The sequence below is a fragment of the Quercus robur genome, chromosome 2 (genome assembly GCF_932294415.1).
Source record: "Quercus robur chromosome 2, dhQueRobu3.1, whole genome shotgun sequence".
In the NCBI taxonomy this organism is placed as follows: Eukaryota; Viridiplantae; Streptophyta; class Magnoliopsida; order Fagales; family Fagaceae; genus Quercus; species Quercus robur.
Genome location: NC_065535.1, coordinates 37619733 through 37691821, shown reverse-complemented (window position 1 = coordinate 37691821; position 72089 = coordinate 37619733). Strand labels below are relative to the sequence as shown.

The following is a 72089-nucleotide window of genomic DNA, read 5'->3' as shown; positions in this document are numbered from 1 at the left end:
TGGATGTCCTGATGATGAAACATTCCGGTTCATGGCAAGTATATATAGTCAGTCTCACTATAACATGTCTCTGAGCAAGGAATTTCGAGGAGGAATTACGAATGGAGCATCTTGGTATGCAGCATAAAAGTGATGCTGATGAAAGTTTTTAACTAAAGAAGTACATTTGCATCACAATTGTTCAAGGCATTCTTCATTTCTGCTTCTGTAGTCATCTGATAACTTTTCAGAAATGCTGGTCTTTTTTTCTTATAATAGATTTTTCACAGTTGTTTCACAAGATATTTGTTGCAGGTACCCTATATATGGTGGCATGCAAGACTGGAATTATATACATTATGGTTGTTTTGAATTGACCTTGGAGATAAGTGATAACAAATGGCCTTCTGCTACTGAGGTTAGATCTCAGTTTAGTTGTCAATATCTTCATTCTTACTAGTGTAAAACTTGCATGGTACTATTGATGATTCTTTTAACTCCTAAAAGTCTTTTTTTCCTTTGGGAGAGGAGGAATTGGAGTAGTCTATGATTAGAACTTGGTAGTCCTGTTACTGTATGTATGATAAGGTGATCTTTAAAGTAGTAACTTATCAATGGAGGTCCCTATCAACTATTATATGGTTTAATTTTTGTTAGTAATCTAACTGTCCATAATATGTTTTCTGCCTACAACAATGAAATTCCTGCATTCCACAACATTTTAGTAATAGTATTTCATGGAATGGTTAAGTATTAAGGGAACTTAATAGTCAGAATACTAACAAAAATGGATAACAAATTCAATACAGAAACGGAATCAAACCTACACAGTCAAAATAAAAAAAATTTGAAATGTAAAGGGCCAAAATGAAAACAACTCCAAACTTTCAGGGTCAAAAATGAACTTTCCTCTAACTTCTACCTTTCACTTTCCTTTTGATGTCTTGCTATTATTTAGTTGCTAATTGTGTTCTCTTCATTGCCTTATGTTAATATGCAGCTTCCTACTCTTTGGGAATACAACAAAATGAGCATGCTTAATCTTGTTGCGAGCCTTGTGAAGGTATGTTATGGTTTGTTTGACTGCTAACTCTTTTCTCATATAACGATCTTGCAGTTTCTATAGTAGACTATCTGGCACAATAATGATCATGGTGCACATTCCATTATATATGCGAATCTAATTCATAAGCAGATATGTTTTACTTGTCAAAATCTTTTGTCTTAGTCCTAGATCTTATACTCTTATGTGACACATTTAGGATAACCATTAGAAACTTACTTTAGTTATGCCATATATATACATATATATTTATATATATATATATATATATATATTTTGTGTTGATTTCACATGGTGCATGAAATCGTTTTCCAATATGAGTTATACTCTTTACTCTTTAGACAGGAGTACATGGAAGAATCTTTTCATCAGATGGGGGAAGGCCACTGCCTGGTTTTATTACAGTGAAGGGAATGAATCAATCGGTATGTTTACAACCATGCATACTCATAATTGATTCTGTTTATGCAATCTTGTTGCTGTTTTTTTAGTTTATAAGTTCATGCATTGAAATTCATTTGTGCATATAGTTTCTTATAGGCATTGGGTTTCTTACTGGAAGTTTAAGGACAAAGAAGAACAAAAGATGAACTCTCTAGGCATCACACTCAGATTTCCTAAGTATCACACCTAGGCTTTCCTCAGCATCACACCTCAGAGAAGGTTGCATCACACAAACTTCAAACAAAGTTTCATAGCAACTTAAAATTTAGAATACATATTATCAACTGGGTTATATTCAATGTGAGATATATAGTTCGTCTCATTCTAGGTGACCAGCCTCCTGGGTTTTGGGTTATATTTCTGCTGTCTTTTTTTATTATTCATTCTCTTGCTTAAATACAGCTCTAATGATCTGAAATGATAATAACAAATGCATCTGAAATAAACTAACTGATAATGCTTAGCATTCCTAGAAACTAGGAAATGTTATTGAGATAACTCTATACTAACCGAAGTCTAAGGAATTCAAATAACAATAATGATTAGAAAATCCCATCCAACAACCAGCAGTAGTTACATGACTCTAGTACTTAGTTTCTCCATACAATCCTTAGCTTGATCCTCTCCATTATTCAGTCAAACTTCGCAGGTCAGAACATAACCCTGATAGGACTTGGGCTCCTTGGGCTTTGATAATTAAACCCAAGCTTAATAACTAAACTCACAAATAAAACCCAGTAATATAATCAAATCCCAAAATAAGATCCAATGGCCAATGGACCCATGTCCAGAAACTAGAAAATTACCTAATTCCCACTGACATAAAAATAATATTGGCTTCTTGTTGCTTGATCATTACGTAATTCTAAACTTTTAGGCATTACTTGAGAAAGTGGTGGTTGAGTTGTTCTTCTCTTTCATAACATGTGCTTTGGTGTCTTCTAAACTTTATTGACAGGTCAAATCAGGCAAAACTTTTGCTGATTACCATCGCTTGCTTGCCCCAAGAGGGCGGTATGAAGGTATTTTTCCTATGATTAGCATGCTTTGAAGTTCCTTGGGATGCATATTGGTAATTTAGGAAATAGCTCAACATATGTACTCTTTACCCACTCATGCATTCATAGCACAAAACTTTATTACTAAGCCGCACTATATATGCCTCACTAATACATTTTGTAGGATTCATCATGAAATGAGCTATTTTTTAAAGATAGAGCTTACAATCCAGATGGAAACTTTAAAATATTGAAGTCCATTAGAAAAATGGAAAATTGCTAACTTTTGATGAATTTTGTGTGTTCAAGCATGTTATGGTCTTGTTATCTCCTTCAAAAACTATCTGACAAGAGAAGTTGTAAAAAAATGGCATCATGTATGAGGGACTGAGATACACATCTTAACTCCAAAGGCCATTTTTTTAAAATGTAATACACCTGAAACATTCATCGGAAAAACAATTAGTGGCCACCTTGCTCTACAGCACTTGTCTTATGTTGCTTTTGTTTTAAGATATGTATCTGGTTTCTGATCTTGATATGACTTTGACTGCAGTTATGGCGGCCATGCCAGGATACAAATTGAGAAGTACGTGTATCTGGTTGGATGAAGCTGCAATGACATTAGATTTTGTTCTTGACGCAGAAGTCACACTGAAGGGGAATCTTTTACGAAGTGGCTGTGAATGTGACTGTGGCAATACAATCAGGCTCGAATTTGTTGATTTTCTTTTGGGGGGCCATTTGGAAGTTTGTTTTATTTTGATTATTGTAGGGTTTCTTTGCTTTTTATTTCATAGGAGAATGAAAAGTAACCTTTCAAAACATAGACAAGTAGTAGGGCCAAAAAGGCTAGCTGGGGTATGATGCTCTTTAACTTTATTACTTTTGTGAAAGCTTTATGTATATTTTACCTCATAAAAAAAATTAAAATTTCTTTTTCGAAAATGGCATCTATTGCTTGGTTGCTGCTAGTTTATACTGTAATATGCTTTGTATTTCTTGTATATAACCAAGTATTATTTGTGTTGCTAATTAGAAGAGTTAAAAAGCTTCTGGCCAAGCTCTTCTACAAGACTATCATTATGTTGGTAAGAGCAGACAAGTGAATCATTTATTTGTTTGTTTCTAAATGATCGGAAAATGAACATTTTCTTGTCCATGTTAACTCATTTTTTCATTTCGTTTCACCCTATTAAAGTGGCATAACTTAATTGGTTTAATATTCTACATAGGTGAGAAAAAACCAGCAATAAATTTGGTGGCCTGATCTCTGCCGAAACGGCTGAAAATGTGTTAAAAAAGATTTTATCATGTCCCAGCACTCTCAAACATTCTAGTGTATGCTGCAGAAGTTTCACATATGGGCACAGCTATGAGATGACCCATTACATCATTTTGATGAAGAAAGCAGTATATTTTCTTATTTGGGTAATTGTTGTTACACACACTTTTGCACACAACCGTACAAACACGAAATTTGCTTGTGTTTACGGTTACGTGCAAGAGTGTGTATTACTCATTTATACTCAAGAAATTAGGAAGAAGAAAGTTGATAGAACCTACTGTTTATAGAATTAAACGAAGGGTTGTTAGTTGCATTTGAGATAACCACTCTCTTGAATGAGAAATGAAAAAGACAACATATGATCTCTCTTGAATGAGGAATGAAAAAGAGAATTTAGGATAAATTTCCGCTTAAACTTTCATTAATATGTTATGCCTTTTAAAAGAAAATATACGATTGTTAGATATTATTTTTAGGGGGTCAAAAAAGAGACGAATCTTGGATAGGAGAAGAATCTTATGATTTATAAAGTTTTCTTATTATAAATTTGTGGTTTTTGAATAAAAGATAAACTAATAGTTTATGAATAAACTATTAGTTCATTTGGAATATTGTTTCATAATATAATGAACATACTAATCATTCTTATTGAGATGAAATCTTGGAAATCATCTATTGTTTCTAAATACAATAAACATATTCATTATTATTGTTGTTAAGTGAACTTTAATTATTATTGATTAGAATTCTTTTATCTATTAGTTTGTCTTTACTCTCAACTCAACTTTGACAATTATTGTTCTTTGTAATTGAATTAAGTGTGCATTTGAGTCTTGATTATAAACTAGCTTGTTACTTTGTTTTTTCCTACTATTTGTAGGTCCCATTGAGTCTTTACTTATTTTTTTTTAGCTTTTATCTTATTTACTGTACTTTTAGCATTAGCAAAAACTCTGATAGGTTGGACACTAAGAAATTTTTTGTTGTATTAACATTTGCTTTTGTCTTCACTCAATCACTCTCGGCCTATCTCACGCCCTAGTCTCCACTCAACAAATAACAAATTAAAAGCACATTCAAATTCATCCACTAATTTTTATTTTAAATTTTTTAGATCAAATTGGCTTCTTGTTGGGCATTTTTCATTGTTTAAAAATGCCAGTATATTGGTAATAGGATAATATTCAAGGTTATTTCAATTGTGCTTTAAAAAAATAGGGTCAGAGTGTTCAAAATTTTATTTTTGACAACAAGCTATCTACACTTATCGCCTCCTACATTATAGGGATGACTTACTAGACAATTCCTAAACTGCCCCTAATACATGTATCATTCCTAATCTTTAATTCAAACTTCTACTTATTTATTCTTATCCAAAGTCACTGCTGCAAGCTTGTAACAATGGTTGTGTAAGAGCATTTGCATCAATCAATGCAAAATAGAAAAATGTATCAAATTTTACATATTCAATACCAAAATCACACAATTATTGAGTCTCTCTGTCTCTCTGGAAGGATGGTCCCCCATTCTCCCTCTAGGCAGTAGAAGAGTTTTTGTCCCTTACGGTAGTAAGGAGTGTTTTGTTTTATTCCTTTGTTTTATCTTGTTGTGCTGCTTTTTCTTGACTTCTCTTTGTCTCCTTTCTTGGGTCACTACTGGTGTTTCGAGACTAGTGGGTGTTTTTTTTCTGGGGTATTGGGAAACAGTTCTTTTCTTCATTGTTTTTTTCCAACTCATTCCTCGTTATGGAAGATCTAGCAGCCATTTGGGATAACCTGTCTTTGTCCGAAAAAGAACAATCTGGGTACACTATGCGGGCTGATCATCGTACAGGGGAGTATATGTTGGCTGCCAAATTTCTTACTCCACGTTTCTTGATAATGGAGGCGGTGGCTAGAACGTTCAAGTAGTTGTGGAGATCGACAAACGGCTTCAAGATTAGGCGTATTGGAGATCACAAGTGCCTTTTTGTCTTCGACAACCTCCCTGATGTGGACCGTATTATCAAAAATCAGCCTTGGAGTTTCGACAAATACCTAGTTGTTATTCGAAGGTATGATGGTGAATCCCAGCCTCGTGAATTAATCTTTAATAAGGTTACGTTTTGGGTGCAGGTCCATGACATCCCCTACAAGTACATGACGAAGCATATGGCTGAATGTTTATGTGATATTATTGGTGAAGTGCAAAAATCCTTTGGGGCAGTTGATGATGATGGGGGTCAGTTCATAAGGGTTCGAGTGACTCTTGATTTAAACTTACCGCTGTGTCGGGGTCGTGTTATTGCTCTTGAAGGAGGGGGTAAGTCTTGGGTTTCTTTCAAGTATGAGCGCCTTCCGAATTTGTGTTACTGGTGTGGTCGTCTAAGCCATGACGACAAAAATTGTGATTTATGGATTAACAGTAAGGGTACTCTCAAGGTTGAAAATCAAAAATTTGGGCCATGCTTAAGAGCCGCTCCATACACCTTTGCTGGGAAAGATGTTATCTACGTTCTGGGGTATTATGAGAACCGATTCTCGAAGTAGAATAATTTGTCACAGTCTCCGGTGGTTGTAGCGGCGGTGGAGGAGGGTGTAAATTCAGAGGCGCCGGCGGAGCATTCTGTTAAGGGAAAGGCGCAATATGAGGAGCTCATTAATGCAGTGTTCGTTTCTATTTCAACTTCAAATTCCCCTGCTGGCATGGAAGGAGTTACGCACGTTGAACTTCATAAATCTACTCCTAATATTTTGGAGGCAATATCCCAGCCAGATTTGGTAATCCCAACGGATCAGAATCCGAGTAATGCCAGGGATGTATTTTCGGAAACACTTAAGGAGATTGATACGGAGATTTTCAAATTTGATTCCCCTGGCCACGTCAATGTAGTGAAGGCTTCTCCATGCAGCCATACAGTTCGTGCTGCTCCATCCCCCATGCCCCAAGCACGTGACTCACTTAAGCAGCCTGCCTTCATTCAGTTATAGAATTCTACGCTAACTGAGGTCCCTATCCTGACCGATGTCTCTATACCACACTCATGTACCTGGAAAAGAATTCCTCGTCCAAATCATGAGGCTGCTTCCTCTCAAGTTACACACTCTTCCTCAAAACGACCTTCTTCTCTACTCCATGATTCTAATAAGTTACCTAGTAAAAGACGATTGGTTTCTCAGGTGAAGTCAGGAAGTACTTTTCTATTGGCAGAGACTGATATTCAGTCCTGCCAGGAGCCATGAGTGTCCTAGTTTGGAATTGTCGTGGGCTTGGGAACCCACAGACAATTCGAGAGCTTGGGAATTTTGTCTGGGCATAAGATCTTGCGGTTGTGTTCTTGGCCGAGACATGGCTGGTTGAAGATAGGCTAAAGTCTCTTTTGTAGAATTTTGTTTGTGATCAGAAGTTTGTTGTTTCAAAAATAAATCAGGGGGGCGGACTTGCTCTTCTGTGGAGGTCTGATATTGATGTTAATGTGGTTTCTTCTTCACTCAACCATATTGATGCAGTGATTAATTCAGGTAAGGAAAATTCTTGGAGATTTACGGGTTTCTACGGTAACCCCGAGACCCTCAAGCACCATGATTCTTGGACTATTCTAAAAAATCTGAACCGAAGCTTTTCTTTGCCTTGGCTTTGTGCTGGTGATTTCAACGAGATTTTAAGGTATCATGAAAAGAAAGGTGGTAGAGCAAGACCGGAGGCGCAGATGCGGGATTTCCGTGAAACATTAGATGAATGTGGTTTTGCCAACTTGGGTTTTAGTGGTCAAAAATTCACTTGGTGTAAAAGATTGATAGGTGGTGTTACGGTATGGGAGCGTCTTGACAGAGCCGTAGCTAATCAGGAATGGATTTCTATGTTTCCAGGCTACTCAGTAACTCATCTTGATACAGTTTTCTCGGATCATAAACCCTTAAGTATTCATATGGAAGGGTGGCCAATCCGAAATCAAAGACCTTGGAGGTTTGAACAAGTTTGGTTGAATGATGAGTCGTGTCGTTCTACGGTGGAAGCAGCTTGGGAGAGCCCTTTTTTCTCTTCTAATCCGATGTCAGTGGTTGAGGCTAACGTGAATAATTGTCAAAGGCATTTGAAAGAATGGAGTAGGGCATCTTTTGGTAACATATCTCGGGCTCTTGCTGAAAAAAAAAAAACAGATCAAAGTAGCGGAAGGGGAAGCGGTAAGAAGTGGAAATGGGGACCGGTTGCGTGTTCTGAAGGTTGAATTAAGAGAACTTCTTATTAAGGAAGAAAAGCTTTGGCAGCAACATTCTAAGCTGCATTGGCTTAAAGAAGGGGACCAAAACACACGCTACTTTCATGGCAAAGCTTCTCAGAGGTGTAGGAAAAATTGCATCAAATGCCTTAGAAACCAAAATGGGGAGTGGGTTGATGGTGATGACCAAATTGCTCAATTATTTATTGACTACTACAGTGAGCTTTTCACAACCTTAAATCCAACTCAATTGGAGGAGGTGTTGGATAATATTCCTCAGGTTGTATTAGATTCTATGAATGCGGATTTGGTGAAACCTTTTGTTAAGCAAGAGGTGGATGTGGCTCTAAAACAGATGGCACCTTTGAAAGCGCCGGGTCCAGATGGCATTCCCCCCATCTTCTACCAACATTATTGGGATTCCATTGGTGATGACGTGTCTTGTGCTGTTCTTTCTTGTCTCAATTCAGGTTCTATCCCAGCTAGTCTTAATCATACTCATATCACCCTTATTCCCAAAATAAAAAATCCTGAAAGTGTTTCTGATTTTAGGCCTATATCTTTATGTAACATTTTTTATAAGCTAATTTCCAAGGTGTTAGCTAACCGTTTGAAAAATCTGTTGCCACATGTTGTATCAGAATCCCAGAGTGCTTTTCAATTTGACAAGGCTATCTCGGATAATATTTTGGTAGTGTTTGAAACGTTACATCATATGAAGATCAAAAAAAGGGGGAAGGAGGGGTTTATGGCTATGAAATTGGATATGAGTAAGGCTTACGATAGGGTTGAGTGGATATTTTTGGAGCAATTGATGTGGAAGATGGGTTTCTATGGGAGATGGGTTGATTTGGTTATGGCTACAATAAAATTTGTTTCTTATTCCTTTTTGATCAATGGAATCCCTCGTGGTTCCATAAAGCCTACAAGGGGGATTCGTCAAGGCGATCCCCTATCTCCTTATCTTTTTTTGTTGTGCTCGGAGGGGTTAAATGGGCTGCTCAATAAAGCCGTGGCTAGGGGTGATTTAAGGGGCTTCTCCCTTTGCAAGAATGGTCCACAAATCTCGCACCTATTCTTCGCCGATGATAGCTTGATTTTTTGTTGTGCGAAGAAGGGTGATGTGCAAGCAATTCAATCGGCTTTAACCCTATATGAGAGAGCATCCGGGCAAAAAATAAATGGTACAAAAACAAATCTTTTTTTTGGTAAATCCGTCCTTGAGAGTACCAAAATAGATTTGAAGAACTACCTAGGTGTTCCGGAGATTAAGGAATATGAAAAGTATCTTGGGTTGCCGGCTATGGTGGGTAGAAAGAAAAAGGAAAGTTTTATCTATATAAAAGAGAGGATTTGGGGGAAACTTCAAGGGTGGAAGGATAAACTTTTGTCATAAGCCAGAAGGGAGGTGTTATTGAAAGCTATTGTGCAAGCAATTTCAACTTTTGCCATGAGTTGTTTCCAATTACCGGTGAACCTTTGCCATGAGATTGAGGTTATGATAAAATTTTTTTTTAGGGGTCAACATGGTGAGAGACGAAAGATTCATTGGAAAAATTGGGAGTCTTTGTGTATGCCAAAAAATGAAGGTGGGATGGGTTTTAAGGAGCTTAGGAAGTTCAACGATGCCATGTTAGCTAAACAAGTGTGGCGGCTGGTTCATGATAAAGAGTCTATCTTTTATCAGGTTTTTAAGGCTAAGTTCTTCCCTTCGGGTGATATTTTTTCAGCTCAAGTCAAATCGGGGTCCTATGCTTGGCGGAGTATTCTCAAGGCTCGATACTTAATTGCTGAGGGTGCTAGATATAGAGTGGGTAATGGCCAAACAGTCCGGATTTATCAAGATTGCTGGCTGCCTGGTGATGGGTCAGGCAAGGTGATCTCTCCCCCCTCTTTGTTATCCGCTGATGCGAGAGTTGCAGACATCATTGATGCTGATTCGGGTTGGTGGAATTTGTATTTGTTGGAAAGAGCTTTTCTGCCGTTTGAGGCACAAAAAATAAAATCCATCCCTCTTTGTCTAATCCCACAGGAAGACACTTTGATTTGGCCAAAAACTAAGGATGGTCAGTACTCTGTGAAGCTTGGGTATCAAGTGTCATCCACAGGTACATGTCGCGCTTTCAAATTCTGCTTCGTTAGGAGGGAATCCTTGACAGCACGCCATAGAAAATGACGCACTTTGTTGTTCCAAATCTTCTTCCAAAACTTCTAAGAATTACCTGGAGAAGAAGAGTTTACATGCCGTGAGTATCGTCAGCAACCAATTGACGGTATGCACTTCGCACACTATACTCTCCATCCACCGTGTAGGGCCAGATCAACCTGTCCTCACTCCAACCTCACTCACCTGGATCCTACTAAACATCTCGGCTTCCTAAGGCAAAAGGCAACTCTCAAGCTTACTGGGGTCCCAAGTTCTCGTATTTGTGTGGAACAAGTCACACACCCTTTCTACCCTCAAATTAGCTCTAGGAGAGCAAATTTTGCTGTGAGTGAGATCAGGCAGCCAGCGTTGCAACCACACATCAATTTTCTGACAATCATCAACCCTCCAAATAACCCCTTTCTCAATAACTCCCCTAGCTTGCAATATACTCCTCCATGCATAAGAACACTTAGGATGAATTTGTGCTTCAAGAATACTACCAGTCGGAAAATACTTAGCACTAAAAACTCTATATAAAAGAGTGTCCTTGTGAGCTATGAATCGCCAAACTTGCTTAGCTAGCAAAGCATGATTAAACTTTTGAAAATCACGGAATCCCATGCCTCCAATGGATTTAGATGAACACAATGTACTCCAATTAATCCAATGGATTTTCTTGGAGTCTCCATTACCTCACTAGAACTTTCAAATCATAGCTTCAATATCCTTATATAGACCAACCGAAGCTTAAAAACACTCATCGAGTAGGCTGGGATAGATTGGACCACCGCTTTAATCATAACTTCTTTGCCTGCATGCGATAAAAGCTTCTCCTTCCATCCTTGCATTCTTGACCAAATCCTTTCTTTTATTTGAGTAAAGCAAGCTAACTTATTCCTCCCAACAAAAGATGGTAACCCCAAGTATTTCTCATTATGTTGTATTGCCAGGACATTTAGAGCAACTTTGATTGCCTCCTTTGTTTGCTCACTCGTGTTTTTGCTAAAGAAGAGTGTTGTTTTCTCCTTGTTGAACATTTGGCCTGAAGTGGTCTCATAATAAGCTAACAACTCTTGAATTTTGTTGTACTCCTCTAGGGTAGATTTGCAAAACAATAGACAATCATCTGCAAAAAATAGATGAGTTAGTTTAGGCCCATTTCTACAGAGTGAAAAACCCCTTATCTTTCCTCTTGTTGCTGCATTACTGAGCAAGGCATTTAACCCTTCCGCACAAAACAGAAACAAATAAGGGGATAAAGGATCCCTTTGTCGTAAACCCCTTGAAGGTGTAATCAGGCCATTCGGTTCACCATTCACCAAGATAGAATACGTTATTGTGGTAATGCACTCCATTATCAAAGCCACCCATGACTCTTCAAAGCCCATCTTTAGAAGGATTTTTTTCAAGAAAAGCCCACTCCACTTTATCATAAGCTTTGCTCATATCTAGCTTCAACGCCATAAAACCATTCTTGCCTGTGTAGTCAGTCTTCATATGATGCAAAGACTCAAAAGCTATCAGGATATTATTAGTAATTAATCTATCAGCAATAAAAGCACTCTAAGTTTCTGAAATAATAGAATTGAGCCAGGGTTTGAGGCGATTAGCAATCACCTTGCTAATAATTTTATAGATCACATTATCGAGGCTAATAGGTTTGAACTCCATCACCCTTTTTGGATTTTGAACTTTTGGAATCAAAGTATTAAATGTATGATTTATAGATTTAAGTATAGATCCTGGATTTAAACTGGACAACACAACTTGAGTAATATCCATACCTACATCATACCAATAAGATTGATAAAATAAAGGGGGCATACCATCAGGGCCTGGTGCTTTAAGTGGGGCCATCTCTGTGATTGCTGCTCCCACCTCCTCACTGGTATATGGTTGAGCTAGAGCATCCCTCATTTCATCACTAACCATGGCTTGAACACCATCCAGCACATGCTCAAATTCTTATGGGTCTGAAGAGGAAAATAACTGTGTGTAAAAATTATTCAGTAAGGCCGAAACCACCTTCTCATCCTCTTGCCATACTCCATTCTCATCCCATAGTCTCCTAATAAAATTCCTTCTCTTTCTTTGAGTAGCTGATCCATGGAAAAATGTTGTGTTCTGATCACCATGTTTCAACCACCAAATTTGAGACCTTTGTTTCCACATCTGTTCTTCCTTATCATACAATGCATTTAACTCAGATTTTAGCTTAGCCACCTCTCCATAATCCCTTGACCTGGTCGAAACCTCCTCTACTCTCCACGACCTGTCTTTCATTTGCTTTATGTTTCTTTGCACATTGCCAAAATGATCTCGATTCCAGGCTTTTAAACTTTTCTTGCATCTCTGTAGTTTCCTAGTTGCTTTAAACATATGTGTACCCTCAGTAGTACAATCCCATGCCCTAGAAATAACCTCTCTACAAGCCGGATTCGAAGTCCACATAGCTTCGAACCAAAACGGCTTCTGTCTCCATCGTTGTTGTTCACCATTAGCAACAAGAGACAAAAGAATTGGTCAGTGATCTGAGGTAAAACAGTTCAAATGCTTCACCCTATCAGTGGGGAATCTAGCTAACCACTAGTAGTTTGCCACTTCCCTATCCAATCTTTCCCATATCAACTCCCCCCACTGTCTCCCATACCATGTGTAATCTAGCCCTGTAAATCCTAAGTCCACAAAACCGCATTGGTCTAAGACATCACGAAAGCTTTGCATTAGATTATGTGCCCTAGGTACGCCATCCTTTTTGTCCTTCACCTTGAGTAACTCATTAAAGTCTCCAAAGCAACACCAAGGTAGTTTTGGTTTTGAGCTCAACATACGTAACATATTCCATCCATCATCCCGTTTACTTGCATCTGATCACCATAAAACCCAATCAGTCTCCACGCATTCTCCGAGCATCCATTAATAATAGAATCAATATGGTAGGTCAAAAAACTATCCACCCAAACATTCGCATTAGCTCTCCAAAGGAGAGCCAATCCACCACCTCACCTAGTAGTCAGTATAGTGAAACATCCATCAAAACCAATTCTGTCTCTAATCCATCTCATATGCTCTGTATCTAACCATGTTTCTGAAAAAAAACACAATCATGGGATCTTGTGCTTCACCCTATCAGTGGGGAATCTAGCTAACCACTCGTAGTTTGCTACTTCCCTATCTAATCTTTCCCATATCAACTCCCCCCACCGTCTCCCATACCATGTGCAATCTGGCCCTGTAAATCCTAAGTCCACAAAACCGCATTGGTCTAAGACATCACGAAAGCTTTGCATTAGATTATGTGCCCTAGGTACGCCATCCTTTTTGTCCTTCACCTTGAGTAACCCATTAAAGTCTCCAAAGCAACACCAAGGTAGTTTTGGTTTTGAGCTCAACATACGTAACATATTCCATCCATCATCTTGTTTACTTGTATCTGGTTCACCATAAAACCCAGTCAGTCTCCACGCATTCTCCGAGCATCCATTAATAATAGAATCAATATGGTAGGTCGAAAAACTATCCACCCAAACATTCGCATTAGCTCTCCAAAGGAGAGCCAATCCATCACCTCACCCAGTAGTCAGTACAGTGAAACATCCATCAAAACCAATTCTGTCTCTAATCCATCTCATATGCTCTGTATCTGACTATGTTTCTGAAAAAAACACAATCATGGGATCTTATGCTTGCACAATATCAACAAGCTCTCGAACTGCACGACGGTTCCCAAGCCTTCTACAGTTCCACGCTAAGAGTTTCATAACTGTCGGCGGGGCTGATTATCAGCCACCACTATTGAACCCATCATTGTTGGCACCCTTTTCTTCAATCACCTATCTGCATCATTGGAACGCTCCTAGCATGTTTTGCAAGCACTTGTTTCCTCCTCTCCGACAACCCGAGTGAATTTCTTATTCAAGGGGGGCTGTCTCTTCGGATTAGTTTGGGTAAACAGATTCTTCAAATAGATTGCTGACTCCAATACCCTAGAATTTGTTGTACATGGCCTCTCAGTAGCACTTTCCTCCCCCTCTTTGTCCTTGCCATCAAACTTTGTCAGTTCTTTGTCGATATCCACCAACTGTGCCTGAAACTCTTGGTTTAAGAACACCTATGTTGGCTCACTAATCCCGCCCTTGGGAAAGCACAGGTCCCTCGGTTCAAGTCCATCACCTTCCCGTTCTTGTGAACTCGAGCTTACCATCACTTGGTCGGGTTGGTCCACGGTAATTAGCTCACCGCCCCCCTCAACTTAATCAAACCGCTCATCCCTAGCCCCACTATCTGCCATAGACATCCTCGAATCAACCTCAAAACCTGACAGCACCTGCTTGTCACCCTCATCCACATCATCCCTATCCAGGCTTCGACAAGTCGCAGCATCTTCCTTAATCTCCTCCTTGTACCCAATCACCCTAACCACATATTTTTTGCCAAGTTTGGGGTGTTTGCTCGTAGCCATGAACCAAACTGTTGGTCAGCTGTCTTCGCTGCCCCTTTCCTTCTCAAACCAACGAGACAATCCTTGTCATGGTGGGTGAGATGACCACATTAATAACAAACATTAGGCAGTCGCTCATGCTTGAAATTGACCCAATTCTCCTCACCACTTCGCAGCACAATATTCCTACCTTTGCAAAAAGGTTTTGTGATGTCGATACCCACCCTTACTCTCATAAAATAGCTTTCTTCACACTCATCACCACCAGCATCCGTCCCCACAACCACCCCCGCAATCAAAACTACATCCCTGGCCACTCTCACATTCAGACTGCGAATAGGGAGGTCATGAAGTTGTATCCAAAAGTCTGTCCTATCGAAAACTAGGTTCTTCACGTCTAAGCTCCTCTCCATTTTTTTTGGGGAATGAAATGGGATTATGTATTTATGATAGAAATATTGACTATTGCAAGCAAATTTAAGCACGTACATTTTTCACTTGTAACCATTGAACACGTAGATGCAATAACACTAGCCTTGATAATGTTAATCACTTTATTAATGCCTAATCACTAGATGAGTTGCTTGTTGTCAATTAACATGATTAGACAATAAAAATTCACATGTGATTTGTCTTTATTTCAAAATTGACATGTCTATGTGATTAGGTATTTAAAATTGACGTGGATTGACTAACGTCATAATAGCTAGGTTTGTTTCATAGTCAAATTTGAGACGTGTTGGTTGCATGTCAATTATAATTTGATAATTGCTTTGTTATTTTCATTCTTGTTTTGTTCTCATAAATTAATTCACACGTCTAATCATATTATCTAGAGAATTATCAGCAACTTGATTATGCCAGTTTTTCCCCAGTAGTTCTGGATATTCAGAAAATTTGAAGATAGATTTTTTTTTTTGCTGAAAATGATGGAAGTCAAGTTGGAAACACGAAAATCATTTCAATGTACCTACTTTGCATGCAAAATTTCTGCAAACCCTACAGTAATATTACAAAAAACACTTTAAGAAAATATATAGAATTTCCTAAAACATGGCTAAGTCACTTTAAAAAAAAAAAAAAATTGTTTGCCGTTTCATAGATTAATACAATCAGATATTTTTTGAACTTTTTAATTGGGAACCTAAGGTAAATTATTGAAGGAATGTAACTCAGTTCTTGAGATTGCATCGTGTAGGTGTTTATCTTAGGTTTGACTTTTCCCATGACTTATTTATTGATATTGCTATATGTAATTGATTTTTTTCACCCAATAAAGTTTGAACCTCACAGCATTCAGCAAAAATAAAAAAAAACCTCACAGGAAATACGAGAGCTCTTCAAGAAAAGGAAGAAAACAAAAACCTTACTACAGGTTTGTATTCGTATTCTGCTTTGTTCATGTTAACGTTCCGCCAACAGTGATAGACAATGTTTTTTTAAGTGAGCTTTGAGTTTTTAAATTAGTGATTTTATTCTTATTATGGTGTAAGAATTTCACAAAAATGTTGTAGCTATTAATATATTGTTCAACATTTGTGTTTTTATGGTATTATTATCTCTTTACATCATGATAATTGGGTAACGTATGTTGTCACAACTCTAACTATGGTTTTTTTTTTTGGTTGTTGCTGGTGTTGCAGGCAATGATGGTTGTTCTATGGTAGCTGAATCCTTGAATCCTATTAAAAACCTTTCCTGTAACTCCTAAAATACACATCTATGTCAAATTATCTATTCTTGAACATCGATTTGCTGTAGAACTCAATAGGTTTTTGCTATAGGTTTTTTGAATATTGAATTTATGTTTTTACTTCTACTCTCTTTGAAATTATGTTAAGAGTATTTAAGAGGTATTTTGAATCTACTACAAGTTTAAATTTATCGTATCTAATTTAATTTTTTTTAATACTTATTCAATTTCTTTATTATGTATTACAAGGTTTGTTTCTTAAGTGTGATTACTATTTATGATATTTTGTTCTTGTTAAATGTTTTACAATTTTTTGGTGCTTGTGATTACTACTTTCTAAATATTGGAATTCACCTTAAATTTCTGTTTTGACTTTGTTTTAGATTTTCTTGATGCAGAGGAAATTCAATTCCTTATGAGAAGTAATTGATATTACATGTGAAAGAGCAAATATTGTGTTCCTTTGTCCACTAGGGAATAATTATTGGTGCCTTATATATTTATTGATAGTACTTTAATTAACTAGTTTTAAGGCTGAGTTGTTAATTAGATCTATTATAAAATGCCTTAGGTTAATCAAACAAATATCAATATCATGCATAATGGAATAGTAAATAAGATATTACTTAGGAAAACTAATGAAACAAACTAGTTTCATAGTTAAAAACTTGGGGGAAAACCTTCCCAAAAAGCAATTACTATAATAAAAAGAAGTATAAGAACTAGTGCAAACCTTTGTCTCTAGACTCTACAATACCAGTAAATGAACTTACAATAGAAACCTTTTACCCCTTCAAGACCTTTGAATTCATTGATTTATGAACACTCCATGGATGACGCACACATAATCACAATTGGAACTTTTGACCAACTCCAAAAACATTTTGAGAGTTTTCTTCACAACAACAAATTTATGGTGGTTGCTATGACTTCAACTTCTTTACCAATTGAATTTCATATTTACTTGAAACTCACTAGTTTGGTATAATTGAGATAACTTGGTTACAAAAACCCTAACCGAAAAAACAAACTATTTCTCTCTCTAAAAAGCCTTCTAATAGATGACTTGTAATGTCCTTTAAATGAAGATTCAAATGGATCTCAAATCGAGCTTGAAACGGACAAGTTATGAGCCATTTTACGTTGTTGATTTTTGCTGAAATGTGAAGCTTGATAGATTGATAGGTATCGAGGAGGTATCGAGCCTACTATTGAAGAGACAGAAAGTGGTCTAGAAGGGGCTTGAGGTATTGAGTCACATGCTAAAAATTCTCTTTTCTTGAGTTGTTTTTGAGAAAAATTGTGTCTTTAACTTGATTTTCAATTACCATTTTAAAACACATTAAAACTCAAAAAAAGACACATAATTTGGCACGGTTTGACAACCCTAAAAGACCTTACAATTGTTATAATCCTTGTTAAATATAGTAGACTTGATTTGTTTCTCCACGGAAATTGAAAGGTGGAAATTTGTTTAAAATTACCTCAAATTTATATTTTAACTTGGTTTAGAATATTTAGATTCTATTGATGTGAAAGGAAAGTCTACTGACTGTCCAAGAGTACTATTATGTGGAAAGCAAATTTGTCTTTAACAACAAGGACATTAGGGGAAGTTCTAGGCCAAAATTAGAAATTAACATTGTTTGCCAAACAATATAATTAGTAGGCACTATTTTCAAACTATATTTTTTACCAACATCTTGAGTTTAAAAGACTCGATTTAGGGCCTATAAATCGAGTCTCAAAGACTCGGTTTCCATGGTCTAATTTTGTCTGATGTGGCATTTTTTCCACGTGGTGACCACCTGGAAATCGAGTCTCTAAGACTCGATTTATAAGCCCACCCTGAATATTCAGCCTCCTTACACACATGTTCAGCTCTCTCATGTACAAACCATTCCCCCCACCCCACCCGACCCCACCCCGCCTTCTCATTAGACCACGGCAAACCCCTACGCCACCACACAGACCTGACCAGAAGCCAAAGAATCCACAGTCGCCCGATCCAGCCAGACCATGCCACCACCGCTCCAGACCCATGTAGCGTGACCCAGGCATCAACCCGGTGAGGTGAGGTGAGCTCTCTCTCCTATCTGATTTGGGTCTCTAGATTCTTTCTCTTCAATCTAATCTGGGCCTCCTCAGATTCTTTCTCTCTCTGATCTGATTTGGGTTTTCAAGTTTAGTTTTTAGTCAAAATAGAAAAACCCAAAAAAATTGTTTCATTGTTGAATAAATAGCAAATGTGTTTCATTGTGCTGGGATTGTTGTGTTTCTAGGATTTCTTAAAATTTTTTTTGGCTTATAAATTGAGTCTTAGAGACTCCATTTCTAGGTGGACGCCATGTGGAAAAAACGCCACATCAGACATGATCAGACCATGGAAACCGAGTTTTTGAGACTCGAGATGTTAGTAATATATATAGTTTGAAAACAGTGCCTACTAATTATATTATTTGGCAAACAGTGTTAATTTCCAATTTTGGCCGAAGTTCTACTACTTGGGATTTAGTACGACTAGATTATATCATCCAATTACTAAAATAAATAAAATATCAAGAAAATAATGTCAATGAGTGGTGTTTATTATACATACTCTCACATGCACACTCAAAATGCACAGAAATTGTGAATTTTTATTACGCACTCTCTCACACGCACACACAAAATGCCCAGAAATCATGAATTGAGTTTATGATTTTTGTGCATTTTGAGTCTGTGTGTGAGAGTGTATATAATAGGGTGTGTGAATTAGTTTTTACCTAATGTGAAATTGCCTCTGAGTCTCTGACCACGTAGAAAAGTTGCAGATTGCAATTAAAAAAAAAAAATGCATGCAAAGGCACTAACTAGATCAAATCATAAAATTTAGACATAGTGAAGCTTATTTGTGTACGGCTAGTCTCTATGAAGAATCACAATATTAGCTAACGGTTCGATTTATATTTAATAATTTTAATTCAAACGGAAATGAAAATGTACAAGTTCAATATTTTAATTGATTCTAGAGTTTTGATGTCCCAATTCCAATATAGTAACCTAAGAAAATGAATCTAAGGAGAAAGCCAACATAATGATTGATGATGTACAAAATCGTCAGTGAATTAATTGTCCACATGCATAGTGACTAAGGGTATTTGAAGAATGAAAGGTGAAAAACTTACAGAGAGTATCGGTAGGGTGCGGGCCAAAGACCCTCCGAAGCTTAAGTCAGTGACTGAATGATCTTCAATAACTTTAAAGTATGAGAGCTAGGAAATTCTTCATAGACCCCTTTACCTTTTTTTTTTTCCTGGTTGGACCTATTACAACGCTTTCCAAGCGCCACTGTAGGTCTTGTATTTAAAAATGCTGCTATAAACCCCTAAAAACGCGGCTATAGACCTACCCTATTCCAGCTCTCCTAAAGCGCTGCTATAAGGGGGATTTTAGAGGCGTTTGTGAAAAGCGACGCAATAGATCATCTATAGCGGCGTTTTTTGAAAACATTGTTAAGAGAAAAAATGCCGCTATAGCCAACGTTTTTTTGTAGTGTATGGACCTTGGAGAAGATGGGGCTTGGTGCTTATATAGCAATATAGAGTTGACCAAGATCCTATGAATGTAGACTCTTTCCTTAGAGGGAGAGTATGAAGTTAGTGCTTTGAGATCCTCGGGCTTAACATCCCATATTTGGAGGATAAGAATATGTAGCAGAATTTTTGGGCGTGGCGTGGAAATTCTTTCCATATAAACATACTTGAGTGCAGGGCATGTAAAAGATGTAGAGCTAAGGCTTGACAGACTCGTCCATCACATGACATGGTGTCGGGCGGATTAGTGTCTGACCGCTGCTCTAGGAGTCACTAGATGCATGGAAGGCCTGATGATCCTTTATTAATTGACTAAGCTAAGGAGGCGTGATGCTCCCTTAGGTACTTGACGATGCCTTAGTCTTTGATGACTTTAGGGTGTTAAACAAATTTTGAGATGGTGAAAATCTTCTCTATCAATGTGTTAGAACCTAGTGGTTCCTAATGGAGATGGATAGGAATTATAGGGGAATTGATGAGAATTGTAGGGAAATTGACTTAATTCGAATTAGTCACCCTCCATAGAGGAATATTAAAAGAGAGAGAGAGAGAGAGGAAATGCACTAAGCAATGAGTTGGTTATTCTTCATTGATATTTAATATTGAATTACAATCATGTATTTATAGGAGACTAGTTCTAATGTCATTGGGCTACATGGCTCAAAATAATTGGCTAATTAATTCAACATATACTCTATAAATTAAGCCATGTGTTAAATGAGTTGCATGTGCTCAAATCCTAACTAATTCATCATAGTTTCAACCAACTAGTTAACTACCTAATTAAAGTGATTACAACAATTATTTCACGTTCCTAACACAATGATTTTGTTGATTGATGAAGCAAAGCATTAAAGAACTGCAAGTGAATTGAGCTATTAAGATAAAAAAAGAAAAAAGAAAAAAAAGAAAAAAAAGAAAAATCAAATTGATGAGCTAAAGTTGATCTTTGAAAGGGATTGAGACAGCGGGCGCTTTGGGGCAAGCATTTGCCTTGTCCTTTCAAGAATACCAAAAAAAAAAAAAAAAAAAAAAAAATTGAATCCCAAATTACCATCCACAAAACTCTTGGCCAATTCCCTGCAGAAAACATAAAAAAGAATGTCACTTTTGCCAGCTATTAATCTATTACGTATTATTTTGTGAAAGCTAGGATATTGTATTGATTTCAAAATGTGTACAAAAGATTACAATAAGTCATTGATCACAGCTGGGACTGATATTCTGCCATGTTCTGTCTAAACGACAACCGAGAGCAAAATGTTCCTACTTTTTTAGCAGCATTAGACCTGACAGTAGATGACACAGCCCATGAAATAGATTGGAAAATTCCTTTCTATCAACACGTACTTCCTCTAAAATGTGACCCAATTAAAGGAGATACACTAGGAGTTTGACAAGTAATCCTTGATTAGTTGCTGAGAAATTCCTTCCAACGCAATCAGTGAAGATGTGATAAGGAAGGCATGGGATTCGGGTGCTACTGGGACTGATACTTTTAACGTCCATGAGCTGCTTAAACAATGTGGGGCCTATTTGGTAGAGTGGAGTCGTAGAGACTTTGGTAATGTGACCAGTTTGTTGAGGGAAAAAATGTGGCAGCAAATATCAAGGTTGACTTGACTGAAGCATGGGGATCAAAGATTCAAATACAAAGTTCTTCCAGGCATATGCTCTACCAAAAGGCAAAAGGATAAAATTGGATCAAAAAAATCCAAGACAGTGATTCAGTGAAGGTGGGTGGCATGTAAAGTATCATTATTAGGTTAAAGACAACTGGTGTTTGTTTGTGATACTGGAGTATCTCATCATAATCAAGTAAAAACTTAATAAACATTGAACATCACAATATCACATGCATTTGTAAGTCTTAGCAAAACCTTAGTCACCACCACCACTCCATTTAGATAATAAAAATTTTTATTTTGAATTAAATTAACCTTTGGCTTTTGAGAAGATGAATTTCTTCTTATTAAACTTTTTATCTTTTGGTGAATACTATTAGGTTGTGAGTTTCATGTCCCCTATTTTCTTTGATTCTTAATAGCGATAAGAGGAGGAGGGGCTTGTGGGTTCGAGCTGTTGGGTTGCATAATAGTATGTACTTCAAATATTGTAATATTTCTTACTATTCTTAAAAAAAGTGGTGAGAGTTTCTATCTTTTACTTTGTATTTCTTGGTAGGGCAATTTTTTTTTACACATTTTGAGTGTGTTCTAGTGTTTCCCATTTACTCTAAAAAATAACGTATCAATTTGTGTCAATTGAATCATCATATAATATTGTACAGTTTAGTTGTTGGATAAAGTGGCTACATTAATTTGCTAGCTAAGCTATTTGGAAGGATTTGGAATCGGATTTAGTATATTTTGTCATATATTGCAAATTACGTTTAAGAATTCATCGTATCAACATATGATGCTCCCAATGATGTTTCAAAAGGGTATAGCCTAAAAAAAGGTTATAAGAATTTACAATGCTAACATGACAGCAATTACTTTTCCAGATGCCAGGATTTTGGGAATAGGCTGAACTGCTGGCTTAATCCAACAAATTCGATGCAAATGGTTCAATGCAGTGTCTCTCAGGAGTATGACCCCAATAACAAGCATCCAACAGCATCGACTGATTACGTTTGTTTTCTCTTGAAACAGATGGAGCCATACTACTTTTGCTAGCATACTCCTCAGTCACTAACTTTTCAATCCGCTGCAGTAATAAATCGAAATTATCTTGGCTTCTAACCATGCTGAGACGTACATAGCGGCTTTCAGCACCAAACAAACTACCATCACGGCCAGTGATATGGGCTGCTTTCAGTACCTCATAGCAATGCTTATCTTCTTGTCTCTCACACTTCAGCCACGCAAAAGCTGCATGCAATTTCCATTAGTTTATTAGGCTTGAAATGTCATGATTCATCAAATAACAAATTTTTCCTGTTAACTAGCTTCAATATATCTGAATTGAAGGTGGCAGCTAGCTAGCATACTTGAAAATTCTCTTAGAATTGTATTAGAGAGTAGAGACATGGAACTGAATTCCACTCTCATTTGGATTTGGACGAGTCAGGATGGACATTTTCAATTAAAAAGCAAATTGAGGGGGTTCATTTTAGGGTTAAGATATATTATTATTATTTTACAAAGGGAAAGTATTTTTTCATAGTTTGCATCTATTATTTCATACATATATTCAAAATTGATTAAAAAACATCCACATTTTAAAAATATTCATATATTAAAAATAAAAATGGATGCGAAATAGCTAACGTGAACAAAGTAATGTAAGAAAATAAAGCAATAAATCACATTATTTAACATCTCATTTTATCAAATAAATAATAATATTCGTTTTTATATTGATGACCAATCATATCTTAACAATAAAATTTCTCCTTTCCGTTTTATACGAAGAGGTTCATAACACAAGGGGTATCCGGGTATGACAGGGCAAGGAATGCCCATATATATATATATATATATATATATATATATATATACTGTCTCTCTGTCTCTCTGTCTCTATCTTATTTTTTTTTTTCATGTTCCATTAAAATATTTTTCTTTGCAGTTAAGAAATTAATTATATTAGCAAATTTTTGTTTTTTCTAATTAGGTTACAGTTACTAAGCACCCACGAGTCGAGTTTAATAAATCTTATGGCTTGAAGAGAATTACCTGGAGAAGATTTCTTAACTTTTCCTGAAAATGAACAGTAATGAGGTTCAAGATCCTGGATGGAAAAACGTTTTGACAGTGATACAGATTTGCTCAATCGATCCCATCGGGTTTTCATGGTCTTGTATCCAAACTCATACATTTCCCTTCCTTTCCCTTCAATGACTACTTTTAGCAGCTTCAAAACTCTTAACTGAGTTTCTCGAGAGACACCATAGGTACTTAGACTCATATATGTTAGCATTCTTTGGTATACAGCCTCATCTTTTATTATTGCCCACCTGCATCCGCATCAGAGAAACCAATGTCATAACTTATTTTCATCTTCTTAATTTCATAAGAGAAATCAAGTAATAAGTTTTTGGCCAGAACAGTTCGTGGTAATAAAAATTATGGTCAAAACTTTTGGGATAGTAGGAAATTTATTATGATATCAAAACACAGGAGGTAATGAGATTCAAATTACATACAAGGGACACCATAATGTATATCATTACTACATGAGTTTTCACTTGAACCCCTACTAGGTTCCTTTAATCATATAACTATGTCATAAATATTAGTATATACAAGCAAATAATAATTAGATACCCGAATCGACTGCCAGCATGACCGGTGAGCTTAGAAAGTGTAAATATTGTGAGATCTTCATCCGCTGGAGCAGGAATAGCTGTGAAGTGTGGCCAGTAATAGGCGAGATCATGAATCGTCTTAACAAATGGACCTCTAAGAACTGCCTTCTTCAACTGACCATCTGGATTGTTGGGTGAAGTCACAAACTCAATAAAATTCTGGGAAGATGAGGAGTCTATAGCACTGCTCTTCCACAGCGAAGTATCTCCGCTGAACTTATAATCCTTAGAGTTCAAAAACTCGGTTTGCTCTTTATAAACCTAGATGAAATTTTAATTTAGAGTTAGCATACAAGCTCATGTAAACATAAATTAAAAAAAAAAAAAGAAATATTATTTCCTAGAGGCTCAAATCTATTGTAGAGCAAGCACACTAAATGAAGATTAGTCTAGGGTTAATATAGCGTTCTTTAGTTTATAAACCTATATTAAGTGTAAGATGAACACCTCAATAGCAAAAAAGTCTAAGCATATCGTAGACTGATATACTTATAGAGTCAGCACATTAAAGCTAGGTTAGTCTAGTGTTAACTTATAGTTTTTTAATATATAAATAATCAGCTAGGTTAGTCTAGGGTTAACTTATAGTTTTTTAATATATAAATAATCAGGGGCGGCTTTACTGCCAGCCCAGGGGTTTAAATGAAACCCCTCACTTGGGGAAAAAAAAAAAAATTACATATAAAATTTTTAAATTTTTTTTTTGTTTTGACCTCCTAAAATAAAATTTTGAACTCCTTGACTATAAATTTTGTTTAAATCTAGCTGAAATAAGCTTGAATATGCTTAACTTAGTGCTACTTTCACAATATTTTCATAATAATTTTAAAATAAATGTTAAGTGGCAAGTTGTAATTGATCTTGTGGGGCCCGGTAATTTATGGGCCAGACCCGCTTGCTCATGGGAAGTCCACAGGCCCAAGCCGAAAAAAATTATGGCCCAAGCTCGAAAATATAAGGCTGAAGGTGGCCCAGAGATGCAGCCGAGGACAGTTTAGTCCTCGGCAGACCCAAAGCTCCCTTAAGAATAGGGGTAAAAAAGAGCTATAAGAAAAATCCATAAAGAGATCTAAAATATCTTGGGAAAGTTACCCTTATTACCCTTCCTAGATAAGACTCTGCACCTAACAGAGCAGTATTCTTCAGCTTTATCAACCATCCCCAACAATTGCGGGATTAGACTGACGGGACAAATATCAGTCCTGGAAAAATTGACCCTACACGTGGACGAGGGACATCAAACGTAGGCTAGTATAAAAGAAAAGGTAAACTAATCAGAGAGGGGATCCCATCTCGCCTGGGAGGAAAAACTCCAGGGATGAGAATGCCCGGATAATATATGTACACCACCACAAAAAATCCCACCGCCGGGTAACCGGGGAAAGGCATTAGTGTTCCTCGGACAGGATCCGAGGAGTCCAATCCTTCAGGTTATGAAGTTGTAGGGCTTGGATATCCAGACTGAAGCCCTTTCTTACCTGAGTTCCCCTAAGATCCGGCCTGGACCAACGCCCCGTGACCAAAACGATAGCCTTTTAAGCCCACTCTCTACAAATCGTATTGTGAGGGATCTTTCATGTACGAGCCCAACATCATTATTGGGCCGTCTAGAAATCGTGCCTCTACAATTGGCGCCGTCTGTGGGAAAGGCTTGCGCGTTGGCACAGGTGGCGCATGAGTCAACTCTCTAGCAAGCAGAGATTCGCGAGTTTTTCCTCATCTTCGGTGACCTACAGTTGTCGCTCCGATATAAACTTGTGCCAGGGCTTACATCCTGTAGTGCCAACGGCACGGGCAGCTCTAGGGGCTTCCGACCTCAAATCAGCTCTCCCCGCCATGGCCAAGGGGCTGACCTGCGAAAAAAGCAAATAAGTACTCAAAAAGTTTTGGACAGAACCTAGGCCTTGCATGGTCCTCGGACTCAAGCCTATGGGGAAACCAAGTACACAGAAGAAAAAACATAAGTTTTGGACAGATCCAAGGCCTTGCATGGTCCTCGGACTTAAGCCTATGGGGAAACCAAGTACACAAAGAAGTTTTGGACAGAACCAAGGCCTTGCATGGTCCTCGGACTCAAGCTTATGGGGAAACCAAGTACACAAAGAAGTTTTGGGCAGAACCAAGGCCTTGCATGGTCCTCGGACTCAAGCCTATGGGGAAACCAAGTACACAAAGAAGTTTTGGACAGAACCAAGGCCTTGCATGGTCCTCGGACTCAAGCCTATGGGGAAACCAAGTACACAAAGAAGTTTTGGGCAGAACCAAGGCCTTGCATGGTCCTCAGACTCAAGCCTATGGGGAAACCAAGTACACAAAGAAGTTTTGGACAGAACCAAGGCCTTGCATGGTCCTCGGACTCAAGCCTATAGGGAAACCAAGTACACAAAGAAGTTTTGGACAGAACCAAGGCCTTGCATGGTCCTCGGACTCAAGCCTATGGGGAAACCAAGTACACAAAGAAGTTTTGGACAGAACCAAGGCCTTGCATGGTCCTCGGACTCAAGCCTATGGGGAAACCAAGTACACAAAGAAGTTTTGGACAGAACCAAGGCCTTGCATGGTCCTCGGACTCAAGCCTATGGGGAAACCAAGTACACAAAGAAGTTTTGGACAGAACCAAGGCCTTGCATGGTCCTCGGACTCAAGCCTATGGGGAAACCAAGTATACAAAGAAGTTTTGGACAGAACCAAGGCCTTGCATGGTCCTCGGACTCAAGCCTATGGGGAAACCAAGTACACAAAGAAGTTTTGGACAGAACCAAGGCCTTGCATGGTCCTCGGACTCAAGCCTATGGGGAAACCAAGTACACAAAGAAGTTTTGGACAGAACCAATGTCTTGCATGGTCCTCGGACTCAAGCCTATGGGGAAACCAAGTACACAAAGAAGCTTTGGACAGAACCAAGGCCTTGCATGGTCCTCGGACTCAAGCCTATGGGGAAACCAAGTACACAAAGAAGTTTTGGACAGAACCAAGGCCTTGCATGGTCCTCGGACTCAAGCCTATGGGAAAACCAAGTACACAAAAAAGTTTTGGGCAGAACCAAGGCCTTGCATGGTCCTCGGACTCAAGCCTATGGGGAAACCAAGTACACAAATAAGTTTTGGATAGAACCAAGGCCTTGCATGGTCCTCGGACTCAAGCCTATGGGGAAACCAAGTACACAAAGAAGTTTTGGACAGAACCAAGGCCTTGCATGGTCCTCGGACTCAAGCTTATTGAGATGCTAATTGCTCGGATGGGGAAAGTCCTCGGCTCAAATACTGTAAAATGTTAAGGCCAATGAAAGCGTTAGGATGATGGTGAGACGCCCCACTATTTGGTAACCTAAGGGGGTTGTTCATATTTTCGGGTGATTTGTCCTCGGATGACTACTTACTACACCGCATAAAGCGTTCAGTTCTAATTTTGGCGTTGTATCATTATTCACAGGTAAGCATTGTTGTGTCAAACAATTCTATTAAAAGTTATAGTGATATCTTTTCGTTATCAAGCATTTTGGCCTTAGTTATCATTGATTCAAATGCTATATTATTATGCCGAGCAGTGCTTGCAAATTTGTAAAAACATAGAAACAAAACATGCGAAGTAAAATAACAACAATTTTTATTAATATAAAAAATTATTACAACGTACAAAGAGGGGCTTAAACAAGCCTATACAAAAAGTGAACTGCCGAAGCAACAATAACCTCCGCAATACAGATAAGTAAACAGTCAGGTGTCTTTTAAACTTGTCTTCAAAATCTCTCCAATCTCCGCCTCAGTATTGCTCATGTTGAGAGAAGAACCTGCTTTAGGAAAAAATGAAGGAGAAGGAAGAAGAATTTGAAGGAGAAGGAAGAAGAGGATGGAGGAGATGAATGAGGAAGATGGAGGAGATGAATGAGGAAGATGGAGAAGAAGAGGGAAGAGATGAAAAGAAAGAAAAAGGAGCAAAAGAGGGAGAAGGAAAAGCACCAGGATGGACCTGGTGGTGGAAAGAAGAAGAAAGAGAGGCTAAGGGAGGCACCAGTGAACGAAGAGAGAAAGAAGCAGGGGCACTTAGTCCCTGCCCCAGTCCTGACTCCTAACACACTGGTGCCGTGTTAGATATGCTCGTGAGAGAGCGGGTGGTACTGATGATGTGCTTCCTCGGCTCAGTCACGCCGAAAGTGTGACGTGATGAGTCCCTGCTTCGGATTTTGGCTAAAAGGAATGCGAGGCAAATCTTGAGTCTCCACCATCCCTGCCCTGACCGAGCCATTTCGAGCTTTGTTGTAACATGGTGTTTCTGGGAGGGGAATGGTTTCTTCATTACTTAATACTACGGTGAGTATATTTCAGGCTAAGATATGACCGGAGAGCAAAAGTAAACTCCGAAAGGAATCTAAGGATTTCAAATTTTTTGTGGAGATTAAAGGGATTCATCTGTGGGAGAAACAACTCCTGTTTCTTCTCTTTATATAGGGGACGAAGAAAAGGGTACATAATACGTTCAGATCTCCAGGGAAATCTGCAAATAAGAATACGCCAGTTTCGTTCCCCCACGCCATCAATAACCGTTAATTCTGGGGGGTCTCGTAAAAGGAAGATATTAAAGACGCGCTACGGATAACTAAACGGCATAAGGGCATCGTGCGCAAATTAAGGGGAACATCTCGTGGACCGGTGCACTCCCTGGGCAGGTAAAGAGTCGTCAGCGTCAGTCAAGGGCTGAAATAAATGAGCCACAATAAAGGCTCGGCATTACCAAAACCCACCTTTCCAACCAAGATGTTGGACAGCAGGGTTTCGAGGGGCTATTGTGGGGCCCGGTAATTTATGGGCCAGACCCGCTTGCTCATGGGAAGTCCACAGGCCCAAGCCGAAAAAAATTATGGCCCAAGCTCGAAAATATAAGGCTGAAGGTGGCCCAGAGATGCAGCCGAGGACAGTTTAGTCCTCGGCAGACCCAAAGCTCCCTTAAGAAGAGGGGTAAAAAAGAGCTATAAGAAAAATCCATAAGGTGATCTAAAATATCTTGGGAAAGTTACCCTTATTACCCTTCCTAGATAAGACTCTGCACCTAACAGAGCAGTATTCTTCAGTTTTATCAACCATCCCCAACAATTGCGGGATTAGACTGACGGGACAAATATCAGTCCTGGAAAAATTGACCCTACACGTGGACGAGGGACATCAAACGTAGGCTAGTATAAAAGAAAAGGTAAACTAATCAGAGAGGGGATCCCATCTCGCCTGGGAGGAAAAACTCCAGGGATGAGAATGCCCGGATAATATATGTACACCACCACAAAAAACCCCACCGCCGGGTAACCGGGGAAAGGCATTAGTGCTCCTCGGACAGGATCCGAGGAGTCCAATCCTTCAGGTTATGAAGTTGTAGGGCTTGGATATCCAGACTGAAGCCCTTTCTTACCTGAGTTCCCCTAAGATCCGGCCTGGACCAATGCCCCGTGACCAAAACGATAGCCTTTTAAGCCCACTCTCTACAAATTGTATTGTGAGGGATCTTTCATGTACGAGCCCAACATCATTATTGGGCCGTCTAGAAATCGTGCCCCTACAGATCTTATCTAGACCCATAATTGACATTACTTTTTTACATACCTTAACACTACTCTTAAAATTACTCATTCCTTTTAAAATAAATAAATAAATAAACTTTATCTAACTCTGGCTTACCTTACTATTGACGGCAGAATGAAACTATTTTTCCTCGCAATTTTCTTCTTCATCAGTAAAAAATTACACCACTTTTAGCAATTAAAAAAAATTACACCACCTCTACAACAAATCTATTTGTATCTGTGATTTTTTTCTCATCCTCTTTTTCTTTCTTTCTCCCTTCTATGTTTTCTTTTTGTCTAATCAAGTTGGTTGATAAGTGCTTTATAGATTTCCATGTCCAAGAAGTCTTTTAGTACTTGCTCCAATTCCAAGACAATGACCATGTGTATGGTTAAAAAGTCATACACTTCAAAAGCAAAAACTTATATCAATTACTATTTTTTTTTCTTAGTTTCACATTTACTCCCGGACCAAATCTCACATGTGTTACTATTCTGCTTTATCATTTTTTTTAATTGTTAGTACATATAAATATAATAAATTATTATAAATTTGAAAAAAATGTTTAATTAGCTATTTAATTATGTATTCAATGCATGGTTGTTGTCTTATCGATCTTTAAACTATTTATAATTTTTTAGACTATTGTACAATACAATTTGTATATTAAATTGTATTGAGAATACTATTTTAGATTATTTTATATAATATGAAAGTTGTATATCAAAAAAAAAAAAATCATTTTATTTTTTACTCCCACAACAAATTTATAGCTTCAACACTATTGACCCTTTCATAAAAAAATTCTGGAGTTGTTACTGTAAATAATACATTGAGTTTATCATAAAATGAACACTTCAATTGCAAAGATATAGCTATTAAGGGTTACCTTTTTTTTGGACATAGGTTATATATAGATCGAACTACTCATTAAATTCTTGCTCCCACTTTTTAATTTTTTCCTCAATCACTTAACAATTTATCTTGGTAACTTCGGTTAGGATGCTTACATGGACATACAATAGATTTGAGGCTTTAAAACATATATAATATCTTCAACTAAAAAAAAAAAAAAAAATTAATAGTTTGAGTGTTAAATAAATCTACCGGGTAGTAAGGGGTTGAAGCCACAACTTTTCCTGGTGAGGATGAACCCTCTGGGTAAATTGCACGCACGGCTGCGTTAAGAAGTTGGGTGGCACCAGCACCAAAAATGATGAATCTTCCATCTGTAACTGCATTACCAACGATGTCATGCACCCGTCTTATATGTGTTTTGAGCTCTTCTGAGATGAGCGAGCCATCGTTGAACTCATAGCTCATACGATGCCATCCAGCCATCACTATGGCACTACTAGCCGCATGCTGCTCCCAAAAGGGCTCCAAGAATGTAGGATCTCCGCTGTATGCAACAATATTGAATTGAATCAAACATTAATATTATTAATTTCTACAAAAGTATATAAAAGAGACATATATGGGAAGGGAGATTGAAACCCTAGACGTCTTTGATGTTTTGTACTAGTACTAGTTAATGTAAAGGTCATTCGCGTGTGCATTTGGGTTATTACCTATCAGCATCTACCACACAGTCAGACAAGAAATCCGAGCAGTCAGTACCGGCGAAGCAAGCATTACACTCGCAAATGGGTTTTCCATTAACAACTAAACCATCCAAGAAGGCCCTTCCATGGCCCGAACAATGAAATAGATGCCACAGTTTCAGCTTCTGTGGCTGCCATTTTTGTCCAACTTTGCTCCCACCTAATTCGCAAAAATACATTGGCAGAGAAGAGATTTAGAATTATGGAAGAAATTAAGATCAGTGCATATTTGAAGCTTTGAACCGTAGCCATTGTTTTTCCTTAGGTTCTCTCTATCACTGGGAGAATACCTATGCATATATATAGTACTGAGGGGCTAAGAGTTAGAGACTAGAAATGGTGGTACTGATCATAATAATATGAGTAAGTCTTTATTTAAGACTATCCTAAAACAAGTTAAACAACTCGTGTCAAAGGAAAAACTACTTCTATATTAGTGGGAGGATGAATACAAACATGTCTCCAATGGGAATACGCGGAAAGAGGACAATTCAAATAGAGATGAACCCAAAAAAAAAAAAAAAAAAGGAAAAAAAAAAAGACTTATAATCAGTCAATTTAAAAAAATGCTACAACTAGTAATGAATTGACTTAAAACCATGTGAGCCCCGACAAGGTCCAGAAATCCCCGTCTTGTTTCCCTGTTGGAAAGATTTTAGGCTTATACCTTTCTTAATTTTGTTGAAAATAGACAGTTATTTTCTGTTCTAAATTTGCTAGTTTATTCAGAAAATGCAGTTGTTCTTTTTGTTGATATCATCATACTAGTCAAGACTCAAGTCTTTAATAATTAATATATCCTAATCCAAGTTCATTGTATTAGGATTTAATTCTTTTACAACCAAAGTAATATTAATTAATCCTAGATTATAATTAAGTATTGTAATTTCCCCAAATTTGTACTCTAGGTTTTATTCTAGGTTTCCTGTGGGGGATATTTCTAATGTCCAATCACATATTCTCTCTCTTTTATTTATTTTCTTAATTTGTAATAATTTTCATACCACTCATCATGCGTCAAAGTTATCTTTCACATCAATTTTTCTTACTTTTAAATGCTGAATTAGGTTATGCTTATTTATATAGATGATCCTACAATTTTATTTATTATTAATTATTACTAGTATGTAACTGTAAGGACACAATTTGTAACGACCCGTAATAGTGTTGGGTTCGCATGTGAAAAGACCCAAATAATATCATTTATAGAGCATGGGTTTGAAAGGCTAGACCTTGGTCACCAGACGGTGGGTTTTTTATGGTGTTCATGCATAATTAAATCGTGTTCGCCCTAAGAGTTTTTCTCCAGGAGGCGGGCTGGGAGGCTCTGGTTTTTGGCCATTTTTTCCAGCCCCTCTCTTGGTACATTAACCTTCACATTATATAGTCATTCTTGGTTGATCTTAGCCCTCCACTTGTTAGTCAGGCAGGTGCCTGCTTCTGTACCCGTCCCATCAGCTGTCCCTCTTTGCTTTCCGTTAGTTGCGATGATCGAAGTCACCCTGTCTAGGCGTCTTTTCTCATTAACATGGTTAGGACGCTGGCGGGTGCATTTAATGCGGGGGGACGTACTTACCCTGAACCAGTTTTGCACCGTACCCCTACGTGGGTCCCATTCAACTCGCATCTCCTTCAGGGGGTTTTTTAGGGGCTGCCTTCATCGAGACGTTGCTCTTCCCCTTGAAGTCCTGGAGTGCCGAGGATAGGGTCGTCCTTGGCTGTTCCCTTCATCACTTTGGCCTTTACCTATTCGTCCTCGGCACACACCCTCCTCGGCATGGGCCCCGAGCCCTAATAGAGCGTGGGCCGGATCATAAGTTCCCTGGCCCCACAATAGCCCCTCAAAATCCTGCTATCCGACTCGGATGGATAAGAGGGTTTTGATGACATCAGATATCTGTCAATACCTGTCAATCCTTGTCACTTATCGGTTCCTGAGACTTTTCATCTGCCCGAGACACGTTCCTGGAGCCCTTGGAAGGTGAAACGTGGCCTCATTAAATGCAGGCGGCTTTGTGTTTCCCACGTTCTACGGCATGATGAAGATCAAACGGTGGTGATTCCTTGGTCTTTATGGGCGGGAAAATTTGTGCAGTTACCCTAGAAAGTATAAATGATTTTTTGGAACGGATCCGCCTCTTTAGTTTTGCACTTAAGAGTTCTAGTGCGTATACCCTGGGTTCATCTGAACTTTCGTCCAAACTCAAGTCTATCTCCAGTACAAAAAGCCTGTTCGAAGCGTCTTTCCTCTTTTATGTAAGTTCCCTGCCTCCATTAACTCGTGTTTTTTCTTTTCTGGGTTTATTTTTCTCTGGTTCCCTTCCTTCTCCCGTTGCTGGTTGAGTTTGTTTAGTAAATCATAGAGATGGCTAAATCGAGACTAAGGAAATTAGTCGATACTGAAGAGGCGATGAACAAGTTCATCGCCGATTACAGGATTCCTCTCAACGTAAATCTGAGGCATTGTAAGATGGGGGAGTGGCACTATAAGAGGGAAACGGGCGAGGTAGTAATTCCCGTCCTCGCTTTTGTAGAGGGGGGTATGAGAATTCCTATGGGGCCAGTAACGAGGGGTTACCTCAGGCACTTCCGATTAGCCCCCACCTAGTGCGCCGGAAACATGTTTAGGATTCTTGGTTGCGTGGATGCTTTAAACGAAAAGATGGGGTTAAGATTGACCTATCATGACGTGAATTGGTGCTATAATCTCCAAAATTTGAAGGGGAAATCCTACTACATGAAGACGAGAGACGAAAGGGTTCGACTAATCCAATACCTCCCCGATTCCAACAAGGGATTAAACAAGGATTTCCTTATCGTCTCCGGTGAATGGCACGATGGCAATCCGTGCCCCGTAGTAGAAGGAGAACCAGGTGGGGTATAGGGAATGGAAGGGCGCTGACCCTTTGCGCCATTTCTAATCTGATGTGGCTCGGTAACTAACCATGCATATGTGTTTTTCTTTTGTAGATTCACACGCTTATCAACGGCATTTTCACTTAGTTAACCGGGTAGACTTGGAGACTGTTCTACAAGCGGCAGTTTTCGTAAATGACGGAGATGGTCAAGTCCGAGCCGCTCACAAAATATTAGGGTACCTTCCCGTTCAGAAGTCATTTGCCGACCCTAGGCACGTGATTAGTGCCAGCCGTCCTCAGCTTCCAAAAATTACCGTGGTCGAGATAGGATTTTTAATCTCCGAAGTACCATCTGTCCCAGAGAGCATCCCACTGGTGAATCTCTCCTCATCTCATCAAGTAGCGGAGGACGAAGGCGAGTTAGATCAGCCCGAGGAAGGGTTTGGGGTGTTTGACCTAGCCAACCAATCCGAAGATCCTTCTGGTGATATAGGTGACCCAGCCTTGTCCGAGGCGGAATTGTCATTAGTAGGCACATCTTCTCAAGCCGAGATGGGACTCAAGAGAAAGCCCCCAACCAGCTTAATCGAACTCCTCGAGGGTCAACCGGGGAAGGGTGTGTTGGGAATGCCGCAATCCAATGCTCCGTCCCCACCACCTCAGCCCCAGGCTATCCAGACTAGGTCATCCTCCACCAAATCACAGCCACAGTCCCCCCGCCCCAAACTTCCTGCTCCTTCCCAAATAGCTCTGCCTCCTCGGCTGGAAGACACTGATTCAAAGAGAAAGAGGAGCCCCAAGGGCAAGGAAACCATGGATGGGGGAAAATCCCAACCTTCTAAGGAGAGGGAGGAAGCCCCTCGTGCGAAACAATTGAAGATTGGGCACCAAAGCAAGGGTAAAGAGACTGAGTCCCAATCTTCCCAAGGCAAGGGAAAGGGGATCGAGGCCCAATCTTCACCCAGTGCCTGGCTTCCTGCCCCAATGCTTCACGGGGGGCCACTGCTGGAAACTGCGTCCATGAGGGACCTTGGAGATGGCGAGGATGGCTACGTGGCAGACGCACTAGGGAGAACCATGCTACTTCCCACCGATGTGGATGGGCTGAAGAAAATGAGGATGCAGGAGGTCTTCCTTAGTACGAAGAGGTACTTGGGCATGGTAAGACTCTTGAAACCTAAAACTTTATTAACTTTCACTCCTGGTTTGTCATTCACGATGTATTTATCTCCCTTGACAGGCTCTCCAGGCCACCTATAGGATGGAGGAAGAAGTGAACAATTAGAGTAAGGCGGTCGAGAATGAACGCTTCAAGCGCTTAGTGCCCACGCGGACTCTCAAAGCTTCTGAGGACGACCTCGCCAAGGCCAAGACTGCCTTAACAGACGCTATCCGAGATAGGGATAGCGCCTCGGTGGGTTTAGCTAGCGCCCAAAAGTAGGCCGAGGATCAAACAAAACGTCTGCTAGAAGCCGAGGATCAATTGCGAACCGCCAAGGAGCTGATCAATGATTTAAATAAAAGACTGATCACGACAAAGCATGACAAAGGTGTGGCGGAGTATGCCCGCGACGAAACCATGAGGGCCAAGCGGGAGGCTGAGTTTGCCAGAAATGAGGCTAAGGCTGCCAAGGAAACGGCCGAGGATGATGGTTATAACGCGGGGGTAGCTGAAACCCAAGCCATCCTTAAAGCCCAAATTCCCGGAGTATGCAGGCTTTACTACTCCCAGGTTTGAGAAGAGGCCTTGAAGCGAGCTGGGGTGGATGCTTCATCCGATTTGTGGAAAATGGAGAACATATTCTACCGTACAGCCATCCGTGAGGACACCTCCACCAGCTCCAAGGCCGCGAGCGACCAACATGAGGGAGGGGTCACTCAGTCGGATACTGTACAGGTCGGCGCCTCTCCTGGCGAGCCGCCTAAAGGGGGAGAGCTTCAGGATGTGATAGAAGCATCTCAGCGTACGGATCCCGAGGTACCCGAAGAGGTTGCTGAGCCTGTGGTCGGCCCTCAGATGCCCAATGCCGAAGAGCCAGCCATACTTGCCCAACCCCTACAGAAAATTCCCCTTGTTGTGGTCCCCCAGAGCATCAACTCCGATCTTGCTTAGTCTTTCCCAGAAAGGACTGTCCTCCAGGGCACCGAAGCTGATCTTGTTCCTCCTTCCCAGGACGTGGCCGATGCAAAATTAAAGAAGTAGAAACCCCGGCCAGGCTTCGTATTTGTTTTTAGTTTAACGATTAACTTGTTTCTTTTTCATTTTGAAAACTTTGTAATCTGCTAGTAGTCTGAACCTGTTGAACACGTATATGAAATTCTTTTCTTCCTTTTTCCTTTTGGCTACTGGTTAGTTGCCCTTGTCGATACTTACTATTGTTTATGAATTTTGAACTAATTATCTTAACACGTATGAATAGTTGTGCATGCGATATATTTAGAATCATGTTTCAAAACGCTAGCTTACTTGCACCTGTAGAGCCTTGAACTCATGTCTGACCCTCATTCAAATGGAGATATAGGCATCATCCGAGATGTCATGTGTAGTGTTAGGTCTTACTTGGTATCCAGGTTTCTTTAAAGTAGTTGGTTTCTCCATAGGTTTGAGTCCGAGGACCACGCAATACCTTGGTTCTGTCCAAAACTTGATTTTTTGATAAGTAGTTGGTTTCCCTATAGGTTTGAGTCCGAGGATCATGCAATACCTTGGTTTTGTCCAAAACTTGATTTTGATAAGTAGTTGGTTTCCCCATAGGTTTGAGTCTGAGGACCATGCAATACCTTGGTTCTGTCCAAAACTTGATTTTGATAAGTAATTGGTTTCCCCATAGGTTTGAGTCCGAGGACCATGCAATACCTTGGTTCTGTCCAAAACTTGATACTTATAAGTAGTTGGTTTCCCCATAGGTTTGAGTCTGAGGACCATGCAATACCTTGGTTCTGTCCAAAACTTGATTTTGATAAGTTCGACTATGGCGTGGGACCTTGGTTTAGGGGGATTAGCAACTCGGCCAATCCCCTAGAACCATCCGTGCTGCTGACGCTATGAAGTGCAGCCCCTAGTGAAAAAACGTAGCCCCTAGTGGAACTTTACGCTAGAACACTACATCCGGCTGTTGGAAATGATGTGAGGGATTGTCTCAACCCACTACCTGTGCCAAAACACAAGCCTTTCCCACAGACGGCGCCAATTGTAAGGACACAATTTGTAACGACCCGTAATAGTGTTGGGTTCGCACGTGAAAAGGCCCAAATAATATCATTTATAGAGCATGGGTTTGAAAGGTTAGACCTTGGTCACCAGACGGTGGGTTTTTCGTGGTGTTCATGCATAATTAAATCGTGTTCGCCCTAGGAGTTTTTCTCCAGGAGGCGGGCTGGGAGGCTCTGGTTTTTGGCCATTTTTCCCAGCCCCTCTCTTAGTGCATTAACCTTCACATTATATAGTCCTTCTTGGTTGATTTAGCCCTCTACTTGTTAGTCAGGCAGGTGCCTGCTTCTGTACTCGTCCCATCAGCTGTCCCTCTTTACTTTCCGTTAGTTGCGATGATCGAAGTCACCCTGTCTAGGCGTCTTTTCTCATTAACATGGTTAGGACGCTGGCGGGTGCATTTAATGCGGGGGGGACGTACTTACCCTGAACCAGTTTTGCACCGTACCCCTACGTGGGTCCCATTCAACTCGCATCTCCTTCAGGGGATTTTTTGGGGGCTGCTTTCATCGAGACGTTGCTCTTCCCCTTGAAGTCCTGGAGTGCCGAGGACAGGGTCGTCCTTGGCTGTTCCCTTCGTCACTTCGGCCTTTACCCATTCGTCCTCGGCACACACCCTCCTCGGCATGGGCCCTGAGCCCTAATAGAGCGTGGGTCGGATCATAAGTTCCCTGGCCCCACAGTAACCATGCAAATGTATGGATGCATTTAAAATTAAACACAATTTTTATTATAAAAATATAAATAATTAGTCAAATTACTAAAAAAAAATAGTATATAACATATGTATACGTATAGATACATTTAAAATTTAATACAATTTTTATCATGAAAATATAAATAATTAGTCAAATTATTTTTAAAAAAAGTAAATGTAATTAATCATATATTAAAATTCTTACCTAAATTCTTATGGCCTTTTATTTATTGAATTTTATTTTGCACCCCAAGAACAAATTCTTAAATCCACTACTACCTCGGATCGACGAAGCATATACATACATACGTATGTATATATATATATATATATATATATGAAAGTTTAGATAAAAAAAATTGATTCTCTTATAAGGTTTTTGTAATAAAATATAAGATGAACTTTTGAAGAATTATTTGATTTTTTATATTGAAAGTGAAATTGTTGCAACATTTTGTATAGAGTCAACCATATATAATTTATTTATTTAGAAGAATGTCAAATTCCATTTTGAAATATCACAAATTAATTAGTAGAAATATATTAAGAAATAATCATTTTATATCTTTTCTTTTTTTAGATTTTGTTATTATTGAGTAGATGCTAGTGTTATCTTTCATTTATTAGTTTTTTTAGGTGAGTATATATTTTTTAGTTTTGAATGGTCTTTTCTTTTCCCCTGCTCCCCCCTTCCCTAAAGAAAAACCCGGGTTTAAAAACTGATATGCATGAGACTCAAAAGTCAAAACACTGCATTTCTGTATTATGCAGTTGTTCTAAATTCGCAAGGTTTTATACAGAAGAAGCAGTTGTTCTTTGTTGATTTGATGATAATAGTAAGCTAGGGTTATTAAACCTGGGTTTAATAAAACTAATATGAGACTCAAAACACACTTAACTACACAACTGTCTCTTTGACAGTTCAAATCCTTGTATGGATTTTTGTGTGGATTTAAACTGTAAAAACGTTATGTAGGCATGCGTCGAATCGCATATCAAACATGTATTAAAGTCGATCTCGGGTATATATAAATTATTATATATAGATAATTACAGAAAACTCCAATTATGACCAACCACGGTTTTGGAGTGTAGGATAGATTTTAGCGTGTTGTCTAATGGTACCTACTAGTATTGACTGACGTTCAACCTTAATTAATTTGTTTATTAGCTAGCCGAATATGATGACATAAGATTGTTATACGCAAGAAAGAAGCATTGCTGTGCAAGTGGCTCTCAATAAGAAAACAAATACTAGTATTCTACGGACTTCATTTTCTATTTTTGTTTTGGCTATAAAACACGTGAAGTAGAACATGCATCCTATAAACTAGCAAGTGAATGTAATTTCATGGAACAAACGTCTGCCTTAAGATTTAGGACATATATATAGCTCTAGCCATGAATCCATCTTTTACTTTCTTATTTTACTGTGTTTCTTATTTTTCTCAGCTATTTTACTTGTTGAGGAGATAAACATCTTAAGGAGTTTCTTTAAATAATTAATATAAAGACACACTTTGACCCAAAAGGCCTAAACCCAATGGGTATGTACTCAATTATGTTATATTAATTATTTATTCTTTTATGAGTTCCAGTTAGCTTAACTAGTAAAGTTTCTAATGATTGAATAAGAGATCTGGGATTTAATCATTGCTTATACGAAAAACCGATTGATGTCTTGATCTGATGATAAAGAGTTATCATCAGGAGCGGACGCCATATGTGGAAACTCTCTCTTAAAAAAAAAAAAATTTATTCTTTTCATCATTATTCAATGTGAAACTTCACTCATCCGTGTATATCCAACATTATTTTTGAAAGCTCGAATTTGTGTGAAAACACAAGAGTTGTTTAGACCCCCCAAATTAAAATTACGGTTTGGTTGATTTTACTCTAATTTAAACTAAGTGCGGAATAGAGTAAATGCAAGTGAACAAAAAATATAACTACTCTAAGCCATATTCATTAAATCACAGTAGTAAAATGAAAGCTAAAAGAGTAGGGAAGAAGAATGCAAACACAAGATAACACGCCGATGTGTTATCAAAGAAGAAATCAGAGAATTTGGCGAAAAACCTTTCTGCTGCCCTCCTAGCGGTAAATCAATCCACTAGAGAATGAGTTGGAGTACACGAATAGTAAAAGACTCTCCAAACCTAGTTTACCCCATGTACTTGAGCTCTCCAAGCTCCTGCTACCAACTGACTTGATGAAGCCTTATCTTCTCTAGCTTTCTGGATCATGCAATTCAACCTGATTGCATCCACCAAACAAATGACTTCTTCCAATACTTTCCAGCAGCAGCAAAACCTCACTTTACACTCAAGATGAGTGTGGTAAGTGTTTGGGCTATCAACCTCTCAAGGATTTGGATATGGAGAGGTAGGAGTTGAGGAAAACCACAATGGATTGTGTAGAGGATTGTGGGTATGACAATCTCACACTCTCAAGGGTAATGGCTAGGGTTTTCTCTTTGAAAAGTACTTCACTCAATATGTGGGTAATGTGGGTATATATAGTGTGGGTAGAGACCTGGTGTATCAGATATGACAAAATGGCTAAACAAAATGTTTTGCGGGTATCTCGCGGGAAGGCCTTACTTGCAAAACACTCATGAAAACTAGCTGTCACCATCTGTCATGACTCTTCGCATTCCAGTAATGTGCTGAGCACATGGCTTCATTTCGTAGGAAGTCTTCTCGTGAGCTACCTGGGAAAACTCCTTTGATCTTCAATTTATCTTGAGTCTTCACACTTTCTCTCACACACAACCCATACAAAGAAATCCCACATATAATACAGGGTACATAAGATTGAACAGAATAACAATCAAATTTGGCATGAAATTAAAGCCAACACAAATTAGTTGTAAATCACAACTTTACAATCTCACCCTTTGGCTATTCCGTGACAAAACCCCTAAAACAAACTCTAGACTTAAATGTGAGTTTGAGAGCAGTGGTAAAACTCACTCACACCTAATCTAGAAGCTGTGAAGCACTTGCATGTATACACCTGTAACCTGAAACACTCGCACACAAACAAAACTTTCATTAAGCTTATGACAAGTTGAATACATGGTACATATATGAGCAAGTAAAGTGCGATCAAGGTAATAAATAATATATAAACAATTAAGCATATCTTTATCAAACAAGATCAATCATAAAAGAATTATTACAATGAACATTTAGCTAGTAAATGATCATCCGGACATGCAATGCAATTAAGAGCAATGCAAAAATCAATTGCATGTCCAACACACAATCAATGTGAAATACAAAAAGTATTTGCATCAAGGATACAAGATCCAACAAGGGCACACGTGTGTAGTACTAAAGATAATGCAACAAAATCTAAAAGTATTTAAAAACACTACAAAGCAAGGATACAAAAACAAAGTATTGACTATAAACTGAAAGATTTACTAGAGTACTTTAAAAGCTTTAAAAGAAAGTAATGTAAATATCCAAGAGTTATAAAAACTATAAAGGAAAACAAACTAGAAAAACCATTAAGCCACCAAAATGAACCAATATCTATGATATGCTAAGCTATGCTCCCCCCTCAAAACTTTCTCCCCCTTTTTGACCGGAATGGCCAAAAGAGCTAGAACTGCTCAGATTCTAAGTTGGATCCCTCTTGTTGTTGCCATTGCTCCATCACCATGTTTTCAATCTGAGACGATAGTGCAGTAATCTGGCCTTCGACATAGGTAAACTGATTCGAGGTGTGCTGCACATGGGATTCTAGCATACCATACATCTACTCAACCCTAGCAATAAGACGATCAAGACGATCGGGTCCCCATGCTTGTGCTTAGGAAGATGGTTGTGTAGAGCCTTCTAGGGTTGCTATGAACCTGTCAATCTCTTCCTCTATGTCCCCACCTTCTTCCTCAATATCGTCCCTTGGGATTTTAGAAATGCTGGTTTTTGATCTGGTGATGTGGGGTTTGCTTTGGGTTATAGTTTGAGCACTAATGGGATAGTCCCTTTGTACAATGGTAAGACTGCTTGGAATCTTCAGCCTTGTCTTTGCTATGAGAGCCATAATGAGACTTGGGAATGGCAATATTATCCTTGAGTTCCTCTTGGTGATGCTTTTGGTCAAGAGGTAGTATATATGATTGCATATGTCGATCTCCTTATGTGTGAAGAGATCATACAAGAAAATAGTTCTTTTTGTTTGATAACCTGTAGAGAGAGGTACCTTCAAATCGATGACGGTGGCTTATCGGCGATGGAATGCTCTCAAATCGGTGATGGTTTGCTTATTGACGACGAAATGCTCTTAAATCGGCGACGGTTGGGTTAATTTTAGGTATCGGCGACGGTAGCTTTCGGCGACAGTGGGGTTTCTCACATGCTTATCGGAGATGGTGGCTTATCGGCGACGGTTTGCTATGGCAACGGTGGGGTTTCTCACAGATTTATCGGCAGGGCTCTCCAGGGGTAGGTATCTCCAAAAGGCTTGGTTGGGTTACTTTTGGGTATCGACGACGGTGGGCTTTCTCACAGATTTATCGGCGACGGTTAGCTTTGGCAACGGTGGGATTTATCGGCGACGGTGGCTTCGGCGTCAGTTGGAGTATCGGCTTCAGACGGTTGGTGCGACGATGAAGAAAGTGTGGGAGTATCGGGTTTTAGTTCAGACTTTTGGGAGTGAAATGATTTTGTGGTGTTTGTGATATAAAAGGGTATTTATAATTAGGCCTTTAGCGACGCAATATTTCCGTCACTATTGCTTTCTCTTCATCGTAAAAGGTATTAGGCTTTTAAGTTTTTAGTGACGAAGGTCAATTTCGTCACTAAAGAACCTAGATTTGGTACAGATTTTTAGAGACGAAATTCATATTTCGTTGCTGTAGCATACTTTCAGTGATGAAATGTGATTTCGTCGCTAAAACAATGAAGTGCAAAACTATTATTATTTTTAGTGACGATTATGTTTCATCGCTAATTCTTCCTTATAGCGACGAAAAGATTTTCGTCACTAATACTATCCACAGAAATACCTACAGTGACGAAATATTTCGTCACTAAAAATTTCAACTTTTAGCGATGAACTATTTCGTCACTATAGATTAATTAAGCACGCGCCAAAGTTTCCCTCCACTGGCGCCCATTTTTCAGTTCACAATAGCGACGAAAATTATTTTTCATCGCTAAATGTTTTAATTTTTTTCATTATTAGTGATGAAATTCATATTTCGTCGCTAAAGCTGTATTTTTAGCGACGAAAAATATTTCCTCACTAATTTTCGTCACTATAAATACATTTTGTTGTAGTGTGTTGTCAAGTTCGTCATCGGGTAGAGGTTGTGGATCATTATATAAGCCAATGTCCTCATCATTGAAAGGAATGGTGTTCATTGACTTCTTTTTTATAGAGCCACCGAGGAGATCTGCCATTGGCTCAAGAGAGTCGAATCCATCATCATATTGTATGGAGATTTGTTGAGATAGTGGATGAACTTCTAAGAACTCTTGAATGGAATCCCTTGTGATAATGAATTCTTTTTGTCGCACCCAACAATTGATGTGATCTCCTTCCATAGTGGCATTAGCGAGGAATTCCCTTATGAGTTCAACATAGACATTTCCACTTGGATTCAGCAACTTTGTCCAAGTTCTCTCCTTGAACACTTTAGGTATGGAAGTGTTTGCAAGGGTTTCCATTCTTACAACCCTTTCCATGATGATCGTTGCCCTTTTGTAGCAGTCATTGTAGGCCATGTCTGCCTTAATGGTTCAAAAATTCTCTGAGTTCGAGTGTGGATGCTTTGAGGATTTCTTGGAGGCAGAGTGCTTAGTAGGAGACATTTGCAAAAAATAGACACAAAATACAAAGGAATAAGAGTAGAAACACAAAACAAGAACACAAACTTGATTAGTACCAAGTTAGTCCATAAAATAAACACAAAGTTCTAAAAAGAACATAAACAATGTCACAAAATCATGTTATAAGTGCTAAACATGTAATATCATAAATCTAGCATGATTGAAATGCAAAAACATGACAAGTGAGCAAGTGTGTGCATCAAGTGTGCATGTGGTGTGCATATGTGATGCATGTGTGTAGTGGGCCTTTTTGTAATATTGGGCTGGGCTACCTCCTGCCGCACTAGGCCTATGTTTTATGGATAAGGGAGTTGGGACTGGTCCAATTGCAACCCACCTTAGTCCGGCTTGTGCACGAACTACGCCCCGTTTGCCAGACTTTGATCACATGCCCATGACAGGCAGAGTTGCTACAGGGAAGTTATAGCAGGCAGATATAATAAAGATAACATAAGAAATACTAGACAAAATGGACAAAAGGGAGTGACAAAAACACCTCGTACATAAAAAGTAAAGAAATAAATGGGGAATAATAATAATAGGCTTGTTTGAATCAAAGAGGGGAAAATCAGTCTGCCATGCCGAGTAATGCTACGGAGCTGACACCAAGAAGGGAAACCACTTCCTCAATGCGAATAATCTCCTCAGGGAAAGAAATTAATTGCTTTGAGGGAATAGGCCTAGATGGTTTATGTCCAATGAGGATTCGTTGTCTTTTATAGAGAGCAAAGCTTTAGAGGGAGAGAGGAGACCAACCTATTAGTGCATGCCTACCATTCTAAGCTCTCTGTTTTTCCTTTTTTTTCCTCTCTTCCTTTCTTAGTGCTCACTCCTATGTTATGATTTTTTCCTAGAGATTACTAGTACCTTGATTATGATCCTCCCCCCCTCTGCCGTGCACATAAGGGTCCTTTATATAGTGCCAGCCGTGACCGAATTTTACTATTTTAGCCTTTAACAACCTTTGTTTGGTTTGGGTGTCCTTGCTGACCACTTACTGATTTGCCAGTCGCTCAGCCACCACCACTTACCTGTGCTGGCCGTGACACCAGACAAAGAAGACTATTTTGTTTGTTTACTTGCCATAGCGCTTTTATTTGCTATGGTGTGGATGCTCTCTCTCTTCCTATCCCTCATGGCATGCACCTAGTGGTCCCAACTCATTCTTACTTCCTTTGGGTGGTATGTTATCCCAGCAGGACATTTCCTTCAAAAGAACCTGAGCAGGAACCCCAAAATAGGTTTTCCCCTCTCCCCACCGCTATACCATGCCCTTTTACCTCTGACCCATGACCTCACCACCTCCTGTATTGGCTGGGTATAGGCTGGTGATGTCTGGGTCTTATGCGTGATTCACTTCCATGTATATCCAAAATCTGCCTGCTGCTCATGTGTCCGTCATGGTTTGGAGGCTTGTCTACACATTCTGCCGCCCATCCTTGGCTTCTTATGGCATGAGACATTTTCTGGCCTCTCATTCTTTAGGGCCCGCTCCCTTCGAGGGCTGGGCTTTTGCTTGATTGTGGGCTTTTCCTTCTTCAGCTCATTCTCTTGCTCTTTTTTGCAGTCTTTGCATTTCCTGCCGTACTGCTTTGCTATTCCTGCTGTGATGTTATTTGACCCAAGCCTGCTGGGCCTCTTTGGGATTGTTGCTTATTCTTCTCTCAATGACTCAGTATAGTCATTTGGGCTTCTTGGTTACATTGCTTGCGGGCTCCTGTGTCCCATTTTCATTTTGGGCATTCTTGGCCCATTTACTTTCCTTGAGCAACCTCGGCCCTTTCTAGTCTTGTATTCCCATGGGCTTTTACTAACTCCTTTGGGCTTCCCTGGCCCAATCACTTTATCCTTCATCCTTGGGGCTCATGGATTTTCCATCAACCCCTTACTATCTTTACTTTCTTTATTTCGGGCTTGCTGTGGCCCATTCTCACTTTTTTGCATCACATACTGCCCATGGGTTTGCTACTTCTCTCTTTCCGGGCTCCTTTAGGCCCGCCTGCTTCCTCAAGGCCCATTTGTTTATTTCATGGGCCAAAATCCATTATTCCTACCACTTGGGCTTAATGGTTTTTCTATCCATTTACTAACACCACTTGGGCTTAATGGTTTTTCTATCCATTTACTAACTCTTTTCTGCCCATGTTGCTGGACTTTTTCTTTCTATTGGGCTTCCCAAAGTGATCATCAACAATGTGCAAGGCATGTCTAAGCACATTTGGGTCAAAGTGTGTAAAACATACACCCAATGATCAAAACATGATAAACAAGTCCAATCATGATAATCCCCAACGTTTGGTACTCATTGGAGTCCAAAACAATACCAAAATGTCATTTGGGCATTTATCAAACACTCGGTATGCACTTATAAAACTAACATGTGAGCAATGCATGAACATGAGTGAATCTTGCCTAAATACATGTTAAATTGCCACAATTGGCCAACACAAACACAGACAGATCAAATGGGACAGAGCCCAATCAAGAAATTGAAAAAAAATTTCACAAAATTTAAAGTTTCCCAACCCTTTTTCAAAATAACCCAATTCAAGTAAAACCTAGAATTTTCTGCATAATCTAAGGAAATAAGGAGAAAAGATTGTATAAACATACCTTAGAAATGATTTTGAAACGATTGCACTTGAAATTTGTTGGGTTTTTGAGTGAAATTAAGTTTTGGGTTGTTTGAGGCTTGAGGGAGGCGAAGTGAGGGAAAACAAATGAGTTTGAAAAATTGTCTACATTAGCCCTTTAAAACTGAAAACACGCATTTTTTGCGGGTTAGCTTCTCGAGAAGTTACTCGCGAAAAATGCCTCTGAAGCACAAAACTTTTCGCGGGAAGACTTTAATCACAAAATAGTAGCGAGACAATCGCGAAAGTTTATGTTTGAATTTTGTGTTTTCATATTTTGCCTTAACCCATTTTCATGGGAAGAGCTTAGTCACGAGCTTCTCGCGAAAATGCCTTTGAAGGAGTTTTTGATGAAAATCATGAAAAATGCAATTTGAACAAAAACTCAGGACACGAAAGCATAAAAACACTTTCAAAAACATATAAAATACTCAAAAAACCTTTTGGGTTTAATCGACAAGCAATTGAGTATACACATCACATTTGAACATGTATAATCACACAAATGAAACAAGTATTCATTGAACAAAAATCTTGTGTGTTATGTGTGTGTATCAAATGTTGATGTTCCAATTCCCCTTTCCTTGTCCTCTTAGCCTTTAGGAATCCGCTTTCTTCAATGTGTGAAGTTTATAGTAGTTAGGTCTTGTGTGTCCTTGAACTCCACAATGGTGGCAGAAGTGTTGAACTTGAGGGCTTCTTTGCGGCTTTGGGAGAGACTTCCCTTTAGCCTTGGGTTTGGCCACAAATGGATTTTAAGGTTTTGTTAAAACCTTTTAAGCAGTTCCATTTGGCTTCTTCTTCACTTTTACATTCTCAACACTTGGAGTTGCTACCATTGGTTCCTTAGCTTTAACAAATTTCATCTCCTTGGACACATTGGCACTTGAACTACTCTCTTCGGAATATCCTAATCCACTTTTGTCCGAAAAAAGCTTTTGATGTGCAAGCACTTCGTCAAGTTTCTTGGAGGCAATGCGCTCCACTTTGGCATTAGCTTGAATCACTTCAAGCTCAAGAAACTTGATCTTGGAGTAGGCCTCGGTTAGTTCTCCATTCAGCGCCTCAATTTCACACTTCGTTTCCTTGTACCTTACGAGTATGCTCTTATTGTCTTGTTCAGCTTTCTTCATTTTTTTGATGGCTGCCTTAGCCACTCTAGCATACTCTTCGATTTTCTCAAGAAGAGAATTATAAGATTCTTTCAATTCCTTGGTTCCTTCATCTTCATCATCGGATTCTTCCCCAATTCCCATAGACTCTACTTCGGTATGCTCACCAAGTTCTTCCACTAGAAGGCTCAAATCTTCTGATGAGTCCACAAGTGCAATGGCCATAAATGCGGAGTAATTTCCTTCTCTGTCACAACTTTCTTTAGAGTCAAAATTTGAACCATCTGAGTCACTAAGGGTAGTTGTAAAGACTTTACCCTTTGCTTTCAGATACGTGAGACATTCTTTCTTCACATGCCTATGTCCTTTGCACTCAAAGCATGTGACCATTTGGGACGGTGAGGAATCTCTTGAATCCTTCTTCTTGAAGTCTTTCTTGTCCTTCTTGAAATTTGAGAATTTGCCCTTCTCAAAGGACTTTCCATCTCTCTTGAACTTTAGGAACTTACGGAAGTTCTTAGCAAGGTACGCCACATCCTTTTCAACCTCATCCTCATCCGAGGAGTCTTGAGCTTCCAATCTCTCATTGACTGTCTTGAGAGCAAGAGATTTACTCTTCCTTTGAGATGGTAGAGATAGCTCATAGGTTTGAAGAGAATCAATGAGCTCTTGAATTTTAATCTTATCAAGGTCTTTGCTCTCTTCGATGGCAGTGACCTTTGCACGGAAACTCTTCGGCAATGATCGTAGAATCTTCCTCACAATCTTGGAGTCCTTCGTCTTTTCTCCCAAGTTGAATTTCCCAATCACCACTTCATTTAGCTTCCCATAAAATGAGTTGAATGACTCGTCTTCACTCATCTTCAGCTCCTCGAAGCATGTGGTAAGCATTTGCAACTTGGTGTCCTTCACCTTTTTGGTGCCTTCATAGGTCGTCTCTAAGATTTGCCATGCCTCATTGGCAATTGTAACATGAGAGATCCTGTGAAATTGGTAAGGAGAAACACCACAGAAAATAGCATTTAAAGCCTTGCTATTAACATTAGCTACCGTAAGAGTTGCCTTATCCCATGTGGATTTGGCGGCCTCCGGCCTAGTCCATCCTATCTCGACAATGTCCCAAACACTATCATCAATAGAACATAGAAATGCCCTCATACAGACTTTCCAAAAAGCATAATTGCTCCCATCAAAGTATGGAGGAGCATTAAGCGATTGAGATCGATCCATCTCAAAAAGGGTCTAGGATCACACTTAGGTAATAAAACCATAACAAGTGCACCCGCTCTGATACCAATTGCAAGCTCAAATTTGTGTGAAAACACAAGAGCTGTTTAGACCCCCAAATTAAAATTACGACTTGGTTGATTTTACTCTAACTTAAACTAAATGCAGAATAGAGTAAATACGAGCGAACAAATAATATAACTACTCTAAGCCATATTCATCAAATCACAGTAGTAAAATGAAAGCTAAAAGAGTATAGAAGAAGAATGCAAACACAAGATAACACACCGATGTTTTATCGAAGAGGAAACTGAAGAACTTGGAGAAAAGCCTCTCCGCCACCCTCCAAGCAGTAAATCGATCCATTAGAGAATGAGTTGAAGTGCACGAATAACAAAATACCCTCTAAGCCTAGTCTACCCCATGTACTTGAGCCCTCCAAACTCCTGCTACCAACTGACTTGATGAAGCCTTATCTTTTCTAACTCTCCAGATCACACAATTTAACCCAATTGCATCCACCAAACAAATGGCTTCTTCCAATACTTCCCAGCAGCACCAAAACCTCACTTTACACTCAGGATGGGTGTGACAAGTGTTTAGACTATCAACCTCTCAAGGATTTGGATATGGAGAGGTAGGAGTTGAGGAAAACCACAATGGATTGTGTAGAGGATTGTGGGTATAACAATCTCTCACTCTCAAGGGTAATGGCTAGAGTTTTCTCTTTGAAAAGCACTCCACTCAATATGTGGGTAATGTGGGTATATATAGTGTGGGTAAAGACTCGGTGTATCAGATATGACAAAATGGAAAAACAGAATGTTTCGCGGGTATCTTGCGGGAAGGCCTTACCTGTGAAACACTCGCGAAAACTAGCTGTCACCATCTGTCATGACTCTTCGTATTCCAGTCATGTACTGAGCATATGGCTTCACTTTGCGAGAAGTCTTCTCATGAGCTACCTACAAAAACTCCTTTGATCTTCAATTTGTCTTGAGTATTCACACTCTCTTTCACACACAACCTATACAAAGAAATCCTACATATAATACAAGGTACATGATAGGCCAAGAATGTATTGACCCCTTGTGATGAATTAATTGATTAATTAGCTAAGTTTATTACTTAATCAAATTAACATGCAAAATGCGTGGTAGCACAAACAAATCACCAATTAACTAAAGTGCATCAGAAATTAAAATGATACGGTGATTTGTTTACAAATGGGAAAAACCTACATGGCAAAAACCTCATCGAATGATTTTAAGGTCATTACTTTCGAGAACTCACTATTATCATAACAAGCGGTTACAAGTAAAGGAATCCGAGTACCTTATACCAACTGACAGTTGAACCTTTACCCCAATACCCAATTGGACTTGTTCTATAGTGACAATCTCTCATTTTCAATGCACGGCTCCCAGTACGTGACTAACCAATAGATGCGCGGATCCTAGTACGCGACTTAATCACCAACTTGAGAAAGATGTTGACTGCAAAGTTCTTCAGATCATCACACGATGAAGATCAAGAAGCTCTTTGGTCCCAAAACCCTATGGTGTATAAACACAGTAGCTTCTTCAAGAGAAAAATGAACTAGGGCGAATTCTGTCTCCGGTCACAATTTGCATGAACAAGACTTTGCTTCACACTTATGCAACTATGCAACTTTTGATGGCCCTCAAAATAATCCTTATATATGTTTAGGGTTGTGAGAAAAGAAAGCCCAAACATATACCCACAGATTGGATGAAAAACAGTTTTGAAAAATTGAGTTTCATAAACCTCAATAGATAGCCATTTATTGAGCTAACTGTTGAGCCACGGGCTGAAACAGCTTCTAAACCTTGATAGATGCTAGCTGTCGAGTTTTAAAATCCAGCACATTTTCACTTGATTCTTGGACAAACTTGCATGGTTTTAACACTTGAACTTGAAACCTTGTTCCTTGAAATATTAAACTTATCCTAGATCTACCTAATTACAAGTAAAGTGCGTTTTGTCAAAGAATTAGCCAATTACATAAAATAGTGACATATGTTCCTAACATTGAATCACATATGTCTTAACAGTACATAAGATTGAACAGAATTACAATTAAATTTGGCATGGAATTAAAGCCAACACAAATTAGTTGTAAATCACAACTTTACAACTTTATTGATTACACATGTAGGATTCTTGCGAACTTGATGAAGAAAAAATAGGTACACTGCATCGCTTGTATAAAGAGCCAAGGTCATATGCTAAAAGATGATCAATGTGTGATTATTTCCTCTTTGTGTGTAAATTATCATGTTCTCAAATTAAAAGATGATCAATAAAATAGTATCAAATCATCAAATAGCCTTTATGTCATAAGAAACGTCATCTTAGCTTAGGCGAAAAGCACATTTTAGTCCCTACATTTTCAGGCTATTCTCATTTTAGTCCCTGTCATTACATCAGAAACGGAAAAAGCTGACGTGGTAAACGACAGAATAAATAATACTAAATTAATGTCCACGTGGCCTAAATTAATAATAAAAATTGCCACTTCAGCATTTAAATTAAAAAGAAAATTTATTAATTTTAACTAAATAAAAAAAATTAAAAACAGAATTAAAAACTAAAAATCATAAGAATTGAGATCTAAATGTGTCTTGAACAAGAACAACAAGAACACAAACTCAAATCCAAGAACACAAACCCAAAAATTAAAAAAAAAAAAGAAAAAAAAAAGAAGAAGCAAATTCCATTACTTGAATCTGAGAGTGCCAAATTACAGAAATACAACCTAAAAACAAGAAACGAAATCCAGATCTAGAGGTAAGATCTACGACAACCACCACATCTAACTAAGTACACAAATCTAATCATTAGTGTAAATTTAACAGCATCGTCGAACCCAACCCTAGCACCACACTCTGACCCATTGTGACCCACACCATGACTATCGAACTTGAAACCAACCCACACCACATACCCAGCAACCACTGTGAACACAAACCCCAACCACAACCCATTGTCGACACCACCACCACTGAAGAGCATGACTGTGAGCAAAACCCACCACCAAAAAAAAAAAAAAAAGACCCACAACGAGCAAAACCCAAACCCATGGCAGCAAACCCACGGCGAGCAAATCCCAAACCCATAGCGGCAAACCCAGACCCATGGTGAGCACACCCCGATTTTGTTCAACCACCCAAACACAACCCCAATTCCAACCCAATCTCCACCCAAATGTTGACCCAAACACCACTCCAAAGGCTGACCCAAATGCTATCTCCTCTTCGTCCGCTTCTCTTTTCGCCCCGGCTATCTCCTCCTCCTCCAACAAGTCTCGCAACCTGTTCTCGAACCTCTTCCGGTTCGTGTTTGGCGGAATCGTCAAGCCCCTTCAGCTCTTTACCCAATTCCTTAACCCTTCGATCCCCTTACGATGTGATCCCCAGGATTTTTTGCTTCAGCTCCACCATTGCTAGGTGGGTTGACATGGAGGGAGATCTTGTGTTTTGCTTTGTGGCTTTTGGATTGGATTTGGGTTCTTGGCTTCTGTTGCTGTTGTTGGGATGACATTTTTGAGAGAAGAGAGAGAGAGAGAGAGAGGCGTTGTTGGTGTTGTTACATTTGAGATCTGGGTGTTGTTTTTTTGAGTGAGTTTGAGCGAAGGAAAGAAAGTGTGTGTATGTGGGTGTTTTTTTCTTTCTTTCTTGTATCTGGAATTGTGTTCTTGGTTTTCTTTTATTTTTTTATTTCTGGGTTTGTGTTCTTGGATCTGAGTTTGTGTTCTTGTTTAAGACACACTTAGATCTCAATTCCTATGATTTTTAGTTTTTAATTTTGTTTTTAATTTTTTTTTATTTAGTTAAAATTAATAAATTAACTTTTTTTATTTAAATGTTGACGTGACATTTTTTATTATTAATTTAGGCCACGTGGACATTAATTTAGTATTATTTATTCTGCCGTTTGCCACGTCAGTGTTTTCCGTTTCTGATGTAACGACAGGGACCAAAACGGGAAGCGTTTTTTAGGATAGGGACTAAAAGTGGTAAAAATAAAATGTAGGGACTAAAATGAGAATAGCCTGAAAATGTAGGGACTAAAGTGTGCTTTTCGCCCTTATCTTATATAATCAATATAGCTGAACGAATATGGACTAGCCAGTGTATAATTTCTTTTAATTAATGAAAATTAACTTTTCAAAAAATTAACTTGAAATGTATTGTGTATGATGTATAAGATTATTGGTGAAGATTTTTGTAATCTATACAATCTAATAGTGAAGGAGACGTAATTGGAATTGCAACTAAGGCAATGAGTTCAAGCAAGAAATAGTTATGGAGGAAAAGAGATTTGAGAGAGAGTTTTATCAAATCTAGAAAATACTTTGCTTGAATGAATAATCTCATAGTTACAGAGTATATATGTTATCTATCTTGACACTCATCAACTGAATAAAATATCTAAATCACCTCTAACAACCATAACAAACTTTTCCACTTTTACGGTAACTAATTTGAGTTATAACTAACTTTGAAACCCAATGGCTTCTTGAGGAACGATTCCGTTTATCAAATTTGGCTTTGTCACTTAACAAAACTTTATTGTTTAGAAAGAGTTGCATACACATGAGAAGATTAAGAGGAACAACATTGTTTTAGCTTATTTGTCTGTGGACTAGCTGAAATGTTGTCGTTTATCTCTTCTAGCTTAACATCCCTCCTCAAACGAATGGGGGATGAAATTGCCATAAGTTTTCTTCTAAGTAACAGAAACAATGGTGAAGACAAAGGTTTGGTGAAGATATTTGCAAAATTATCTTTCCTAGAGACAAATCAGACACAAAAATCACGACATATAACCTTCTCACGAATATAGTGAAAATCAACCTCAATGTGCTTCCTCCTGGCATGAAAAACTGGATTAGAGGCTAAGGCAATGGCAGAGACATTATCACACCAAAGAATAGGCACATGAGAAAGAAATGAACGAAGCTCTTTGAATAAAATCCGTAGCCAATCCAATTCAGCTGTTGTAGTGGCCAGTACACGATACTCGGCCTCAATCGAGGAGCAAGCAACATTGGTTTACTTCTTAGAAGACCAAGAAATGGGATTAGAGCCCAGAAAAACAAAAAACCCTGTGGTGGACTTTTTGTCTGAGGGGTCTCTAGCCCAATTAGCATCAGTGTAGGTTGACAGAGTAAGAAGGCTTTGGGAGAAGTGAATACCATGGATGAAAGAACCTCGAATGTATCTGAGAACCCTTTTGGCAGCCTCTAAGTGAGTAGTTGTGGGAGTATGCATAAACTGACATAACTGATGAACACTAAAGGCTAAGTCAGGCCGAGTGAATGTCAGATATTGCAAAGCCCCAATCGTGCTTCTGCATTCAGTTGGATTAGAAAGTACATTATCACTGTAAGGAGTAAGTTTGGAAGAAGGATATGAAAGTGCTTTGGTGGGTTTAACATTATCCACATGAAAACGATGAAGAATATCCAAGGCATACTTGGTTTGAGATAAAGACCATATTTGGTAGGAGTGATCTAGATGCCAAGGAAGTAGTGTAGAGAACCAAGATCCTTAAGATCAAAGGTGTGACTAAGAGCTTGGATAAGATTGGAAATATGGGTAGAACTATTGCCTGTGATGATAATATCATCAACATAAACTAAAAGGTAAATGACGATATGAGAAAAGTGATAAATGAAGAGAGAAGAGTCTACTAAGGATGCTATGAAACCTACATGGAGCAACTGAGAAGTGAACCTATCAAACCAAGCCCTTGGAGCTTGCTTCAAGCCATACAAAGATTTTTGTAACTTTCAGACATGATGAGGATGATCAGAGTCAATATAACGAGGGGGTTGCTGCATATAGACATCCTTCTTGAGATAACCATGAATGAATGCATTAGATACATCCGACTGCCTCATGGACCAATTATAGCTCGCTACAATTGCTAGAACCAATATGATTGTAGCTAGTTTAACTATTGGACTAAATGTCTCATTATAATCAATACCAGGCTGTTGATGGAACCCTTTAGCTACAAGCTTGGCTTTGTATTTGGAGATAAAACTATCACTATTAAGTTTTAGTTTATAGACCTATTTGCAGCTTACTAAGTTCACATTAGAAGGTAGGGGGACAAGTGACCAGGTTTGTTGTTTTTGCAAGGCTTCAAACTCAGCATCCATGGCTTTACACCATTGAAGGTATTGAGAGGCTATTTTATAGGTAGGTGGTTTAGTGTATGTGTAGTCAAGTGTAGCTTTGTAGCAAAGCTTTGATTTGGAAATTCCACTTTTGGATATGGTTTGCATGGGATGTTGATTAGACATAGGTAAGGGTTGGGAACGTAATGCAGTAGGTAAATGTAGGTGATGATGTGATTGTGGATGTAGGATGTGATGTAGAAGGTGATGCACAAATGGATGGAGGGAAGAAGATTAATGAGATAGAAGGCAATATGAATAGTAAATGTCCAGTAGGAACATGGTAAGGAAGCGTATAAACCATTATGTTGTGGCGTATAAGGACATGAAATCTGGTGCATAATTCCATTTGATAACAAAAGAGACTCAAAAGCACTTTAAAAAGCAAGAATTTGTCATAAACTTTAGATTTATTGACAAGCATATACATTCATGTAAAACGAGTAAAATGATCTATGAATAGAGCATAATACTTGAATCCATTTATTGAATTTATAGGTGTTTTAGACCTCAAAGGTATGTATGTACAAGTTCAAAAGGAGAAATAGCAATAAACTGTGAGTGTGTGAATAACAATTTATGCATTTTGCCATGAAGACAATGTATACAAGAAGAAGCAAAGTTTGTACACTAATTATTTGCAAGAAACTCAAAACTTGGAAAAAGAACTTGGTTTTGTGGTTGACCAAGTTTGTTATGCCAAAGGTATTAGTTTGATGAAGTGGAGATTGTGTTGCAAAGTTTAGGTGAAAAAGAAAGCTTAGAAGCTTTGTGAGGATAGATTGGGTAGACACTTTGTTTACTCTTGCTCTGGTAAAGAACATTCCCCGTGGCCAAGGCCTGAATAAAGATTATGTTTTCATCAAAATGGCACCAACATTGATTATCATGACAAATTTTGTGCACAAATGCTAGATTAGAAGCTATGGATGGAACTCTAAGAACATTGTTTAGATGCAATGTAGAATGATGAGAAAGAAAAGTGATATTACCTATATGAGTAATTGGTAAGTGTTGAGCATTGTCAACAGTAAGGTGATCTTGACTAGTGTAGGGCTTAGGAAAAGGAAGATTAGTGAGGTTGGGAGTGACATGGTCAGTTGCAGTTTATGCATTTTGCCATGAAGACAATGTATACAAGAAGAAGCATAGTTTGTACATTGATTATTTGCAACAAACTTAAAACTTGGAAAAAGAAATTTAAGAACTTGGTTTTGTGGGTTACCAAGTTTGTATGCCAAAGGTACCAACTCGATGAAGTGGAAACTGTGTTGCAAAGTTTAGGTGAAAAAGAAAGCTTAGAAGCTTTGTAATGATAGATTGGATAGACACTTTGTTCACTCTTACCCTTGTAACGAACATTCCTTGTGGCCAAGGCCTGAATACAGATTATGTTTTCATCAAAATGGCACCAATAGTGATTATCATGACAAATTTTGTGTATAGATGCTAGATTAGAAGCTATGGATGAAGCTCTAAGAACATTGTTTAGATACAATGTAGAATGATGAGAAGGAAAAACGATAGTACCTATATGAGTAATTGACATGTAGGGCTTAGGAAAAGGAAGATTAGTGAGGTTGGGAGTGACATGGTCAGTTGCAGCATTGTCTGCAAGCTAGGGTTGATCTTGGATGATAATTAAGTTAAATGCTGTAGCCATAGTTGCCAATTTTGTGGGTGGATGCTTTCCTTGATAAGCATAATCCATACAATGATAGCAATCCAAAGCTAGGTGACCAATCCTATCACAGATCTGGCATGTAGGTCTCTTATATCTAGGAATTGAAGTTTGATTTGGATTCTATGAATAATGACTGAATTGATTGAAGGATGGAGATTGTGAAGTGGAACATTTTCCTCCTCTTTTGTTATTCCCTTGACCTCTACCTATACTGAAGGACTGATTGTAGTTGTATTAATTGCCATAGCAAAGGTCTTCTAAACATCAAGAGAGTCATTCATTGATTCATCTTCTGCATTCAGCATTGTAGTAAGCTCATCAAAGCTTAACTATGTGCTTCTAGTGCGAATTTCAGACCTAAAGGCATTGAACTCCTTTAGGAGGCCTTTAATTGAAATGTGCAAGAATTCTTCATCATCCAAGATCACACCAACAACCATTAGTTTATCCCTTTGGACTTTGATCTTTTGTCGATAGGTATCTATAGAATCGGATCCCTTTCGAATATTATGAAGTTCTCCTTTGAGATTCATAATATAAGATCATGAAATAGAAGAGAAATGATTCTCAAGAACTTGCCACACCTCCATTACTGAGTGACATCCCACTGTTAGAGCAAGAATTGAAAGTGTGAGAGTGGAATTGATGAAAATTTGAAGAGCTTTCTCCTTTGACTTTTAGATCTGATAACTTGGATTGAGAATGATAGTAACATTTCCTGAAAGATTCTTAAGAAACTTCTCATAAAGCAGTTAAGCTTGATCGAGTAACTCGAACATAGAATATGTATCAAACACTATAGTAATTTGGTGTTTCCACACAATGTAATTGGTGCTATCCAGTTTAATTGTCATTATATTAGCCATATTGGACAATAGTAGAAGAGGTTGATTCATCAGATTTAAATAGTTGAAGTTGAAGGTGCCGTTGTTGAACTTGAAGAAGTGGATGCCATTGTTGAAGACATTGAAGCTGAAGTTGAAATGGTCAATAGCTTTGATACCATAAAGATTTTTGTAATCTACACAATCTAATAGTGAAGGAGACGTAATTCAAAATTGCAACTAAGGTAATGAGTTCAAGCAAGAAACAACTATGGAGGAAAAGGGATTTTGAGAGAGAGAATCAAAGAGAGTTTTATTAAATTTGAAAAATATCTTGCTATAGACACTTGATTTTGCACCTATGATTTAATCAAGAAAGATGCCTGGAGTGACCATCCATGTATCCAAAAAAAAAAGGTCATTCTTGCATCACATGCATCATTTTATTCTTGCATCACATGCATCATTTTTCCTTTGCATTACATGCATTAATTCATTCATTGCATATCATAAAAATGATCTTGAGATTCTAATGGTCGCAACGGTGTTTCTGGTTTCTGAATTGGACTATCAGATCGAAAGATATTGCATGATCAAGTTTGCACAGTCAACATGCACTATGTCTAGGTAGAATCGACCACACATGATCAATTTAAATTAATTCTGATTGGTTAAACAATTAAAAGTAATTAAATAATTTTGTGATTGGTTGATAGTTAGTGTTTAAAATAAGGATGCATGTATGGGAATAAAAGGGATGATATCCAACAATAAAATTGTGGATATCAAGATCTATTTTAAGGTATTTATCTTCAAGATAATTACTCTTAAAAATGCCTAAATTATCCAGAAAAGAGACCAAAAAATCATAAACGGAGGTTGAAAACACCTCTAGGTACAAGGATCGGCCAAAAAACCCTAGAAAGAGAGACCAAATGGCACCTGAACACGAAAGCGCGTTCGGCTTCCAAGAGCCAATTTGGCACTTTTGGAGTGCCGAATGGCACATTTGGAGTGTTGAACGACACTCTAAAAGTGCTGAATTGCCATCATGTGGGCTTTGTCCCAACGGCCTTTGGGTGACAATAAGGCACACTCTTTTTGACCTTTTCGCAAAAGGATGCATCCGGATTCAAATCCTATCAACCATAACTATTTTTTAGAATCCTCTGAGCTCTATAAATAGAGACTGAACCTCATAATTTAGCACATTTTTTTTACGCTTTAAGAGGCATACGTTTTTTACTCTAAAACCACACATATTTTCTGATCCTCTCTCTGAGTGTTGCTGTAAAATTAGGGTTTTTAGGTTTCAAAGAGAATTGAATAAATTTCTTTGAACCCTAAAACATCCTCTCAAGAACAAAGTGTGCTCATGCAAGAGGTTGTTTCCTTCACCCTTCTCTTGTGATGTGATGATGCATATTATATATCTTTCTTTTTCAAATATCTATGAATTGTTAATTGTCCTTTTGTTTAAAGCATGATATTTTTAAATGATTGTTATAATCTTTTTCTTGAATGTCAATAAATTTGCATGTGAAAAATTATTTTCTTAAAACAAAACAGATATGCTTCTTTATAAGATGTAGATTTGAATTTTTCTTAAAACAAAATAGATCTGCATCTTTCTTAAGATGTAGATTTGAAATTTTTCTCAAACAAAAAGAGATCTGCATCTTTATGAGATGCAGATCTAAATTTTTCTCAAATATGATTTTCTTAATACATGCAAATTGTTGAAATAAAGAAAGAGATTATGTATTACTGTGTTTGTGTTTATTTTAATTCATGATTGCATAATTTTAGATTATGAGTGAAATTTTCTTCTTAGAAATTTAAAAAATATATATATAATAAAACAGATTTGAATTTTTGTTATCAAAAATCATATTTTTTTTATATAACAAAACAAATCTGAATTTTCGTCATCACAAAACCTTTCTTTTTTTACATCCCACAAAGCAGATCTGATATTTTGACAAATCAAAATCATTTGTTTTAACAATAAAAAGAAGGTCTAATTTTTTCAACAAAAGAAGAGATTTCATCCATACATAAATTTATGTGATTTAATTTTTCACATGTTCAACATATCATTCATTACATGCATAACATAGTACATTGGTAACAAGAGTTTAGAAGACCAGACTTTGTCTGGGTGGAATGGATGTCTAACACCTTCCCATTTCGTAACATAGCCTCCGGATTTAGGTTTTTGGTTTAGTAGATCTAGCCTTATCTTCATCTGTTTTGGGTAGAATATAACTAGGACAACAAGCCATGTAAATATTTGGTAGATTGTAACTAGGATCAAAGCTATGTAACTTTTTAATTTTCTTTCAGATGTGTAATTTTATTCAATCAATGAATGGAACTATTCAATCATGTATTTGGTAATTAGTATTTTTTTTTTGTATAAAGAAAAATAAGTGGCGACTCCATACCACTTATCCAAAAAGAGAGGTGTCCTAAAAAGGTACCCGAATCTTTTTTTTGAGGGACACGTCTCTCACACTTGCTTGAATGAATAATCTCATAGTTATAAAGTACATATACTATCTATCTTGACACTCATCAACTGAATAAAATATATATCTAAATCACCTCTAACAACCATAACAAACTTTCCCACTTTTACACTAACAGAATTTGAGTTATAAGTTATAACTAACTTTGAAACCCAACGGATTCTTGAGGAACGACACCGTTTATCAATCTTCGCTTTGTCACTTAACAAAACGTTACCGTTTAGAAAGTACAGCATACACGTGAGAAGATTAAGAGGAACGATATCGTTTTAGCTTCTTGTCTAGTTGAAACACTGTCGTTTATCTCTTCTAGTTTAATAGTGTGCACCATTCATTATATGTTTTTAATGACCAAATATATAAATGGTACTTTTTGTGACAGTGTTACATACTGTTAAGCTTAAATAATTAATATCTATGATAATCATTTGTTCATCCGGTGGTCAAAACTGAAGGAGCAATTTTTCTTGGATGAAGTTTCTTGTTTGAGCTAAATTAATATCATTCCCAATTCATAATTGTTGTGTCATTTTTTGTCAACTTGCCACACCGCACACCCTGATAAGGCTGATATTTGATTGGTGAGTTTTTGGACTTGGGGTTGTGAGAGGGAGTTGAATTTGGAATTTCTTTATTGTCAGGTGCTTCTAGAAACTTATTGTTTTGTTCCTAGTAAAAAGATTGTTATGACTAAGCAATGTAAAGAAACTGATATAAAAGACTTATAGCTAGTAGAATGTTGATGATAAATTTAGAAGATAGAAATGGTTAAAATAGCATAAAGAAAGTAATATAGTGTAAGAAAAATAGTTTGATTTTATTAAAAAAAAATAGTTTGCATGAATTGATAAAGTGGTTGTCTAAGAGTCATAGCTTAGGTGCATTTGGCTCTAGTGCCAATAATCCATTTCCCATGTGACGATACAATTTGGTGTACACCATCTATCGAATAATAGCGGGTCATTTAGTAGAAATGAAATTTGTTCAACAGGACTCATGCTTGTTGCATGACAACTTGATTGGTTCTTATGTAATTATTACTTATTTAATAGTAGTCTTGGACATTTCACATTAATTTTTGATTCATTGATAGAGTGTACTCATCCGTGACAACCTTGTAGCGATAACCCAAAATTAATAAGAACTCAACAGTACAACAGATAGACGATGAGGATGAATTTTATATTGTTTTCAAGCGAAGTTCTTGGGTTGAAATAAACGTCAAGAGCTTCAATATGTTGAGTACTGGTCTGATAATGAATAAAGAATCCCAAGGTTTCCAGGTGGTCAAAAAAGCATTAAGGCTTTAATCTCTCTCTCCCTCTCTCTCTTTCTCGCACATATGCACGAGCAAGTGCCTTTCATTTACACCACTTTGACTTAGACTCACCATAACACTTCTTTCACTTGAGCCTATATTGACAAAAATATCAGTAAATTGCAGCGAGTACCTTTTATTTACACCACTTTGACTTAGACTCACCATTGTTAGAGTGTAGTATATATCCTTTTCGTTATAATGAATTATAGCATGTGTATATATAGTAGGCTAAACATTAGACTAGAAGGATTGATCTTGGGCTTATTACATTTGGGCTAGCATATCTCTAACAACCATAACACCTCTTTCATTTCATTCTATACCGATAAGAATCTCAGTAAATCGCGGACAAATATTGTGGATTTGTTTGAGTCTATATATACTTAGTGTATATACTTAGTAGGGTTTAACTAACTAAGTGAGTGGCTACATGTTGTTGAATAAGAACAATCGATGAGAGGATTATATTTAAAATATTAGATATTCTTATTTAAAAAAGATAGCCTTGACTGCAAAAGAAGGTTTTTTTTTTTTTTTTTTTTTTTGGTTTTTGTTTTTGTTTTTGTTTTTTTTTTGTTTTGTTTTGTCCTACAAGAGGCTATGGCATTTCACACTCTTTTTCATGCATATTGACAATTTTCTTCAAAATATTAACTATTTTTTGTTATAGGATGCATTCACTGTTGGTGTCAATACTATGTACTCAACGTTAGAGTGGGTGATGACAGAGCTTTGAAGGCATCCATGGATGTTGAAGAAGGTGTAAAATGAAGTGAGAGGGATCACTTACAACAGAAAGGGCAAAACAAATGATGATTTGGGTGAAATGCATTACTTAATTGCAGTGATCAAAATGGCTCTTCGCTTGTATCCTCTGTCCACTATTCGTTCCTCAAGAATTAATTAGAGAAGCCAAAATACAATGTTATGAGGGTAATTGTACACTATTTATTAGTGGGATATAATACTTTATGGAATTGACAAAATTGCCCATACTAATAAATTTATTTACAAAATTGTCCTAATCTATTTTCAAACCCTAGCCTCTCTCTTCAAAAGTTCAAACTCAACCTCTCTCTCTCTCTCTCTATTGGAGCTTTTGATCGCAATCCATGGCCGATAAAGCCTAGCCTCTCTCTCTTTTTCAGTCTCTCCAGATTAGAGTTTCTAACTGAAGATGATCTTAGACCTCATATCCCAAGCCGTTGGCTCCAAGATTCTAATTTTTTTTTTTCTTTTGTTTATGTGAAATTTGGTATGGCTTTTGTTGGAGTTATATTTGTTAGGGCTTCTTTGTTTTTGGCTTATTTTTGGTAGATTGCAGCTGTTTGGTTGGTGGAAAAGTGTGGGAAAGTTCAAGGAATTTGTTTCATTATTTATGGATCTTAAGTTTGGTTGGTGAGAAAGGGGAAGAAAATAAAATAAAGCTGTGTTCAATTATTTTGAAGTTTTTTAATTAAAAAATAAATTTTTGTTTAGTTATTTAAAATGATATTTTTGGAAGTTCATTGAAAATTTGTTAATTATTTTTGGAATATTAGGAACCAATCAAATAAAGAAAACAATACATTACTATGATGTGATGGAAGTGTAACTGTTAAACCAAACATGATAATGATATATTGCTGTAATGTGATACCATGAATCTAACATTACAAGAATATAACATTACAACTTAATGTAATATCAAACCAAATACCCCCTTAAAGTAATAAAATATCATGAAAATAATTTCAAAATGCCTCGCAACTCTAACCACGCACAAGAGCTACAGATTGCAAGTTAAAAAAAGAAAAAAAAGAAAAGAAAAAAGAAGGCATGCAGAGGCACATGATATCATAAATTTAGACATAGAGAAGCCTACTTGAGTAGGGAAAGTCTCTATAAAGAATTACATCATTGACGAACAATTATATTTTATTTAATAATTTTAATTCAAACAGAAAAGAAAATTTACAAGTTCAATATTCTAATTGATTTTAAAGTTTTGATGCTCCAATTCCAATATAGAAAACTGAAAACTGAATCAAAGGTGAAAGCCAGCAGAATGATTTTCTTGATAGATGAAACAAAGCATTGAAAGAACAGCAAGTGAATAGAGCTATTAAGATGACAAAAATAAATAAAACTGGTGAGTTATAGTTGATCTTTGAAAGGGATTGAGTTTTGAGACGGAGGGCGCTTTTGGGCAAGTATTTGCTTTGTCCTTTCAAGAACACCAAAAAATATTGAACCACCAATTCCTATCCACAGAACTCTTGGCCCAATTCCCTGCAGAAAACAAAAAAAGGAAGGGTAAAATCTGTTACACGTTGTGTAACAACCACCACCCTAAAGAATCACATTTTTGCAAGCTATTTTAGTTGTCTGCTACGTAACTTTCACAACCTTTTCCTATACACAAAAATTCCTATTTTTGTTCAAATTTTGATCAGTTTGAGAATCAGTGTACTAATATACAACTTTCAATTTCTAATAAGTAACATATACCACAGTTTTTTTTTTTTTTTTTTCACCATCAACTCAAGGAAAGATCCATAAATTTCACATCTTTTAACTACATATAGCAGTCCAACTAAAGTATGTCATTTATTCGTTTGTAAATGATCTGAAAGAACATTTTCTTGTCCATGTTATAACTCATTTTACTCTTCCTTTCACTCCATTAAGATGGCATGACATAATTGGTTTAATATTCTACAAAGGTTAAAAGAAAAGGGAAAAAAAATCAGAAATAAATTTGGTGGCCTGATCTCTGCCGAATCTTGGCGAAAATGTGTTAAAACCGTCTTTGACATGTTCCAGCACTCTCAAACATTCTAGTCTATACTGCAAAAGTTTGGCATACAGCTACAAGATGACCATTATATCATTTTGATGAAGGGAGCATTATATTTACTCAGGGTATTAGGAAGAAGACTGGCATGTGCTATGCACTGTCAAACACAAGATATGAATTACATATTTCATTTGGATCAAGTTTCAATGTGATGAGCATAAGAAAGAAAGTGAGGAAAACACTGAAATAGTAAGATGAAAATAAAGGCTTTAGAACTGCCAAAGCTTCAAAAACATAAGGGATTCCATATCTCCCGAGTTTTTCTATTAAAGGAATAAATTTTTTAGTAACTCTGACATATTAAGAAAAGCAATTGAATATCTGAACAGAATTTTCATAATTTCTCTGTAACAATAGAAAAGAAACGACTACTCCACTGTAATATCATAATTTTGAGACACAAAAAGAATGAAAAAGATTGGTCAAACCTTCAAAAGAGCATGAGTTCCTTCTTCTTTCACGATGGTCCTAACACAATCACAAATCCCTTTGTACTGATTTGCTGATCCCTGCAAAGGTTCAGAGAGAGAGAGAGAAACTCTTTACTAACTTCCTTCAGAGAAAAGAAATCACGAGACAGATTTCCAGTACCTGAACCATTAATCTTGTTTTTATCACATCCAGAGGAGTAGTTATAGCTCCAGTTATTGCACCTGTAGTAAATGAGATTTTACTAAACGCAGAGCAGACCATATATGCATGATCAGTAAAATTTATACACGAGGAGACTTATATTTAAATACATCAAGACTTCTTTTATTCCAATTATATAATGGAATAGGAGAAGATACTGATTGGTGCCTTTAGATAAGGTTCCATGTTTTATGATTTTAATATTGCTAATGCTAAGCTATGGTAAATTGTGCTGAAATTCCAAAATTCTTGTGCTTTAAAAACACAAGCATGCAGTTTCTTATATGGAGAACAACCACTGGGTAGTGGTCTCTTATAGTGTTGAAGAAATAGCATAACATGAATAAGATGAGGCTGCTATATCTAAATTATTATCTGGAAAGTAGCAATCAACTGAAAAACAAAGCCACATATCATTTGAAGAAAAGTAGAACCGTAATTACAAAAGTACCTAAGTTCTCAGGCTGTGTGCACAAGTACCACAAACTTGGCATTTTTCTTGAGTAATAATTTTCACAAAATAAGGGATTTCCAATATTATTTTTAGTATCTAACTTTCAAATTCTGAATGAATTCCAAAGGTCCATTTGTATTCATAAAAATAACATTAGTAAAGAGATGTATCAAGACTGGATAAGGCACCTACAACATGATTGTTTGAGATTGTTGAGAGATTGTCATACAAAAGTTGGATATCAAGTTTGTAGCCATTTACTAGCCCAAAAAAAAAAAATGGATAATTACAAATTACCTACTTGAGGTTAGGCCCGAATTCACGTTGTCTACCTATAGTTTAAAAAATGTCACTTTACTCACCTAAGGTTAGTTCCATTAGACAGCCGTAACCTAGAAAGCATGGACGCGGCTGGGAGGGTGCCACACCCGAGTCCGACGTGGCCTGACGCGGGACGTGGAGTTCGATGCGGTTGCCCACGTGTCAGTGCCGCGTCTAAGATTTTTTTTTTTTTTTTTTCGAATTCGCGCCAACTCGGCTCAATTCACGCCGACTCGGCTTCGATTCATGCCGAACCGGGTTGATTCGACCAGAATCGGGCCGTATCGGCCATATCGGGTTGTATTGGCCGGCGACCAAAACGGCCAAAACGGACCGAAATAGGCCGAATTCGGCCTTGAATCTAGCCGGAACAGCCGAAATTCCCACCTCAGAGGCATAGTAATGTGTTTTTTGTCTTCTTCGTTCTTTGTTTTGTGAATCAAGGCATAGTAATGTGTTTTTTAAGAATATTTTAATAATAAAAATATATAGAAAATATAAATATAAATATTTTTAATAATTTTTTAATCGCCGAGTCCCGCCGCACCCGCACCCTACTTTTTCAAAAATTACCGAGTCCCGCACCCGCACCCGATTCCCGAAATGCACCTGTGCTTCATAGGCCATAACCCACCTCACTCTTTTCCATTAGAAAAACAATTTTAAGACATAAAACATAAAAGAAAATGGATCAAAAAGAAACTCAAGAAAAACTTTACCTTACCATTGTGAAATCCAAGATTGTGACCCCAAATTCGTTTGATTGAAATTTTTGGGCTGTATTCACTCAAGATTTAGGGATTTATAATTGTTACGAGCAAGAAGATCCAATTTCTATAGACACGTATCTCACAGGTATGATTGTGTTCTAGGGTTTGAACTTTTTAGAAAATTGATGCCAAAGAGAGAGAGATTCACCTTGGGGATTGAGAATTCAGTCATTTTCAAGGAACGTTTGCAATCTATGGAAGATTCTTCACTAGCTCTGTTTGCAATGCAGTGCAAAAGAGCTCCAACAATGTTTGTCTGAAACTTGATTGTATTTGATTTTATGACTAAGTTATTGTTTTTGGCTGTCTTTATTTTTTTATTTTTAATTTGGCTCTGTACAACAAAATCCCACCATAACTTAACCAGAATTCCACAAATCTTGATAAATTTCAACAAAATTCCAAAAGATTTCAGCTGCGTTTAGTTGAATAATGTTGGAGCTAAACACCCCGATCCCAAACCCAAATGTTGGCTGCTTCATACACCAAACTATTTTTTCTTTTTAAGTAAGATATAGAAATATTATTACGACGAAGAAAATTATAAGATGTTACTCAATATTCCGCAACATTGGTGGGGCTTCCCCCAACCATGTTTGCTCAAATGAAGTTAAAGACCCCATTAATTAGCAAAGCATTTGGCTTCTTGATGCATGGGCTGTTAGCAGTATGCCATTGAATTGATTGAAACTTATCTTTGAGGTCCCCTAAATCCTCTATCCAGGGCCAGCCCAACATAATTTGGGGCCAAGGCAATAAATTTATGTGGGGTCTTTTATATGTAAATATTAATTAAATAAATTTATTTAATACTAACCATATTAGGGTTAATTTGATGCATTAAATACATAGTTTGATGAAATAATACTAACTAAACCAAGGTCAATTTCATATAGAAAACTGGATATCATAATTAATGAATGTTCAAATTACTTTTTCGTGATTGGTGATATGTCAGATTGTAAGCCTATAGTAAATTTTGTAGTATCACTAACACCAGTGTTTTTTTATAAAATTTTGGGACTTTTACAACAGGGACGAGCCTTTTTTTTCTTAGGGGTAGAAACATTTTGTTGTGGAAGCCTTAGGCCTAGGCCTAAGCTGCCCCTATCAAATGGCCAAATGGGGAGTAAGCCTGAAGATTCAGATATAAATTCATGGTACAATTGTGGGAATTGGGCTTGCAAAGAAGTATTGCGTTTCTCTGAACATTGGAATTGTCTTGCCACAGTTCACATCACTTAAAACCTTAGCTCTTTGATCCATTTTATATTATGTTTTATGACTTAAGAGTGTTTGTATAATGGAAAAAAGTGAGGTGGATTATAGCTGTTAAACGGAATTAACCTTAAGTGGGTAAAGTGATATTTTTTAAACCATGGGTAAGCAAAATGAATTCAGGCCTACCCTGAGGTGGGTAATTTGTAATTATCTCAAAAAGAAAAAAAAAAAAAAGGTTTGTAGCCATTCTAGATTGGGGAAATTGACCAACTAGAAAATGTAAAGGAAGCTGTTAGGGTTTGTGCAGTTAAAGGTGAGAAAAAAAAACGAAGGGGGGGGGGGGGGGGTGTATACAGGTGAACTATGAACATGACCTTATGTCCTCACCAATTTATTGGCAACCTGGGCAATTTTGAGAATTTATATTTACTTCAAAGCTCATGATAAGAGACAAAGATGTTTTTTTTTTTTTATTTTTTTAAATGATGTGGAACCTCACCAAAGCAGGGGCCTTTGGAATAACAAAGAAAGATCTTATATTATCCCTAAACTCTAAAAAGGAAATAAATATGAGAATAATCAAGTCAAACAGAAAGAACAAATGACTGAAGAATCATAAAGATAAACTCAGAAATTTTTTGGGATGTAAACCTACCAGCAAAAGCACCAATTATTGCATTCTCAGGATCATTCAGATCTCTTCGTGCCTGCAGAAAAAGGTAAAACTAAATCACTTCTATGGATAGATATCATGTACTTCTATGCTGACCAATTAGCAGACCACAAGGGAAAAGAAAATGTAATAGAATGAAGTTAATTATTTTGGGCAATGTTCAAAAATTTTGTACCTCTAAGTTTTCATTTTGAGGTTTTTTCACTTTATATAATCTTTTTTGTTCTCCATAGCAACACATTTGTCTAGCCTTTTTGGATGCTTTTAATTTTCTTTATTTTGTCTAATAAAATCCATCCCACCAAGCAAAGAAAATCCATCTAGGAGTAGACCCAGTTGGATGTATATGTTAAGCTTACCGCTAGCCTATATCCGATCCGGATCTGCTCATAGATGCAGAACTGGATGGCATCAAAAGGCAAATCTCGCAGTAAGAAGGATCCATACCCCTACAATCTCAAAAAAAAAAAAAAAAAAAAAGAACAGAAAAAAAAGGGGGGGGGGGGGGTGTCAGTATTTATGCATGAAACAATTCATAAATTAACGGCATCATGCATAGTTCTGTATGGTATGTTAACTCTTATCTCATAACAACTGGCATAAGGTATCCCCCAGAAGAAGTTTGTAAGCAAAAACCATATAGCTTAGAATGAAGACTGGGATTGCAGATCTTAAATTAGAAAATTGAGCATAATATACCACATAAAGGCCTTTAAAACCCTCCTTGGCAACAATGAGGCGGACTGCATCAGGGGCTGAAGCAAATTGCCCAGTTTGCAACCTTTGCTTTACGACCTGAGAAAAATTCTAATAATCACAAACCTAGAAAGCAAGAAGGGATTCAAGGGAAGATGGGGATTAAAGAAGTAAACTCAACTACCTCCGTTGGGACACGGACAAGAGAAGAAGCAGCACCTCCAATTGCACCTGCAGTCTGAAAGAAATCTAAATACCTATTAAGATAACAAGAAAGCTCTATCCAGTACATTGAAAGTGAAAGTTCTCTCTATTATCTCTTTTACAAGCAAAGGAGACTGAAATGCGGCAAAATGATTCAACCACCTACCTAACCAATCAAATAGTATGTTTAAGCATGTTAGCAAAAAAAAAAAAAGTATGTTTATGCAACTATAAAATCTCTGTTAGCACTTAACAGGCCAACTAATAAAGGCAAGAAATCAGCATGAAAATAGTTAGTACTGCTAAAAGCCTTTAGTGACTGTTCACTGACCCTAGGATAACAAATGAGAAAACAAAAATGGAAAGAACAGATAAATATTTGAGCTTCACCTTCCATAAGACCTTGAACACTAGCATGCAGTAAAGTGACATCCAGTTAGGTCTCTAGGGGTTGAACCAAAGACACAAGACTCTTTCCGTCATCAGGGTTGAGCCTTTATGGACTGTAGGACAGAATATGGGATAAATTGTTATCATTTGCTAATGCAATTTTAGGATTTTAAAAAAGAAAAAAAAATTATTTCATAATTTTTAATTGTTTTAGGATTTACATAGTCAAAACAGGGTCCTTATGGTAGTATATTAATTAGGATATATTTGAGAATATTCTTCTTGAGAAATGGGTTCTCTAAAGCCTATAAATACGCCAGCAATCTGTAAAACTAACATAACAATTCATCTTTCAATAAAATTGAGATTTTCCTTCTTTTTGGATGCCAAAGTTCTTTTGCTTGTAAATCCAAGGAAACTCTTATGGATTTAAGAGTTTGCATCTAGATAGAACAAAATCTCAGCACCAGTTTGTATCAAAGAATCCTGATATCAAGAAAAGAAAAGATGAAACAACCATCCAATTGACAGTGATTGTGGGGGTGCAAGCCTTCAAGGCAGAAATTCAAGCCAACAGTGAGAAGATGACTCATGGACTCCAAAAGTTTCCTGACATGCCCATTAATCTGGGTTTAAATGCCAATAAGAATCATGAAGATGATAGGAGTAATTATCAAGGATATTATACTTACGGCCAACCTATTGATCAATGTGTTTATAATTTAAATGATATTCAATATTTTGATGTGTAAAGAAGATTTTATTAGTTGGATTCTTGATCTTGAAGAATTATTTGATCAAAGGAAGATCTTGAAGATTGGTATAACTTGTATCAAGCTTGAGAGAGATACAACTAATTGGTGAAATGATATAGAGTTTTCCACAATACAAAGACATAAGTCTAGATTTTCTTAACAGTCAAGAACGAAAGGATGATGGTAAGTTTTTATTCTTCATGATTATAATGAAACATTGTTTTATACAATCATAAGCCAGCAAATTCATAAAAAGGGAATAACAATGAAACTCTTGACTTCCAATCATTGAAAGAAGATTCAGTTTTAAATGCTGAAAATTTAGAAGATAAAATATCTGGAAGTAGAGGCTGAACAAGCCAAAGTTGAGGAAAAATTACAGGTTGTACTTAAGATCAAAGACAGCATTTTCGAAAAATTCTTGAGAGGCTAAAGAGGAAAATATGGAAGATCCAACTGAATTCAAACATGATGATGAGTCTATAAACCCCAAATTCCTAAGATCACATTGATTTGTTGGAAACCATTGCAGTACAATCTATCAGTTCCATGGGGTTGAAAATGCTAATTTTGACTCCAATTATTAATTAGGGTCTATTCTCAATCAAACGTGTATAACTGTTGGCAAAGGTTTTGCCTAAAAATATGAAAGGGGTGCTCGATAAACTTATTTCAAAGGCACAAAATGCTTTTGTAGGCAGTAGGAAAATCCTTGACTCGATCTTAACTGCAAATGTATGCTTGGATAGAGTGAAATTTTGGACAGATCGGTGGTGTGGGGATCTTCCTCTTCGTTTGGCTTTTCCGGTCTTATACAGTATTGCAACTAACAAAGCGGCCTCTGTTGACTCTTCTCTGATAAGGCAAGGAGCGGGGGACAGGAGAGGTTGGGATGTTCGTTTTATTCGGAGTCCAAATGATTGGGAGGCGGAGTTGGTGGATGATTTCTTTCAATTTTTGGCAGCCAATTTACCTTCAGCAGATGATGGTGATCGTATGAGATGGAAGTTGATGAAGAATGGGGATTTTAATATCCGCTTGTTTTATCATAAGTTGCATGGTTCTCTTTTCATTGTTTTTTCCTAGAAAGGTATTTGGAAGGTTAAGGCACCCCGGGCGTGTCTCTTTCTTTGTTTGGACAATCGCCTGGGATAGGATTCTCATGGACAATAATTTGCAGAGTAGGGGTTTTGATTTTGTTGACTGGTGCATCATGTGTCGTTGTGGGGAGATAGTGGATCATTTGTTGCTACATTGTGGGAAGGCTCATCGTTTGTGGAGCTTTGTCTTTAGAACTTTTGGGATTTCATGGGTTCTCTCAAGATCGGTTGCAAATTTCCTTTTTGGTTGGTGGAATTCATTGGGGAAGCATTCATCTATCATTTGGAATTTAGCTCTATTGTGTTTGATGTGGACTATTTGGAGGGAATGCAACCCATGGACTTTTGAGGACTTAGATAGATCCGATGACCAGTTGCTTGCTTTTTTCACTGGTTCCCTTTTTGATTGGTCTAAGGCTTGGGGACTCACATCAAGTGAATCTATTTCTTTGTTCCTTAGCTCTTCTATTTTTGCTTCTCTCTTTTTTGGTAATCTTTGATATGCTTTGTGCTTCTTTGCATAAAGTAGTTTTTTGAATATACATCTTTCTTACTTTTCAAAAACAAGAAAAAGAAAAAAAA

General features: G+C 37.7%; 3 protein-coding genes across 7 annotated transcripts in view; 1 reads left to right on the top strand and 2 right to left on the bottom strand.

The window, feature by feature from the left end:
- Nucleotides 1-3458, top strand: part of LOC126713594 (carboxypeptidase SOL1) — a 20333-nt gene extending 16875 nt beyond the window's left edge. The window contains exons 10-15 of one of the 2 annotated variants that reach the window (XM_050413377.1): nt 1-114; nt 295-397; nt 980-1042; nt 1384-1467; nt 2445-2508; nt 3041-3458. The exon at nt 1-114 is cut by the window's left edge and continues 12 nt beyond it. In XM_050413377.1, the coding sequence (XP_050269334.1) occupies nt 1-114; nt 295-397; nt 980-1042; nt 1384-1467; nt 2445-2508; nt 3041-3351 (739 nt within the window). In that variant the 3' untranslated portion in view covers nt 3352-3458. The remainder of the gene's footprint in view (nt 115-294; nt 398-979; nt 1043-1383; nt 1468-2444; nt 2509-3040) is intronic. The other variant, XM_050413379.1, reaches the window with a different exon arrangement.
- An 18911-nt stretch (nt 3459-22369) lies between these two features.
- On the bottom strand, nt 22370-31551 carry LOC126698558 (tryptophan aminotransferase-related protein 4-like). The gene is given in 6 exon segments (XM_050395871.1): nt 22370-22701; nt 23509-23789; nt 24100-24401; nt 30800-31094; nt 31264-31394; nt 31396-31551. Coding segments are annotated over 6 exon segments (1494 nt in total). The 5' UTR covers nt 31549-31551.
- Nucleotides 31552-63347: 31796 nt separating this feature from the next.
- The window catches only part of LOC126713592 (S-adenosylmethionine carrier 1, chloroplastic/mitochondrial-like), a 15057-nt gene continuing 6315 nt past the window's right edge, over nt 63348-72089 (bottom strand). For 2 of the 4 annotated variants that reach the window (XM_050413373.1, XM_050413374.1), the window contains exons 6-12: nt 69243-69296; nt 69062-69157; nt 68722-68811; nt 68345-68396; nt 64882-64943; nt 64719-64799; nt 63348-63722 (exon numbers count right to left, since the gene is read on the bottom strand). In XM_050413373.1, coding sequence (XP_050269330.1) covers nt 63588-63722; nt 64719-64799; nt 64882-64943; nt 68345-68396; nt 68722-68811; nt 69062-69157; nt 69243-69296 — 570 coding nt within the window. In that variant the 3' untranslated portion in view covers nt 63348-63587. Of the gene's footprint in view, nt 63723-64718; nt 64800-64881; nt 64944-68340; nt 68397-68721; nt 68812-69061; nt 69158-69242; nt 69297-72089 lie in introns of all 4 variants that reach the window. The other 2 variants (XM_050413376.1, XM_050413375.1) reach the window with 2 other exon arrangements.